At 32.5% G+C, this 68,451-nt stretch overlaps 1 protein-coding gene across 6 annotated transcripts; it reads right to left on the reverse strand.

Annotated features, from left to right (window-relative positions):
- Positions 1-13,824: 13,824 nt before the first annotated feature.
- LOC127734987 (adhesive plaque matrix protein-like) lies at positions 13,825-51,163 on the reverse strand. 6 transcript variants are annotated; one of them, XM_052245046.1, is made up of 5 exons: positions 51,069-51,163; positions 42,285-42,332; positions 28,463-28,504; positions 15,117-16,178; positions 13,825-14,726 (listed from the first exon to the last, which is right to left on the reverse strand). In XM_052245046.1, exons 1-5 carry the CDS (start codon positions 51,124-51,126, stop codon positions 14,008-14,010), a joined length of 1,929 nt encoding a protein of 642 aa, XP_052101006.1. In that variant the 5' UTR covers positions 51,127-51,163; the 3' UTR covers positions 13,825-14,007. The 6 variants fall into 6 exon arrangements, with proteins under 6 accessions (XP_052101006.1, XP_052101005.1, XP_052101004.1 ...); XM_052245045.1 differs by having other exon boundaries at positions 13,825-14,816; XM_052245044.1 differs by having other exon boundaries at positions 13,825-14,936.
- Between the last annotated feature and the right edge of the window lie 17,288 nt (positions 51,164-68,451).

The following is a 68,451-nucleotide window of genomic DNA, read 5'->3' on the forward strand; positions in this document are numbered from 1 at the left end:
CTTCATGATTTTTCAAAATTTCACAAATTTTTTCATAAACAAATTTTAGGGGGGGGGGGGGGGGGGGGGGGATAATTTTTGGGTTTTTTTTCCACAAAAATTTTCCATATTTATAATGATTATTTCTGATTTATATATATAAGCAACAAATACTGATATGGCAGGAGATACACACCAAAAAGGGTGTGTAAATTATTATATATAACAGATTAAGTATTGTGCAACAGCACAGTATTGCGCAATAGCACAGTATTGTGCAATAGCACAGTATTGCACAATAGCACAGTATTGCACAATAGAAGGAAATCTTCAATTGAAAATTAATACAAATCTTTTAACCAATTTCAATGGGATTAAATTCAGTCTTTAATTTTTGGGGGTTCTAACCTTGTATTACTATTTTTGATACTGGCCCCATTTTTAAATTGGTCTACATTGAGGTCAAAAGGGTCCAAAATTAAACTTTGTTTGATTTCATCAAAGACTGAATTATTGCTGCTCTATGATATGCTGAATCTTATTGTGCATTTAGATTTTTTATTTTGGGCCCTGTTTTCAAATTAGTCCATGTTAAGGTTTGAAGGGTCCAAAATTAAACTTTGTTTGATTTCAACTAAAATTATATTTTTGGTGTTTTTTTATATGCTGAATCGGGTGCAGGTCGTTTCGTTACCTTGTCGTTTCGTAACTAGTCGATTCGTCAAAGCTCTTGAAATTCTATTTTGACACTGCAGCTCGCACAGAAAACTTGACAAACTAATCGAACAAGAAAGCGCCATCGACCTTAATTCAATAAAACACAATACAGGTTTTGACACAAACTATTTTGGCACACAGGGATAGAAGGGAAGAAAATCAACTAGCCCTGCAGCAAAATCACTAGCCAAGAGTATGCCGATGAGGCTAACTTTCACTTAACTGCGTGTTTTAATTTATCAGATATATTGTCATTGAAAGTACATATTTATGCATGATACTTGTGGCTGGTGTTTGAAATTAAAGCAGACTTCTCAAAAGATTGGTCTTAAGATTTCAATTTCATCCTTTAAAGATAGAATCCCTCATATGTCCCTGATAGTTAAAAAAAAGAAGGAATATGGTGCATCAGTTCTTGACGAAAAATCCATCTTATCATAAACATACATGGCAAACATCAAACTATCTTAAAATTTCATCGTGAGATTGATGAAAATTTCTTGGCGCCAGTCATCCATTTTTAGCTCACCTGGCCGAAGGGCCAAGTGAGCTTTTCTCATCACTTGGCGTCCGTTGTCCGTCGTTGTCGTCGTCGTAGTCCGTCGTTGTTAGCTTTTTACAAAAATCTTCTCCTCTGAAACCACTGGGCCAAATTTAACCAAACTTGGCCACAATCATCATTAGGGTATCTAGTTAAAAAAATGTGTCCGATGAACCCGCCAACCAACCAAGATGGCAGCCATGGCTAAAAATAGAACATAGGGGTAAAATGTAGATTTTGGCTTATATCTCTGAAACCAAAGCATTTAGAGTAAATCTGACGTAGGGTAAAACTGATTATCAGGTCAAGATCTATCTGCCCTGCAATTTTCAGACAAATCTGACAACCTGTTGTTGGGTTGCTGCCCCTGAATTGGTAATTTTAAGGAAATTTGCAGTTTTTGGTTATTATCTTGAAATTATATTATAGATAGAGATAAACTGTAAACAGCAATTATGTTCCGCAAAGTAAGATCTACAAATAAGTTGTCATGACCAAAATTGTCAGTCGACCCCTTTAGGAGTTATTGCCCTTTATAGTCAATTTTTAACAATTTTTCGTAAATTTTTGTAATCTTTTACAAAAATCTTCTTCTCTGAAACTACTGAGACAAATTTAACCATACTTGGCCATAATCATTATTAGGGTATCTAGTTTGAAAAATTTGTCCGATGACCCAGCCTTCCAACCATCATGGCCGACTTGGTTAAAAATAGAACATAGGGGTAAAATGCAGATTTAAGTTTATATCTCTGAAACTAAAGCATTTAGAGCAAATCTGACAGGTGGCAAAAATGTTCATCAGATTTAGATTTATCTGCCCTGAAAATTTTTAGACGAATCCGACAACCCGTTGTTGGGTTGCTGCCCCTGAGTTAGTAATTTTACAAAAATTTTGCAGTTTTTTGTTATTATCTTAGATATCATTATAATATCTAATATCTAATACTATTAATTATGATTTTAACCTTATTTTACATGATTTCCAAAGCATCAGTAAATACAGGTGAGCGACACAGGCTCTTGAGAGCCTCTAGTATATTGACTCCTGGTGTCCAACGCATAACTTTTGACCCAAACCTGGCATGCAGTTGCATCATAGACTCGGGTGTGCCATCTACCAAATTCAGATCACTCTGAGGCTTCCAAAACGGTCATATTTGCCAGACAAATTTAAATTTATCGGATATTGTCCGACTGGGCCAAACATGAAACGGACATCCTACGTGGGTTTGCAGTTTCAACATTCATGTGATTCAGAAAAATCAATAAAATTTAGAATGGAAGGGGAATGTGTCAAAGAGAAAACAACCCGACCAAAGAGCAGAAAACAGCCCAAGGCCACCAATGGGCCTTCAACACAGCGAGAAAATCCTGCACCCGCAGGCGGGTTTCAGCTGGCCCTGAACTAAAATGTGTACTAGTTTAGTGAAAATGGACATCACAATAAACTCCGAAACATATAATAGAACTAAAATTAAATAAATTGGGGAATATGTCCATGGGTCACAGATGATGCCCCTGCTTGCATATCGTATAAAGTTATAAAGGGACATAACTGAAGAACGGTAAAAGTGACCCTACCCAAATTTGTACTTGATCTGAGTTTTGTAGTAATAAGTATTGTGTATAAGTTTCATAACATTTGGTTTAGGCAAACTTAAGTTAGAGAACGGAAATGAAAAATTCAGCAATTTTTCTACTTGTAAAGGGGCATAACTCTAGAACAGTAACAGTAACACCACCAACATTCAAACTTGATCTGTATTTTGTGGTAATAAGCATTGTGTATAAGTTTTATAACATTTGGTTGAGGCTAACTTAAGTTAGAGAACGGAAACGAAAAATTCAGCAATTTTTCCATTTGTAAAGGGGCATAACTCTAGAACAGTAAAAGTGAACAAGTTTTTCTCTTGTCCTTAGTCCCAAAATTGGTTTCCGTTCTCTAACTTTAGTTTGCCTCAACCAAATGTTATGAAACTTATACACAATGCTTATTACCACACAACACAGATCAAGTTTGAATTTTGGTGGCATCACTTTTACCGTTCAAGAGTTATGCCCCTTTACAAATACAAAAAATGCTTAATTTTTCGTTTCCGTTCTCACTTTAGTTTGCCTCAACCAAATTATTGTGTCATGGATGGATACCCCATATCCTTAGTTATTATATTGTTGAAATGGGAGATAACACCCTCACATGTGGCGTTCTACTCGGTGTTTAAGGTTCGTCTATGTACACATTAACAAATACGGAGATCTGGTATGTATGTATCAAGTTCAATATGAATACTTATAACAAAGTTATAAACACTTCATAATTGTTAATTCACATTTAATCTTGTGTCACGTTTAACTGTACAAGTCTATGGGTGAAATTTAAATTTTTGAAAATCCAATATTTTGAAACATTGAAGGTTTTCTTGATTTTGTGCTAGGGGCCGTCTTATAAAAGTTGCTTTGAGGTGACAGTCTTTTTTTGCACCATGTTGAAGGCCTCACTGTGACTTTGAGATAAAAGCGTTGTACTTTTGCTTTTTGTGTTGTTTTTTTTTTGCTGCACATATACTCATTTTGTGTCATGGATGGATACCCCATATCCTTTATAGTTTTTATAATTGTTGAAATGGGAGGTAACTCTAACAGAACTGTAAAAAAATAGAATTACCTTCATAATATTATAAGCTCTAAATGGAAGACATTTTCTGGAATAATATTCCCTCTGGGAAAAAAGGGTATAGAATATAAATATTCTGATTAGGGAGAAGGAAAAAAAACATATATGATTGAGAGTTCGTGCCATTAAATTTATTGTTTTAGTTCTTAAAATAAATTTTGCGACAAAAACAAAAATAATTTGATGCCTGCGTGGTACGAAAATTTTGTTTCGACTGAAAACATCAAAGTTAACTGGTTGTTCCCTATCGAAACATAAAATATTGGTCCTTGGATTGTGTGGGTTGTCTCTCAACGAGCCACACGAGGACTACAACAGGTTGTTAATATATTGTCAGTTAAAGGCATTTGCATAATATTATCAAAATTACATACACATAACATAGGTAGGCATAATATTTGTCGATATTTTAAACCGAACGTTAGCGAGGAAGCTCGACGTAAAATATCGACAAATATAATGCTTACCCATGTTAAAGTGAGCATAGAGCATGACATGAAGGAATTATTTCGATTCTTATAGGACTAATTTGGTATTTTTATAGGTCGAAGCGAACAAAAATACCTTAGAATGTTTGGCTGTTCCCGTTTCCTCCCCATGAAATATATACATTACATTTTCATATTTAATAAGTTTAAAAACTAATAGCAGGGTAAATTTATGATGTTTTAAATTATGATAAAATTTAATGTAAGCAGCTGAGATATATATATATATATATCTGATTAGGATAGATATGGTAATAACGAGAATGTACACAGTAAAGTTTGTGCGCAAGTGTCAAACATATTGTGTGCCAATTAGAGCGAAATAAGGACGTCATATTAGAATTTCATTGTTTACCTAATTTTTTTCTGCTAGATCCCTAATTATTAGCACATTTACCTATTATGTCTGTTTGGGTTGCTCACCCAATTTTGTCAGTATAACGGATCAATAAACAACTGTAATACAAGTGGGAGGTTTAGCTAGCTATAAAACCATATGCGCAGCTTATTTATCTTGCAGTTTTCTAAGAATTGTGAAAGTCGGACGATCCCACGAAGCACAACTTGCTCCAACAGCACGCTAAAATTTAAAGATAAGATGCAAAAGCCCTATATCAACATCCGACCTTCACCACTAGAGCTAAACATTCGGATGAAATCCTCCTGTAAAGCGAAACATTTAGCAAATCTAAAATGATATACAAGTAGCAGAAAATTACCATGCCTTCTCTAAAGCACACTCACTCTTGATCCCATGTTGAAATGAGCATAGAGAATGACATGAAGGAATTATTTCTTAAACAACACGTTATAAATTTCATGCGTCGAAGCACTTTTCAGGATTTATCTTCCAGCTTCATGTTGCTTTATGTTGTAAATATACTAACTTAAACTGACTAAAAAAGTCAAACAAAAATACAAATGAATCTAACAAAGACGCCAACATAGCTGTGTTATAGTTCTAATCGCTCCTCAGGACCCACCTGCAAAGTAAAAAAATACCGATAGCGGGATGCATAAATACCAAGTCACGTCAAAAGTCATACGACCAATAAAAAAACACAATAGCACGAAGACAAACAAAAGGAAAAATGTAAAGCAAATAAAAGACACACCATTTTAGCACCCAGAATCTATAACTCAAGACCATCTTTTATTATTTTTGTAGTAGACACTGAATATTTATCTATTAGGTCTTGGTACTTTCCGATGAACTTTTTGAGATAAATGACGAGACATTCTTTGACATAAACCTGGGTTATTTTTTTTCTCAGACACCGGTGACGTTTTACAAAGTCTGAGTAGCTGCTGCAAGATCTTGAATTGAGTTTAGAAATGTATACTCCATACGCGGGTGAAGTTGATATATTGCTGCTAAGGCGCGAGGAAAATTTATAATTTCAAAATTGAAATCGTCTTGTATGTCATAGATTCCAGTACTGAGATGACCGCTGTTGTCAAATTCGAGGTAAATGTCTAGAAATGGGGCGGAGGAAGCTGTATCTGTGGTTTCTTTAATCTCTAGTTCAGTAGGATATATAAATGGGACCCAATCAGAAAAGTTTGGATTGTTAATGGAAAGAACGTCATCAATATACCTGTATATGAAACTAAATGATCTAGCTTCTTTGATCTTCTTATATTTTACAAGTGTCTGAAGGAACTGCGACTCATATGAAAATAAGAATAGGTCAGCCAGGAGAGGTGCATAGTTGGTTCCCATAGGAATGTCGACAACCTGCTGGAAAATTCTAACTCCAAATTAAACGAATATGTTGTCAGTGAGAAACCCTAGCATACTGATCACTGGTTCCTTAGTGTAGCATGTTTTATTTTCGGGCTCATTTTAAACAAAATATGTAGAATTGTATCCCAAAAGCAATCAATTTTTCGTATGATACTATTTTTATGGAGGAAAGCATTGTGGATTATTTCTATATCTATTTTTTAAATTTTTCATGTGGTATGGTGGTGTAAAGGGTTGATTTCAGAGAATGACCGAGATTTAAAATTCACATATGGTTAATGCCATTACGCTAGTAAAGAGTGTCACAGTATTTCTGTAGTCCCTCTTTCACTAAATGTGTGCCTCCAATTTCCTTGACATTACAACACAATCGTAACAGATATGTACTGTAAGTCAAATGATAAACACCAATATCTTTCAAAGACCTCTATGCTTCCGAATTACTTCTTGTTTTGCGTGGGTGTTTCAGAATAAAGGTTAGAGCTTGTAAAAATAAAGTAGTCTGTATACGAGTACTAAAGGAAAAGAAATAAATATCTTTGTCAAACCTAAATAGAATTTTATGAAATTTGGACAGAAGCTTTTAAATGATCAAGCACATATACAGTGAAAAATAATAAAAATATTTTGTTTTAATTTTTTTACTGATAAAGGGATTTTTTGCAAGTAACATTTACAGACAGTTTGGGATTTTTGACATGAAAAATTTGTAAACCTTAATAGATTGTTATGTAACTTGGTCGAAAGTTAATCTTCAAAAAAAAAAATACCATTTGAAGAAAAAAGTTTAACTTTTAAAAACATTTTCCGTATTTTACTGATAATTGATCTACTTTTTACAGTTAACATTACACTTTTACACTGACAGCAGCAATTGCAGGCGAGACACAGGGTTCCGCGGAATCATTTACGAAAATTTTATCTATTTGATCAGTTCCAGTAGTACCATTTCTTTGTCTTATACACACCTTCCAATATTCTCATATTCTTTTCTTTTTTGTCTATGATCGGAGTTTGTCCCTTAGGATGTGCGGATCCAGTACAAAGTATGTTTGGAATGTATTCTCCTTGTCATTCAACGTTCAGCGTGTTTGTGGATGGCTGTATGGTATTTCATTATATCTCATCTTAGAAAAAGTTGTGGTTTAGAATTATATTTAAGTTGCAGTTCATCCATTTTAATGAACCGTTTCAATTTTAGATTTCTTTGTCTGATTTCCTATACAAATTTTGATAAATTAAATAAATACCATGTGAATATACTTTAAATATAAGCTTTTGTATGCGAAGGTTGACAATAAATGATATAATTTTTAGCAAAACTTCACCAGTTTATAACTCCCCTCCGTACTGCGTCAATAGCATAGATAGCATTTGTCGAAAAAAATTAAGGCTGCCACAAAAGTCGAAATCAGAAGTTGTTTTATTTTTATCTATAAAGTGGGACCCATTTAGTTTACCAGTGAAAACCTGTCAACAACTGCCAAGATTCGGAAAAGCAATACAAGCTATTTTCCTTTGATAAATTTGTTATTTCTAAATTCGTCATGTGCCTCCACACTGTATCTTCTCTTTCTTTAAATTGCGTGGCATTTCAATGTTCTAGTTGATACATGTGAGTGGGAGTGTACATCATTTTTTCTTCGTGTTTAATATACAAAGTCCTAATCCTGTTACAATTTCCAGTTTCTTGAAAGCGGATGGCTAAAGCAAATAGCACAGATCAATTGCAATATAAACTTCAGCACACAGTTTGCTTTATAATCTGGATGAATTTATGTTACCTTTTCATATCTTCATATTTTGATTCCCGGATGCCTTAAATTATTCTTATACTCCTTATTAAAGCTGTCTGTACTCACGGTAGAGGTGGAATAGAGAAATCCAAAGTCAAATTTCAATGTTAAATGTTACTCTGTGGTATACAGCTTATAAGAAGGTTTCGTATTTTGTTCTTGAGAGTAACACACCATCTTCATTAGGACCTCTTATATACTGACAATTATTTTGGTCTCATAAAAAAGGAGGAAAAAGAAAAAAATGGAGGTAAAAATACTTTAATGAAGACCATGCTTCAAAGTCACATGCCAATCTCTTACTGTCTTTATTGAATTTAGATAAGAAATGCGAAAATTCACATTCCGCGAGTGAAATTAAAATTGATGCATGTACATGGTTTTCCAGCGCAAGAAATAGCAAATGGAAAGCATTACCAATGATATTCTGGATTAGAATATGTGTCTGAGTCATCAAGTATATTTATTCTTTAATGTGATGGTCTGTTAAGCCTACACTGAGCATAAGAAGAATTGTATATTCTGTGGCGTCGTCCCTTGATGATCATTGCTCGCTTGACATAGAATCTATTTACTTATAATGATTTCTTTTCTTTTTTTGTACGATGTTGACTCATCTGCATTAAATACAAGTAGGAGTAAGTGTTTTCCTTTAAGCATCGACTCCTGGTGTTTACTTTAGATTAGTCATACTATCCATTATTCAATGTTACTTGCAGCATATCTCATAGTTAAATGTGTGGGTGTTTTCTTTGCGTTTTTTGTGTGTGTGTAGAGATTTCTACCATAAGGCACAAACTACTAAAACCTATTACATGTCTATTGTCTAGATTGCATATACTATCGTCATAATGATATAGTACGGTGACCAAGTAAGGAAAAGTCGCTTATTTACAGAGTTTAATTGTCATTCGGACTATACGGCTATAAATCACAGTATTGGTAGTTCAAAGGTTAAACTTTACATATTGACTTGTCGTCAAAAAATCGTACGGTGCATTTTTTTGTAAAATGGGCTTTGAAGTAGGATACTTAATTTAAAGAAAAATTGACTGAAAAGTTTTTAGGTCTGCATTCTAAAAGAACATTCGTGATATGCTTTCTGATATTATATATATTGTTGTTACATCTTATTCTAACGATTTCAAACAAAGTTTAGCAAAATTAATCCGTTATTGAAGAGTTTTTGTAAAAGTTTAACACTACGAATATTTTGCATTTAATAGAGTACGTTTCAATTCAATTTCATCATTTGTTTTTACGCAAAATGTAAAATAATCAACATTTATATGATATTTCAAACCTTAATTAAACAACAATATCAAATTAATTCATACCAGAAGCATTATTTCGACCTGTGCATTGAAACAAAATATACACTACAAAATCGAACATACAGGTTTTCTTCCTCTCTTTTTAATAAATGAGTGTCACATTTAAATAAAAAATGAACTTCATCCTCAACCTCACCAGAGGTGCACCTGAGACAAATTCTGTTTTGTCGAAGAGTACCCTGGTATCTACCAGATTCAATTTGCAATTTGTGAGCAGATATTCTTAATCTAGTTATACATTTCCTTTGCTCAAAATGTCGCATTATTGACAAATAATTGTCAAAACCGAAGTTGCACTTGAATGTTACATAAGTTCGTAGTTTACCATCTTTATGTATATCTAGCTGTTTTTTCCACAATGTAGTATAGTATCCCTTAACAATCTGACCACAGTGTAATTTAAATGTTGAATATTTTTCAGGAATATGCTTTTCTATGCCTGACATTTTTTCCCTTAAAATATTAATTGATCCATACCAAGAGGGCTTTTTTGTTTCAAATAGCTTTTTAGAACAATTATATGCAGCTTTTAACAAGGGAAATGATGAGCCAATATTTTCTAAACGATGCCAATATCCTAAAACATGTTTGACTATATATACTATCAATTTATAACAGTCTTTTGAAAAAGCTTGTTATTTTGAAACAGAGTAGCGAACATCCTTAAGGTTTTTGATTTGTTTTTCTTTTCTTTATATATAATTAAAAAATTAAGAACCAAATCTGGATTTGGACCTGTAATTATCCGGAAAATGTCTGAATTAGAAAGTTCTTTACGATTAGGTCCTAGTAGTTCAAAAAGGCCAAAAATGTGTTTTAATTTTGAAAAGTGTATCGTTTGCCAAAGAAGCAGTAATGAATCAGTCACTTCCTTTACTGTTAAGAGTAAATGTAGCTTCTTTATTTCCGTTGAAAGACGTAATGATGGAATCTGCCAGCAATTTGTTGAAGAGTATGGGTCGGGTTTGCTGAAATTCCTGTGGACTCTTTGAATATGGTTTACCACAGATGTTGCTATACATCCTATACACAACGTTTCTGTGTCTGTTGGGAATAAGACGGAGAGACAAAAAGTAGAGTCCCCGGTGCACCTTCTCGTTCACAATCATTTCAAATCGATTGGAATGCGTTCATTATTTGTAACAACAAAAGTTACAAAAAAGATAAGAAACTCATCAAAATCGAGTCAGATGACAGAGTAGGTCGTATACTGAGTGCAGCCAACCACTACTCTGATTTTCATTTGATTAGTAAAATCAGTCAGGTAGACTTTAAAGAAAAGGCATTTTATCACAACCAGTGTATTACAAAATATCTAGTAGGGATAAAAGAGGTTGACGAAGAACCATGTTCAGAAAACATTTCTGACTACCAAACTGCCTTTTCAAAGCTCGTTTCAGAAATTAGGAAAGATTTAATGGAGAACAAAAAAGCGTTTCTATTAACATCATTATTGGAAATATTCTTCTTTTACTTTCCTGAAAATGTAGCTAAAAGTTTTACAACTCGCAGACTTCAACGCTGGTTGGAAAATCATTACGGCAGTTCTGTCGTCATACAAACACAACAAGGTCAGGGCATGTCAAACATTATGTTTAGCAGTTCAATTACAATTGGGGACGATGTTAAAGCAGCTGCTAATCTTAAAGTTGAATTAAAATGGTCCCAAACACAAAATTCTTTGAGTGAACAAAGGGAGCCAACAGAAGAGCAACTTATTCATTCCGTTGCCTAAATCATTCGTAGTGAAATTGAAAAGGTTGAACTTTCAATTGAGCAATATCCTACTTCAATTGAGGCCTCTCTTGCTCATTCATACGGGTCAATGCCACATTCGTTAGTTAAGCTTCTCTACTGGCTCGTTGATGAAAAGGGTTTTAAAAATGGGGTTGACCCGTCTGATATACAGACCGACAACTTGAGAAAATGTTTGGCATTAACAGAATGCATTGTTGCTAGTAATAGGAATATTTTTACACATTTTCATCTTGGATTAGCCGTACAAGTATATCATGAGTTCGGCTCAAACCGTCTTGTTGAAATTCTTAACGCCAATGGATTTTGTGCCACTTACACTTAACTACGCAGATATCTTACAAGTGTGACAAACCATGAGATTATTCAAATCAATGATGACCGCTACATTCCTGGGGGCATTCGTTCTATTTTGCAGGGAGGTCGTCTGATTCAGGAGGGCTCAGATAACATCGACATTAATACAGAAACTATAGATGGTAATAACACTTTCCACTCTTTATCTAGAGCCGTGTTTCAAACAAAGTCCTTTAATGATCCCCTTGAAAATTTGACTCGCATCAAACGCGGTCAAGACAGATCTCTTTCTATGGATGACACTACAGCCTCTCTGATAAATACTTTATCCTTCTATAAACCAAAAGTAAGAGCGGAACCGCCTCGTCGTATAACCCCATTTGATCAACTTCAGTTGTGTGTTAATGGCAAAGTCAATACTGTCGATGATATTTGGGTGTTCTTATGACTTCTGTCGAGAGATATTATGGACTTTCCAGTCCATAACCAAGGAACAGGACAAACAGTTCCTTTCTGGACAGGTTTGAATTGTTTGTTGTCTGAAAAGAGTACAAACGTTGCAGTTGTCACATATCCTCCAATAATAGATGCTAAACCCACTGATATGTCTACAGTATTCACTGCTATGAAGAAGTGTCTTGATATGTCGAATGAAGCAGGACAGGCACATGCCATTCAAACATTTGATCAGCAGCTCTATGCAGGTAAAATGGTTAAGGCCTGATATTATTGAATCTCATATTCTAAGACTTGGTGGTTTTCATACACTATCGTGTTTCATAACATCATTAGGGAAGTTATGGGCAAATGGAGGTCTGCGAGATTTGTTGGTTGATTCGGGTGTTTATTCTGATAGTACAGCCGAACAAATGTTGACTGGGAAGCAATTTAACAGGGCTGTCAGGGGTTTCACAATAGTTTTAGAAGCTTTAAAAATATTGTTTGTTTCTTCATTTATACACTGGTGTAGGACCGCTGATCACTTTGATAAAATTCCTGAAGTTTTTTGGAATGCTTTGTTGGAGTTTCACAGTGGTATTTCCAACAATTCAAGCCAGACACAAGGCCTAACGCTTTATATGACGAAGCTTTTCGAAGCTCATATACAGCCTCTCATAGATACATATAAGCAATGGGGATGTGCTGCATCACCTACATTCAAATGCTGGGATATGTTTCTTGAAGCTGTAGAAATTTTGCTATCAAATGTTAGAGCAGAACGAGAGAGTAATTGGTCACTTCATTTGAGATCGTCATCTCAAATGTTACCTTATTTATTTGTAACCAACTGTACCAATTCCTCAAGGTGGATGCCAGTTTACATACTCGATATGCTTCAACTTCCTGAGAATATTCGATCAGTTTTTATAGATGGCGGTTTTGCTATTAGACAGACTCCTGGACATTTTAACGGTATATGGACCGACATGGCAACAGAAAAGACAGTTATGAAAGACTCAAAGGGATCAGGTGGCATTGTAGGCATAACAAATCAAAAGTCTGCGCTTGTTAGATGGACACTTACCAGATATTTCCTAGCATCCCTTAGTGGTGTAATGCTGGATAGGGCTGGAATTGCTGCAAATAATGCAAATTCACACGAGGAAACAAAACCAACAGCAATGAAAAGAGATGAAGAACATGTTATAGCCATTGTGAACCATCTGACTGAAACCATGACTGATCCCTTTGATGTGGAATCACATCCTCCATGTCTTATCAATATCTCTTCTGGAATGCATGCTACAAGAGATATTCAAGATTCTTTGCTAACAGCTGTCGAGGAATGCTTGAACATGTCTAGACATTTCATCACTAGTGCTCTTTCTGTAGGTCAGTCAGGCAGTTTTTATAGTCCAATATCAAAGTCGAAACTAAAAACGTTTGAAAACATGACCTCAAAAACAAACCTTAAATGTAAATCGGGGGAAATAATCTCAGGTCACATAAATCCAGAACTTGTATTCAGACGTGCACTGATTTTGGCAAACTGCAGAGATGATGTTACAATAGAGACAACTTTCTAACAGAGACCAAATAACATAGAATTTTACAACTATAGGTCACCGTACGGCCTTCAACAATGAGCAAAACAAACCTATTTCTCTTATGGTAAAAAATATTTTTGTCCCTGTGAAATATTTTCGATTTTGCAAGCTCCACTTCAACTATTACTTACGGTATTGGAAAATTGGGTCACAAATCCATTTGACAAGTCAACATTATTGTATGGTAAAACATGTCAGTGTTTTGTATATTATTGAAGAAATCATAAATCTATGTTGACGAGAAAGAAATGTGACCTTTGAAAGTCAACGTTGGTCTTACTAATATCAATGGAAATGTCACAATTTCGTAATGATACATTGCAGGATAGGCCAACCAAGTTAACACATTTTTCGTATAAATTATTCATAACACACTCCGTTAAGTGTGATACGAGAACTATCAGTTGAATTGTTCGTGTGAGAAAAAGATAACAGGCAACAACTATAAGAGAATAAACGTTTATTTTAAACAATACTTGAAGAACATAACCAATTCACAAACATAAAGATTGAATATTACAAATCCTTAACCGGTTAAACATTACTTTTACATCTTAAGCTGTTCCACATCAACAAAAACGTAAGAAATATGTAGAGTGCAGTAATGTATATATTTATGTTATTACTTTTAATATTGTGATGGATAGCTAATCTTTGGTTTATATGCTGGAAGATAGCTGATCTTTGGTTTATATGAAGGAGGGTAAGTTATTTTCGGTTTATATGTAGGCGGATAACTTATCTTAGGTTTATAAGTTGGAGGATAAGTTATCTTAGGTTTATATGATGACGCATAACTTGGTTTTGGTTTATACGTAGGTGGATAGCGTATCTTAGGTTTATATGATGATGCATAACTTGGTTTTGGTTTATACGTTGGTGGATAACTTGGCTTTGTTTTATAAGTTGAAGGATAACTTATCTTAGGTTTATATGTTGGAGGATAACTTGTCTTACGTTTATATGTTGATGGATAACTTGTTTTACGTTTATAAGATGCTGGATAACTTGGCTTTGTTTTATACGTTGGTGGATAACTTATCTTACGTTTATATGTTGGAGGATAAGTTTTCTTAGGTTTATATGATGGCAGATAAGTTTTCTTGGGTTGATAAGAAGGGGGATAACTTGCCTTAGATTTGTATGCTGGAGGATAACTTTTCTTAGGTTTATAAGTTGGAGGATAAGTAATCTTAGGTTTATATGATGGTGGATAACTTGGCTTTGGTTTATATGTTGGTGGATAAGTTATTTTAGGTTTATATGTTGGAGGATAAGTTTTCTTAGATTTATATGAAGTGGGATAACTTGGCTTTGGTTTATATGTTGGAGGATAAGTTATCTTAGGTTTATATGTTGGAGGATAAGTTTTCTTTGCTTTATATGTTGGAGGATAACTTGGCTTTGGTTTATATGTTGGAGGATAAGTTATCTTAGGTTTATATGTAGGAGGATAACTTGGCTTTGGTTTATATGTTGAAGGATACGATTTCTTTGCCTTATATGAAGGCGGATAACTTGGCTTTGGTTTATATGTTGGAGGATAAGTTATCTTAGGTTTATATGTTGGAGGATAACTTGGCTTTGGTTTATATGTTGGAGGATAAGTTATCTTAGGTTTATATGTTGGAGGATAACTTGGCTTTGGTTTATATGTTGAAGGATACGATTTCTTTGCCTTATATGAAGGCGGATAACTTGGCTTTGGTTTATATGTTGGAGGATACGTTATCTTAGGTTTATATGTTGGAGGATAACTTGGCTTTGGTTTATATGTTGAAGGATACGATTTCTTTGCCTTATATGAAGGCGGATAACTTGGCTTTGGTTTATATGTTGGAGGGTAACTTATCTTAGGTTTATATGTTGGAGGATAACTTGGCTTTGGTTTATATGTTGGAGGGTAACTTATCTTAGGTTTATATGTTGGAGGATAACTTGGCTTTGGTTTATATGATGACACATAACTTGCTTTTGGTTTGTATGTTGGAGGATAACTTATCTTAGGTTTATATGTTGGAGGATATGTAGTTTTAGGTTTATATGATGGTGGATAACTTGGCTTTGGTTTATATGTTGGTGGATAAGTTATTTTAGTTTTATATGTTGGAGGATAAGTTTTCTTAGATTTATATGAAGTGGGATAACTTGGCTTTGGTTTATATGTTGGAGGATAAGTTATCTTAGATTTATATGTTGGAGGATAACTTGGCTTTGGTTTATATGTTGGAGGATAAGTTTTCTTTGCTTTATATGTTGGAGGATAACTTGGCTTTGGTTTATATGTTGAAGGATATGATTTCTTTGCCTTATATGAAGGCGGATAACTTGGCTTTGGTTTATATGTTGGAGGATAAGTTATCTTAGGTTTATATGTTGGAGGATAACTTGGCTTTGGTTTATATGTTGAAGGATAAGTTTTCTTTGCTTTATATGTTGGAGGATAACTTGGCTTTGGTTTATATGTTGGAGGATAACTTGGCTTTGGTTTATATGTTGGGGGATAAGTAATCTTAGGTTTATATGTTGGAGGATTAGTTATCTTATGTTTATAAACTGGTGGATAACTTGTCTTTGCTTTATAGGCCGGATACGTTGTCTTAATAGCTTTGTATGATGATAGCTTCTTTGCAACTGGCTTATATATTGGCGGATAGTTTGTCTTTGATCCATATGTTGGCTGATAACTATTCGTAGGATGATAGCCTTTCGGTTTATAGGGTGCCGGATAACTTTTCTTGGATATATATGATGTTGGAATCTTATTCATAGGTTTATATACTGGTACATGCTTTGATCCTGAAAAAAATAATGCTAGTTTAAGAATGAGAACCAAGATGTATATATATGAACATAAGAAGATGGGGTATCATTGCCAATAAGACAACTCTCCACCACAGACCAAATGACATAGAAGCTAAGAATCTAACAATTATAGGTCACCGTACGGCTTTCAACAATGAGCAAAACCCGTACCGCACAGTCAGCTATAAAAACCCCAATGTCAATTGTAAAACAATTCAAACGAGAAAATTAAACAAACAAACAAACAAAACTGAAAAACATCTAACAAAAACACAGATCGGACGTGGCAGGGTATATAAACATCCCCACAACAAAAAAGACACATAATACAGATTTGAGAGTACTCGCAGTTAGTCCCCGAGGGTATCATCAGCTCAGTAGTCAGTACTGACATGGTTTAAAACAAACATTTCTAAAATTGTCCGATTATAAATTTTGAAATTATAAAGAAACTGATGTTTCAACTCCCTCAGGCAAAGTTGACCTTAGATGGATTTGGCTATTTTTAAGGCTTCGGACGCATTACATTTATAACGTGTTGTTTTTTTCAGTCCAAAGCCATAACAACTAATAAAAAATAATATGCATGTAAGACTAAGATGATATGATTGCCAATTGGACAAATGTCCACAAGTGATCAAATGACATAGAAATTAGCATTATGCGGTCTTTACCAATGAGCAAAACCCATACCGCAAAGCCAGTAATCTATAAAAAGCCCCGAAATGAAAAATGTAATACAATATTTAAACGAGAAAACTAAAGGCCTGATTTATGTACAATAAACGAAAAACAAATAGGATATAGAATCATGTGCAAAACAGTGTAGACGAGACCATTGATTGGCGCGCTAAAATATCCCATTGACTGGGTCAGATTAGGTGAACGTTCGTCTGTAACGCCCACAACTCACGACGTATTTATTATAAACATTTAAACTGTGGGGTTGTCAAAGGGTCTCAGTATATATACGAACTACAATGCACAGTATATTATATACATATTTTATTTGCGATCATAAAATGAAGTCGTCAATTACTATGTAAATTGGGTCGATTAAAAAAAACGCTGAACATGTTTCTGTTGCCAAGGATTTTTCACAAGTATAGTAGTTAGCAGAAAAGTTCACCAAACTATACATTTTACCTATTCAAAAACGTAAATGCAAATTTCACAAGGCTTGATCCAAATAGCCTTTTTACTGTCTAATAACTTGCAAGTACGAAAAAGACAGGAAAGAAGTATATTTTGTCTATATGTTTTGTGTTTGCACACTTTCTAAAGTTGATCATGCATTCGTTCTAAAATAAAATTTTGACCAGATAAAAGTTAAAAGATGACATAATTGGACAACCGCAATTGTTAAATCGCTTTGACGTCCGGAAAAAAAAGACAATAATCAACACATGCATTGTAACTGTTAAAGCCAGTTAAATCCTTTTTTTTTTTGCTGAAAGAACGTGCGATATCATAAAAATTGATTATCAAAACATAACGAAAACACAAGTAAAGAACGTTTAAGTATTCAATATAAATCAAAACACAAAAGTTATTCCTGATTAGTTTTTCGAATTATTTTGTTTAGGCGTTGAGACCCTTTGGTGACCCCACAGTTTAAATGTCTATAATAAATACGTCGTGAGTTGTGGGCGTTACAGACGAACGTTCACCTAATCTGACCCAGTCAATGGGATATTTTAGCGCGCCAATCAATGGTCTCGGCTACACTGTTTTGCACATGATTCTATATCAATGAACGACATCCACTGACATACAGGCTCACGACTTGGGACAGACACATACAGAATGTGGCGGGGTCAAACACCCAACCCGTTTCCTAACCTGGAACATTTGTTTAAAAGCACAACATAAAAGCAAACTATAAAAATTAGTTGAAAAAGGTTTGACTCAGCACAAAGTACACCAGAAAAAAAAAACTTACAAAAAGACTTTAGACACAAATTACCGATCTGAGAGTACTTGCATTTACCGAAAGCTAGTTCAAAGCAAAAACAGCTATTGTCGTACTTCCCCGCGCCTATATCACCCTGCTTAGTCGCTCCGTAATTTTCGTATCAAGGCTTTGAGACGCGTGCAGAACTTATCAGCGACGTCACAATGTCTGAGGAGGTTATATCAGCGACGTCACAATGTGTGAGGAGACATAATCAAGCTTACCTTCGCCAAGGAAAAAAAAACAGTGTAAGGGTGATGGGAAAGACCAGCATAAGCACGATAAACAGATTATCTTGTTTTCTGCGTATATATTTAGTAAATTATCAGCCGCTGGACACAATGTGAAGTTTTTTTCCTTCTATTTCGCTAAGCACACTCGCCAAAACGGTTTTCCATGTGGCTCCCGGCTGATATTTGACAGTGTGCAGAAAACCCAATTATATTTATAATATCATTGATAACATAAGATAAAAAGATAATTCAAAATTAATATCTTATCACAGTGTTCAACCTTTCGAATACGTTTATTAAAAAATATAGATAAGTTTACATGGATCGTATCTAAGTTTACGGGCTCTATAAACAACATCCCCGTTTGTAAGAAGTTTTCTACAGGTACAACCAAACATCAGAACGAAAATCTTTGTATCTATGAAAAATATTTAGTAAAGGATTTAGGTAACTTGGGGTAACGATAGAATAATTTATCAGTGATACATATATTGTGTTCATTGGAATTTTTTACGCCTCAACAGACACGGGCATAGCGAACAAGTTGGAATATATAAACACCGTAAGATTGAACATCACCGTCCAAAAAAGGCAAATTAAGAAGAGGAAAATGAAAAATCGTCCAAATAGTCGTGCACTTTTGCATATATTTTCCCGTTTGAAATTAAACTATCTAAATCTAGGGACGAACAGTAATTGATGATTATATTTGATTTATTTTAAGTAATTTCCTTTGGGTTTTGATTATTGAACGAAATATATTATCAACATAACTGTAAGTGTAGTTTAATTTATCAGTCAAATGGAATTTAGACGGGTACTGAGTTTGGCCATACACTGTGATGCATAACAATATAGGAATACGTCTGCTATCAAAGGGTTTAATCGTTGCTCATAGGAATACCTTCAACCTGTCGAAAAACTTTGTAGCCGAAACTTACATCGATGTGGTCAAGGGGGAAGTTTATAGCTTAAATCATCTCATCACACTTCCAGTAAGTATCTTTAGCATATATATCCTTTTCATTACAGAAGAAGGCTGCAAAAGTTGCAGCAAATAATTCTGCCTTCTCAGATTTTTCGAAGGACCACTTAGTTAATGACATAACAAAACAAGAAAACTTGTTTTAATAAGATCGTGTGGAAGTATAGTGTAGAATGTCAAAAAGACACAACTGTCAACCAAATTGAAGGGATCATCTGAATGTTCATTTAGATTGGTTATATTATGTATTTATATGTTGTTGTCCTTGTCTGTTAAGGTTAGTGCATTTTAATATTTTTATTCGGTTTCTCGCAATATTGTGCAGGGTTGGCAAAAACCCGGGTTGTATGAGTATTGCCAAGCCCAATAGGAATTACTGGGAAAATCTGTGTTCTACTGGGTGATAGTGGCAATACTGGGTAATAGGGTAATTTAAAAAAAAATAACTGGTTCGAATCTTAACGAGCATTGGCTAGAGGTATAGGGGGAGGGTTGAGATCTCATAAACATGTTTAACCCCGCCGCATTTTTGCGCCTGTCCCAAGTCAGGAGCCTCTAGCCTTTGTTAGTCTTGTATTATTTTTAATTTTAGTTTCTTGTGTACAATTTGGAGTTTAGTATGGCGTTCATTATCACTGAACTAGTATATATATTTGTTTAGGGGCCAGCTGAAGGACGCCTCCGGGTGCGGGAATTTCTCGCTGCATTGAAGACCTGTTGGTGGCCTTCTGCTGTTGTCTGTTCTGTGGTCGGTTTGTTGTCTCTTTGACACATTCCCCATTTCCATTCTCAATTTTATTCAGGGATCAATTACAATTGCAATACATAAAAGACGTAATATCCTAATTTATAAGCTCATTTGTCTGAGACTTATTTCAAAGTGCCTAAATTTCAGAAAATATTGGTCTAGCAACTCTTTAGATAAACATGAGCAAACTTAGACTTATGTTAAGAGTTTAAAATGAGGATTCATTGATCAATTACTAGTGCAATACATAAAAGACAAAATATTTTAATTCATAAGCTATAACTATTCAACAATGTGTGTTCATTACTATTTTTAGTGTTGAAACAATTTCGGCATACTTAAATAGACATCACTCATTAATAAGTGATTATTCAGGTGGTAACATATATCATATGTTTATGATAGTATTGTCAACGGTTAACCGGGTAACCAGTTAACCGTCGGAAGGCTCTAATATCGAAGACCAAAAACGCTAACCGGTTAACCGAACTTTTTTTCATTTAGTGATTACTACAAGTCGGCTGCAGTCCTTTTGCGGCAAATGTTATTTTAAATATGTGTCATTTGCGCCAAATGTTATTTTAAATCTGTATCATTTGCGCCAAATATTATTTTTCAAAGGTATTAATGGCGCCGATAAACGAAATTCAAATGCGCCAATTTACCTGTACACATTTTTGTCATACATAATAGTCCTTAATAAATTTAGGTACCTTAAAAAGATTAACTTATGAAATAAATAGGACTACTGTTGCTTAAAAAATAAAAAATAAAGAGTGGTATACAATCACATAAAACATGAATAAATTATTTATCAAAGTTTGCACTAACTGCAAGTGATTCACCGTATCCATCAATTTTTAAATAATGTTGGGAAATTTCAAGCCTCTACCTATATTATATTGCGCAGTATGGAAGCAGTGGTGGTGTAGAAGCAGGCATGATAACTCATGAAAAGAAACCGTTGTTGAAAATATCAGAACTATACGAGTTTGTGTCATGCATGACTTACAAATTCCAGACTTTAATATAATTATGTTGTCTGACTGTCGATCCCAAGCCCGCATAAAGAAGGAGGAAAGTTATTTTTTAATTTGCACAATCGTATACTTTACTTTTGGCACAAATGATACTATGTATTTTGTAATCTAGTGGTGCAAACATATCATTAGCACAAAAGGACGCATTTTTGGCGCACATGGATATTTCCCTACAAGTGTGGGTGACATGTCCCCTTAGGGTTTATTTTAAGCAATATAATTTCAAACAATTAAATTTTACAATTCACCTTACTAATATACTACACTAAAATGCATTTTTTTCGATCTATTGATTGATAAAAACAAAGCTGAGAAATAAGAAAGGTATCCAAAATTTGCAAAACTTAATTGTGTTGTCCCTAAATAGAATTATTGAAGAAAGGAAGAACTAGAATTTGTTTATCCTCTTGAAATGACTCTCAATGATTATCTGTATAAAATGTTTATATTTAGCAATGATACTTTTAAACAACAGTATTTCTTTACTTTTTTGTTTAAAGATTAGCTTTAAAATTATATTGTCCAGTAATATCCAGTACTACCCATTCCAGCGAGTATTGCACGGCACACCTGGGTTTTCCCGTCCGGGTTATACTTTGCCAACCCTGATTTTGGGTTGTTTCACCCCTGTCCCAAATACAATTAACCCTGTCACATATTTTATCCATATAAGAAGCCTATAGCCAAATGTGTTTGGTTGTCTTCCTGTCATGTTTTTCTTTCTTGATCTCTACTTATTGTTGTTATAAAGATTCTATATAATTTATTTACGATAGGGCTCCGTAAGTTCAATTGTTGAAGGCCCAACTGTGTTGCTCTTCTTGCCTACTTGTTCCTTTATTCATATGAGGCTGACTTCATACAGGAACGTCTTGGGAAGAAAGAAAAGAAGTTAGCAGTAGCCTTTAACTTCACTTTCCGCTACATAGATGATGTTCTCTCACTAAATATTTCAAATTTGTGAATTATCCATTTCTGTGTAGCAACATTCCAGCAGCGCCAGCATACGGAGTATATATCTCCCAGTTGATACGATATTCCAGGGATTGCATTTCCTATCATGATTTCCTTGATAGATGGTTGCAGTTCACAAGGAAGCTGTTAAACCAAGAGTTCCAAGTGGTGAAGTTGAAATCATCCCTTCGTAAATTTTACGGACGCCATCACGAGTTGGTTGACCGTTATGGAATATCAGTTTCACAGATGACAACGGATATGTTCCAATTGTCGTAACTACAATTCCGTTCCCTTTTCCTCGAATGTGACCTACCGAATTAGACTTATCACCGGGTTTGTACTAACATGAGCCACACGACGAGTGCTGCATGTGGAACAGGATCTTCTTACCCTTCCGGAGCACTTGAGATCACCCCAGTTTTTGGTAGGGTTCGTGTTGCTCTGTCTTTAGTTTTCTATGTTGTGTTTTGTGTACTTTTGTTTGTCTGTTTGTCTGTTTGTCCTTTTCCTTTTTTTTGCCATGGCGTTATCAGTTTATTTTCGACCTATGAGTTTGAATGTTCTTTGGTATCTTTCGCCTCTCCTTTTTACTTTTTTACTTATTTTGTTATTTAATTCTGAATGATCTTATTGACAACAACCTTTTAAGGGAATAATTAATATATATTCCGGTAGTTAATTGCACCGATTTTCTTACTTGGTCATTTCACTTGACCCATATATTTATTTCTCAAAGGGTGAATTATAAAAACAACTACTTAGTATATCAAAATTAACATGGTTAAGTATGAAAAAATAAAATACTTAGTAATGAAATCTGAAGCGAGATGATATTCTCATTTTTGATTTATAAGTTATCAGGTCAAAACAGGTGTTTAAAACACCACTTACTTTTTTAGCATACTTCTAATTTATTTTAAAGTACTTGTCAGAGGCAGACATTTAGATCACTGATTGATGCATCTATCTGTTAATACTTTGTCATGTTTCCATAGAATTTTAATAAATTGAAGTTATGGTGATGCATCTTCAAGAAAAAAATTATTATACTTTAACAAATCAGTTATTTATCTAACTTTTTGTCTTTAATTACAAAGGTGTATGGGTTCCAAGATGAGTATGTACAAATGAATCATATGTGTAAGCTAATGTCATTGCTCACAAATTGTTCGTTCATCCCTTTCTAAATATTATACTTTAAAAAATATACACCAAATTATAGTTTGACTAGTATTAAGTGGTTAACTGAACATGGAAATGTGATAATGAGGGGGCACGGTGTCTTATACACACCTACTCTTGTTTTAATTTTTTGGAATATACATGTACATGTATGTGTATCTTCCATACTCATTAGCGCCTCCGTGGTATGCTCGCCTCGTCGTTGTAACATAATGTTTCCGGGTAGGGTGACATATTTTTTTTAGTACTGGTACTGTTACCTTGTGAGCTTGCACGTTAGATAATGTTGATCAGCGTGTCGGTCTTGTAAAAAGTCGGGTTCATATTCATCTTCTCGTCCTGAATATGCATATTCAAACGAAAAATGCAATGAACACTTGTGGTCCTACATCCTGTTGATATTTATATTTCAGCGTTGATCAAAGTTGTGATAGTCTAAACTGCATTGGGAATAAACACACCGAAAAGGAAAAAGATAAGCGTGCCGTTTTGCCATGTGATAAGTGACTTTCCGTTTGAAATTTCCTTGGAGTTCGGTATTTCTTTTTTGGCTTCATTGCGCATCGAAAATCTTTTTTTTTCTATGTTTCTTACTAATGACACATGTTCCTCAATGATTTATGCAGTAAAAACAAATTCGATGAACCCTATGAATTTTTTATCAATAAAATGGATAAAATACAATAAGTTAATGTACTTCAAGAGATATAAAATAATTTTCCAGGAAATGTCATTTGTATTTGGACTCGTGTAGCATTTTAAAATATCATTCCCATTAAACAAAGCAACATAGAACAATCCTTAATAAGGCAAACCTTCTAAAATTCAACATATGCAGAGAATCTTTTCATCTATAATTTTATGATAAATGCAAAATACTTTTATTTAGAAATTAAATGGAAGCGATATTTTTATCTCAATTTTCAATTTTTATCAAGAGATAAATTCTGACAAACAGAGTTACACTGATTTTGAAGTTGTCTGAACAATATCCTTCTAAAAATATTTTCTACCAAAAAACTATAGATAAATAGATAGATAGATAAAACGAAAGAACATCAGATAAGGTAAAAAATAGGCATGTGAAATATAAAATAAAGGAGCGTTCTTCTGCAAAGGATATTAAAAAAATAATCGTCATAATCAAAACCATGAAAGATAACTCAAATCATTTATACGTGGTCTTATGACAGTGAAAATTAAGGCGAAAATCATAGATAAAATATTGTATGATTTCTAACATTTTCATCGTGTTATATGTTTTTAAATATGCTCGAAAATTCCAGTGTAATTAAAGTTTACTTTAAAAAAAAATTACAATTTAACGTGAAGTAACTGACCATGCATTAAGTGATGTCACAGGCTAGTATATGACGTCAGTTTTTTAAGAAGGAAACATAGCGTGCCACTACAAGGAGTTGGAAATGAACAATTCTTTTTTAACATTTAAACATTTGTGGTCGATCGTTACGCCACAAGTAAAACAGGAAGTTAGGTAAATACCAGTAAGTAAAATTTTCTCATTTTGTCTTTATTTATGTATGAGCTGAATAAATATTGGACACTTGATGGGATTATTTTCACTTATCTGTGCATTGATTACATTTAAATCAATCCTTGAGTAACCTCACCGGCTAACCAAATTGTAAATAGGTTAAAACGCGTACTCAATAGTCATTTAATTTTGGAACAGCACTGACTATAGTTTAATTTTATCCCGCTTATTCTAAGTACAGTGAGTGTTCACTTTTATCATATTTATTCATTTGAATACAACATTATTAAGATTTCAAATGTTATTAAAAGAAGGGTGTTTTTTTTGTATTACAGTATTGTATTATTTTTCTGTATCTTAATATTTGGTTCAGGTTATATATTCTTGGTTTTCAATTACTAAGTATTTTGAAGTGCTTAAACATGTCTTTACTGATTAAAGATAAAGATGCACGCGAGTTATTCCAATTTTATTTTTCATATCTTACAGCTAAAAATCTTAGTTGCCAAGTTTAACAGTATTAAGTACTTGTGTTAGTATTTTAGTAAATAATTCATATAGAATATTTTTCCAAAAATACTAACTTGTCATTGCGTATACATTGAGTTATATCTTAAATTTAAAAAAAGTTTATTTTGTACATGTCAAAAACTAATGTTAGTCAAACGTTAGTTTTATGTAAATATATAACGATTATAATGTTAGTTTTATAGCATCGAGTGTGATACGATGTTTCTCCACTCTATAGACAGTTAAATTTTCAAATTTAAAACGAGTGGCTCGCCAATAACGTTTGTAAGTTACTAAAGTATAGCATAAAGTTTACGTTAGAATAACGTTACATTAATGGGTTAATGACAACATATCAAACAAATACATGTTATTATTCTCTTTTGTTTTGTAACATTATACTTAGAAATTCCAAAGAAAAATATCGAATTTATTGTTAATAAAATTAAAATCCTATATTTTGCCACCTTTTACAGGTTTGATAAAAATTACTTCAACGCTTTTGTGTTGACATGAAATATCATTGATATATTAATTATTTATAAAATTACTGTGAAATTATCATTCAAAACACTTATGGGTTTCTACCCCTAGGAATAAAGGCCTTAGTCGTATTTGGAACACATTTTCGGAATTTACGGTTTTAATGCTCTTCAACTTCCAACTATTTTAATTATCTTCAGAGTACCACTTATGGGTCTTATGGGTGTTGAAGACCGTACTGTGACCTATAATGGTTTACGTTTATAAATTTTGACTTGGATGGAGAGTTGTCTCATTGGCACTCATACCACATCTTCTTATATCTACTTATGTAGCAGAAACACGCATCTGGCGTACTTTTATTACAAGCTTGGTATCTTTGGATGAGGTTTTGCAAATAAGGGGACGACTATTTGATTTTCTGTGGAGAAATAGGCAGTAGGAGGATTGTGAAAATTAATATCAGAGTCTAGTCAAGGATGATTACTCCATAAGTAGAAACAGAAAACAGCAAACATGATCAGCAATACAAGATCGTCAATAATACCAAAAGAACAAAAGAACAAAAGACCAAATCCATTGGATGACTCGGTATATTTATGTATTGATCTCAAATGACGGCAGCCATGTAGATTATATAAATATATACGAAAGCCTAATAGTTTAACCAAACAAGGTGATAGTTATTTCCACCCTTAAAATTGTATCAACACAAAGATTTGATTTTTAAGTAATCTCGCGAGAAACGAACTTACAACATTTTTATACATCCTTCGACGACGGACATGCGCCAAACAATTAAAAAACAGAGGTTCTAACCACTACACAAGATCCAAAGGGGAAGTTTCACTGGGGTAGTTTTACCTTTGCTCGTCACGAAAGCTTTCTAAAAGTTCTTTTCTGTTACATACACGTTGTTAGATATGGTCAGGAGTTTTAATTACTATGATTTCAATCCGCTGCAGGCATAAGGATATATCTATAATTTATATAGATACCAACACAATTTTCAAATTCTATTTATATATTATCTGCCTATGATAGTGTATTAACAAATGACTGCAACTTACACATCAGATCTTTAGAGATACACTAAAGATGCAAGAATAATTGAATTATAATATATAAAGTCGTAATAGTTTAAACAAACAATGTCATAGTGATTTCCACCCTCAAAACCGGATTTAAAAACAGATTTGACATATATCCCATATATCGTAAAAAGTAAAATATCAAAAATACCGAACTCCAAGGAAAATTCAAAACGGAAAGTCCCCTATCAAATGGCAAATCAAAAGCTAAAAAAACATCAAACGAATGGAGAAACAACTGTCATATTGATTAAACATAGTTTTATAGCTAGATAAACCTCTCACTTGTATGAAAGTCGCATAAAACACCGTTATATTGACAACAATGTGTGAACAAAACAAACAGACATAATAGGTAAAAATGTCAAAAATAGGGGTAAAAGTAAATCATAAAACAAAAAAAAGCAAAAAACCTGGACAGTCCAGTTACGACTAGAATGAACTCTTATGTGAATACTTTTTCTATTTTACGAAATTTTCCTTTGATCTTACTGACTGATAATTTCCTTTCTCAGGACAGTAGAGTGATATGAAAGTCGACAAAGCGAGACATAGACATGGGTTTTCGGAACGGGGTTGACATATGTTTAGGTTTAAGCCTAAATGATGTCAAGTGTGTATCCAAACCATATAACAAAGGAATACATCAGTAGATTGTTTTAATGTGTTGTACTTCATATATAATAAATAGTATGTGTATTAATTTTATTATCTACATATATAAAAAGAAGAAGATGTGTTATGCTTGCCAATGAGACAACTCTCCACCAGAGACCAAATCACATAGAAGTTTACCAATATAGGCCACCGTACGGCCTTCAACAATGAGCAAAACCCACATCGCATAGTCAGCAATAAAGGGCCCCTAAATGACAAATGTAAAACAATTCAAACTAGAAAACTAACGTCTGTATGTATTTGAAGCGAACATCCTCAACGATTTATACAATGGATATTTTTATCTGTCAACACATGTTACCATACCACAAAGCTTAGTTGGTAGAGTAATTTGCGGGCTGGTCACACTGTAGATGGTGTTATAACACTGTAAGGTTGAATTCAAGAAGACTATTCATGAATATTTGAAAATCATATCTAAATAACAAGGTGTTAGTGGTACAATGTGCAGACTTTTTGGACCAAAAGGTTTCTCCTGCAAATTAGGACAAAACTACACCAAAAAAACAGGATATAAAATAAATTAATTAGACAGATTTTATAGAGCAAAAACACAGACACATAAACAAAATAAAGAAACCTATATTCATATATAAAAAAGTGGATTGATTATGTTGTGTCAACGTACACATTATTCAACAAAATAACAACGGGTTAATAAAGAATTGTTTTGTCTAACAGGTACTATAAAATTTTAAAATGAACAATATTGATTGACTTAGGTCTCTTTTCCAAGTCAATCATAACTTATGCTATGCACAGTATTGAAATGAATATTTTCCTGTTGGTGTTTTCTTTGTACTAGGAGTATTTCGAAGAAGTGAAAACCTGTTTGGGTCAGGTGGTATATTCAAAAGAGTTAACATCTTGCTTATAAATGTCAGTTACAACATATATATTTCTCTTCATAGCATTTTCTTACCGTATGAACCGGGTAATGGCTTGTAAGCCCCAGCGCTTGCACCTGTAACGATAAATAATTCAGTTCTGCAGAATAATACGCAACGAATTTGTAGGTAAACTTATCCATTTTATAAAAATAAAATTATTATTACAAGCTTTGTATCATTCAATGAAAATGTTACATATTCAATATGCAGTAAGACAACACGATATGAATATTTTTATTTTTATTTTTAAGTTGTAAATAAATGTTACTGTCAAAGTAAGACTAAATGTTTTTATGCATGGAAATCATACACAGATTTAAGTCAATAACCAATCAAAAAATAGAACTACAATTATCTCAATTCTAATGCAATACTTTTCTGCCTCGAACACCCCGTAAAAGTTGTGAAATTTTCCTGAAATTTGAATATCATAGATCTAGAGTCTGAATAATTCACCTATCCATAAAGTCAAATTATTATTCAGTACTATACGTAATTCGTTTTGGTCAAATATCATAAATTGTTCATATTTTTGTGAAAGTTTTGCATCCTTATAAGAACACAGTAGCTACGGTTTTCACAAATATAAGTTGAAAATTTACAAAAAGAATACAGTACATTTTGTACATAGAATACAAACGGAATGAATTTTCGGGCTAACCTTAGCGTTGTTTTCTCGAGATTTTGTTTTCTATTACCAAAAAGTTGAAATTTTATCGGTCCGACAAAACTCCCGTTTTAAACCAGCCTATATTCATATAATCTGATTAATGCATAGGAGTACATACTTCTATTGAATAATAAAACGTGTGAACCAAAACAACAAGGAATCATTGCAGTCAAACAAATTTCACGGATTCGGCTCAAAACTGATGAAGTCGTATAGATATTTTAGCGAGATAAGACAGGACTTCGATAAATATCATTACAGAAACAGTTGGTATAGCGAAGTTGTTTAAGCTTAACTCCCTCAGGCAAAGTTGACCTAAAATAGATTTGGCAATTTTTTTATGTCCTTTTTGGTCGTATATCTCTTCAACTGTTTCTATTCTTTATCATCCTTGGCTTTCAAATACTCGGCTTTGAACGTTCCTGATGAAGGTAAATCCAGAAAAGCGATTCGGACGCATGAAATTTGTAACGTGTTGTTTTCAGTTTTTAACTATAGCACGTGGAAAATTGAAATTTATCTATATTGAATAATTCGTTGTCTGTATTTTACGACATTTCCAGCACTATTGGTTAAACCCCGGTGGTAAGATTTTATTGGCGGAGGAATCCTGAGTGCTCGGAGAGAACCACCGACTTTCCAAATGAAAACCGACAATCCTAGTCTACTTAGATTGGTGCCACGTCCGGGATTCGAACTCGCAGCCTCTGTAATGACAAGCTAGTGATACAGTCAATGAACTACTTAGAGCACTAGGCAACCGAAGCCCCCTTCTTTACCTATATAAATGTGATAAGCAGAATGACCCAATAAAAGAGACACAACAGAATAAAACGTTGAAATAAAAAAAAAGAAACTGCCAAAAACAGACATAAAAATGCATTGCATAAATTAACTTGAACAAATTATTTTTAGATAATTAATAAGTTCAAAAAGGGGAAGTCCATAAAAACTGGAATAATCAAACGTAATTTCACCAATGGAACGAGTGAAAAACTGTCATATTCCTAACCAGACATTTTTCGAAAAAACGGTGGGTTGAACCTGGTTTTATACGTACTTGTATAATAGTTCAGGCTTATTGACAAAATTGGGTGAGAAACCCAAACAGACATAATAAGATGACATGACAATAATTGGAATCCAGCAGGCTCATTAAATTTGTAGTTTCTTTAAATCTCTAGATTGGGAGGATATAATATGGGAACCAATCAGTCACATGTTTAAGGACTGTTCATATTCCACTCACCTATCTATGTAAAAGAGAACTCCGAAGAAGCAAACTACCTTTCAGGACAATAATTGTAATTCTCACAATGACAAAGAGGATGTCGTTACCTCTGTCAATCAATTAGGTAGCACAGAAATGTTGATTTTTAATGCTGTGAACTAGGATCAGCATGTGAATTGTTGACAGCGGAGCCCAAGTCACCATTTTAAGTGATAAATTTTTTGCTAAACGAAGTAGCAAACACCAACGACAAGCAATTCATAGAATTCAGAATATATGTTAGTATTTGTGATTATCGAGCGAATATGAGATTATATTTCAGCAAACTCTTCTGAGAAACGTTTCCTGCGAAAGATATGGTAGACATATTACTTCAGGCAAAATTTATTTCCCTATGGTATTTCGTGGGTGTCTTTTACAATGTCAATTACACCAACTTTATTATTATGTATTTATATACACTTTATTTTACTGTGAGTATAGAGTATTACAAGATGTATTTTGATCTTGTACAATACCTTGAGTGCTGTCAAATTAGTAATAATCGTAGATGTGTACTTTTGCGACAAAATGACACCCAAATAAAAATGTGTTTGTTGTTTGATGACTTCCGGTTACAGGCTGCGACAATGCGGTGTTTCAAGAAGCCAAAAAATGATGAAATAAGTGTTTTAAGCCCATAAACGTAATCTATACAAACTCTTACCTTTGAAACAACCAAAATGGCATCAAACTCACCAAAATCTAATCCAAACAAGAATATCCATTACACCAAGCACTCAAGCAAACCAAGCGACAATAAAGCTCGAAAACAGATTCTGTTTTAGCATGGAGAAGGGTTCTTCTAATGAGATACTTTTTGAAATTGGGTCAAAACGAAGCGACAAAAATCACAAGGAAATATTATGATCTTAAATCAAGGTTTGTCACCCTAAATGGTGAGCGGAAGACTTTCGAGTGGAAAATTCCGATTGATAAACTATTTAATTCTTCAGTTGATATAACAATAAACAAGAAAACATATGTGTCATTTCTATTTTCTACACAATCTATACAGCTCTAATAAAAGGGAAAAGTACAGAATTTTGGTTGAATCGTGATTTTGACAATATAGATCAAACATTAAAAGACATCATCCAATTACGACATAAGGGAGGTAACTCTAGTCAGATTGACAAACTAATTCATGAACTTAGCTTTCCTTCTGAATTGATTGATATGACAGGAACAGATAGTCAAAATAACTCTCTTAATGACTCGAAAACAGAGGTAGAGAGAACAGAAAAATCAGGGATTAATGTTTCTGAAGATGAAATTTTAAAAACTGACAATAACTCTGAAATGCATAGTGCCACAAGTAACAAACCTCCAACCTTACATGTAGATAACTTCAATAACATTCAAAGTAATGACAAAGATGAAACTACTGAAGAAAGGAGTCAAATGAAAGATAGACTAATTAGATAGAGCGAGAATATTTGTATTTTAAATTCTTCTTAAAAACCCTTGAAAGTAAACATACTGAATCAGATACACAGCTACAAAGAATTCATAACATTTGTATAAATGACCTGCAAAAGGTAACAGATATTGAGTCTATTAAGCCAGAGATGGAAAAACTAAGTACTGTTGTTGTAAGAATGGAAGCTGAAAGAAAGCAACATATAAATAAACCACAAACATCATCTTCAGTAAAAGAGAATAATAATTTGAAAGAACTAGAAAACAATTTAGTTGAAGTTGAAACTAGTCTAAGCAGGACAAATCAAGAATGACAACATCTTAAGGGTATAGGTGTAGAAATGTCAGAACTGAAGCATACTTTAGTAGATTTAAGTACAGACAAAGTTGCAAAGGTGGTTGAAAAAGAAGCTTCTCAAATAAAACAACAGTTGAATGAAACCAAACAGGAGATTGCAACCTGTGTTAAATTAGTTCAAAACAGAATTAATGATGAAGGTATAAGAGAACATACCAACTTAGATAGATCAAAAAGTGAAAGTAAGCAATAAGATAGTGAACACGAGAGTTTATCAACCTCCTTAAATAGTCCAAGAAGATTTGCTTCTCAGGTGTATGATAAAAATAAAGTACATATATGGATTATAAGATACTCAATTATTAAAGACTTTAAAGCAAAACTCATTTATAGGCAAAAGAACGTTAAGTTAACTACATTAAGGGACAAGACAATTTTCGGTGCTCGCCAACTTTTAAAGGATAAATCTTTTGAAGTAGCTAATATATTATTTCAGATAGGATCAAATGACCTACAAGAAAAAAACAGCCGAGGACGTGATTGAAGATGCTAGGCTCTTAATTATTGACCCAAAAAAGCTGTACCTTGACCGCAACATTATTATCAGTGAATTATTACAATGCTTTTATCGAAATCGAGAAGACTCAATTTATTATGAAGAAACGCGACAAAAATACAACAGATTATTATCAGATTTAAGAGAGACAGAAAACCTAAAATTAGTCAAAAGTAAACAATTACAATATTAAGATTTTACTGATGGTATTCACTTAACAGATTCTGGAATGAGAAGTGTATAAAATGCTATAAAAGGGTTACAAATCCCCTTTTAGGGATTCAGTCTACTCAAATGAAAGATAATTATTAGTTCAATTATCAACAAAGAATCAATCGTGTTGGAGAAAGATCTTAACATAAACTGAACTTATATCAGGAAGCCAGTACAAACTCATCAACAGTTCGGACAAAATTGGAACGAACAGAGAAAATCTCAGGAACAATACCAACATTCTACAAGATAATTTATAAACAATAGAAGTGGTAACAACTATATAAACAACTAAAGTCGATACCCACCAAACTTTAAGTCCAACCATGAAAACAGCCTATATGCCTCTCCAGAAGGTAGTGTGGTTAACAATATTGAATTACTCGAAATGTTACTTAGAACACTGAAGTACTAAAATCAGTCAGTAAAATTCTTATGGTGTAAACAATGCACCTTCGTTTTAGTTATTTGTTTTGTCTGCAGGATAAAGAAGTCTGTATTTATTTTAATTGTGTTGGTGAAGTTGCCATTTTTCTTGTTTATTGAAATCTCACATACAATTGATATTTTTTAATGTATGTTAGCCAAATTGAAAACATGAAGCAAAAATTCCCCCCTCCCCCAGTGCTTTGCACCTGCACAACATTGTAAAATAAAAATACAAATTAAGTTTGTTAAGTTTGTTGGTGGACAAAAAAAGAGAAAAGAAGATAAATAACTGTGAAAAACATGTGGTTTATTCTATTTCATGATTACAGTTTTTATATATTTTTTTACAAACATTATATTGAAAATCACAAATTTATTACTCATATATAGCTGTATTGCACAGTTTATGAGAAGAGTTGCTTCCCTTCCATCAGTAAAAAATAAAGTTAAACCAAATTTGTAGACATACAATATGTTGAATAATACTGAAGCTTATTACTAAATCAACTGTACAGAATTATTAAAACGTTCTTTATATTTGATTAATTACCTTTTATGCAATTACATGTTGATCTATCAGTAAAGAAAATATAGAAAAATATAATAATATGACAGAGTTGTTCCCCTTTTGACAGGAAAGAAATTTTAAAGTTTATTAAGTAAAAGAATGTTGTTTTTTGTTTGTTTTTGTTGTTGTTGTTTGTTAAATCATAATAGTGAGTTTTGCCAAGTAAATAAATCAAGATGTATATTTCTTCACTGAATATGTTTTTTCTCAACATTTTTTAGAATTAATTGCTTATTTGAATAGACATAATAGATATGTTAAAGGGGCATTAGCTACGAGATATAAAAAAAAAAAAAAAATATGATTTTTTTTGTTCAGCCATTTATGAAAGTGAAATAGTGAAATAATAATTCGCTTTTAGCAGCCAGTTTAGTTCAAATTTGTCAAAATAAGCTAAGAAACATCGCTGATGAATTATTCACTTGCAAGTGAATAATTCGACCTCATTTAATCCGTAATTCGTGTGACCTTCAATTTAACCCATTAGTTACAGATTGGTTACGCATGCATTAGTCGTGTTCAGCCATTAAAAGGAAAAGAATGTCGACATTGAAAGTGAAACAAAGGTGAACCATTTCGTTGACTGATTCGATCCACCAAAAATTATTCTTATACAGGTAAAAACAATGATTAACTTATTTTTTTAACCTATAACATGAAATCAAACAGACCTAGAAAAGTCCAATTGCACGAGGTCGATATCTTTTAATATTTTTGTTTATATCGGGTTATGTGACCGTCGGCAGTCTTCCGAGGTCATCTCGATGGTTAATTAGATGGCGGCTAGACTGAAATACACACGAAATGCTGATATATATTATCGAGTCTATGCATTGTTAATTGTTTATTTCAGACTTATTGTAATTTGGATATGCGTTTAAGTGTGTTAAAAATTAAATATGAGAATATAAGTAAAATCGGTGAACATGAATTTGACAGCTAATGCCCCTTTAAGCCTATATGGTTATACATTCCTGCTACATGTATATATATATATACATTTTTCGCTATAACTAAAAGACAAATTGGATATGCTTATGGGTTTAATATCACTATGTTTACATATATATATAAATAGATGAATAAAACAGTTTGTAATAAAATTAGCATATCATCTGTTCGTGGTCTTGCAGACAAAATAAATGATGATTTTTTTTACCAAAAAAAATTAAAAGTGATAAAAATATATTACTGGCAACATGGAAAGGTGATAGTAAAAAAACACAAATTCCAGGTTACATTTCCTTTTCAAAAATTAGAAAAAAGAATGAAAAAGCTAAACGTCACTGTGGTGGAATATTGATATACATCAATAAACATGGCTAAAGGGGTGTCTTATGAAAAAAATGGGTCATCATCAAATAATAGAGCTTGGCTCAAACTTGATAAAACTTTTTTGGACTACAGTTTGATATTTTTATCTGTGCTATATATATACCACCAATAAATTCCACACACTATGACAATGACTATGAATATCTACAGTCTGAAATTAGTAAATTTTCTTATCTTGGAAAAATTGCACTTATTGGAGATTTTAATTCAAGGATTGTAAAATCTGCAGACTTTATTAATAATGATTCTCTAGATTTAAATGATTTAAATATGATTAATTTACTCCCAGAAGATTATCTTATCGATCAAGTTATTCCTAGAATTAATGAGGACCCAGTTCTAAATATTCAGGGTATAAATTTACTGGATATATGTATGTCTGCAAGACTTAGAATATTAAATAGAAGATTCATTGGTGATTCATTAGGATACTTTACATGTATTACTCCTAATGGTTATAGCACAGTTCATTATGCAGTTGTGAGTGAGAGTCCCTTGTCATCAGTTGAATATTTCAGAAGTGGAGATTTTACTTATATTTCCGATCATGTACAAATTGAGTTTTTCCTTAAATGTAACATAGATAATGTAAATTTATAACACAAATTACCAGAAGATTTTACTGATATTGTATCATACAAGTGGAACAAGAAATCTTATGATTTACTTTTACAGTCTAGAAACTAATGCATTAGGGACCATATTATTGATTTTGAATTTAAACTATTTGCTCTCTGCCAAGAAGGAATAGATGAAGCTTGTCATGATTTAACAGATATTTTATCAAAAATTACAGAAAAACTTGTAAATTAAAGAAATCAGTGAAAAATTTAAAAAATAAAACATATAAGAGGATAAATTGGTCAGATAATTCAGTGAAAGAGCATAAAAGTATTATTAATAGGGTAGGACAAGATTTAAGACCAAACCCATTTAATCTTAACCTCAAACAAAAATATTTTCAGTTACTTAAGTCCTTTAGAAAATTGATAAAAAAGAAAAAGTATGAGTACAAAAAAAAATCTCTTTGAAAAATTATCCAATATTTCCAATATTTCAGAAAATAATCCTCAAGAATTATGGAAAATTCTAAACTCCTTCAATCCAAAAAAATATAAAGATGAGGAGTGTGAAGAACCTTTGTTAAATTTCCATGATACCATGATCCATTTTCAGAACCAGGGCATGTGCATTGACCGGGATATAAACTTTAAAAATAAGATACAGAAAGAATTAAAGATTATAGAGAAAGACATGTCTGTAACTTTAGAAACTGACAAACAATCACATGCTCTGAAATTAAAGAAGTGTTATCAAAACTAAAGAGGGACCTCGGTGGCCAAGTGGTCTAAGTAGTTCTACTACTGTAATCACTAGCCAGTCAACACTGAGGTTGTGAGTTCGAACCCCGCTCGTGCGGGTGCACTTGACTCCAATCTTAATTGACTAGGATTGTCAGTTTTCCTATCGAAGGTCGGTGGTTTTCTCCGGGCACTCCGGCTTCCTCAACCAATAAAAACTGGCCGCCACGAAATAGCCCAAATGTGGCGCTTAAAAGTGGCGTTAAAACACCAACAATCAATCAAAACTAAAGAAAGCCTCCGGCCCTGATAATATAGTATATGAAGTAATTAAATACAGTAGCCCAGTTACATTAAAATCTTATTTTAAACTTTTTTGATTTAATTTTAAAAACTGGTTATTATCCAAAACACTGGAATTCATCTTTTATTATATTAATATTCAAATCTGGAGATAAATGTCATCCTGGCAACTATAGAGATGTTTCTTTAATCAACTGTCTGTCTAAAATATTTAGTAGTATCCTGAACAATAGACTTAAAATGTTTATGATAAATAAATTTTCTGCATCTCAGTTTGGTTTCAGGGAAAACCATAAGACATCTGACAGTTTGTGTATATTGAAAACTTTGATTTATAAATATTTGCAGAAAAATAATAAAAAAGAACCTTCACTTATATTTGATAATGTCTCATCTCCATTTTTTTAAATACACAGAGAAGTACGTCAAGGCGACACAATCAGTCCTACATTTTTTAATACTTTTATTAATGATATAAATGATATATTTTTAGATGAACAATGTAGACCACCTAAACTAGTTGATTCAGATATGAATAGTCTTCTCTTTGCAGATGACATAATTTTACTTTACTAAAGATGGGCTCCAAAATAGTATGAATAAATTATCCCAATTAAATATCTGTGATAAATGGCATTTAACAGTAAACATAATGAAGACAACAATCTATGTTATTTCAGAAAAAAACTGCAAAATAGAAAAACCATTTATTGAATATAAAATTCAAATGATTGACAATGTTAAAGAATATAAATTTCTTGGGTCAGTTCTTAGTAGAAATGGTAATTTTAACTCTAGAATTAATGATCTAGCCCAGAAAGCTAGGAAGATTATATTTGCTTTATATTCCCGATTTACTTCTCTGAAATTGATTCACAAAATACTGACTTTATGAGTTGCACTAACAAAAAAAAATACAATATATACTCAATCCAAAAATAAACAGGCACAAAATCTATGTTCCTTTTTAAAACAGTCAATGGAACTGAGGACAAGGGACTGTTGATTAACTGATGGTTAAAAGATTTGTTGTATATATGTTGTAATTTGTATTTTGTTTTGTCACTATCTTATATACTTTATAACAATTGATATATATATATATATATTATATATGAGTGTATTTTGGTTTTTTTTCAGTTTGTCACAAACATGTTTTAATTTGCTTATATGACAATAAAGATTATTATTTATCCTTAATCCTTCAAATGGCATTAGCTCCGAATTAGATTAAAAAACAAAACATGATTTTGTTCTGTTTCAATCATTTATTAAAGCAGAATATAGAAATAATATCTCGCTTTCTTTTAGTAGTCAGTTTGGTACAATTTCGTCAAAATCAGATAAAAAAACATCGCTGATGTATTATTGGCTAGCAAGTCAATAACTAAACATCATTTGAATCTATATTCATGTAGCCTTAAATTTGAACTTTAGTGGAGATGGGTTGCGCATGTGTTAAGCATGTGGTCGGTGTGTTCATTCATCCAAAAGAAAAGAATGTAAACATTGAAAAGCGAAACAAGGGAGCATTTCGTTGACTGATCCGGCCCACAAAATTATTCTTATACAGGTAAAAAGATGATTTAAATCTATTTTTAATCTATAACATGAAATCAAACTGTCCTAGAAAAATCGGCAGTATACGATTGCACGTGCTTGTTTGACTTTATTTATGTTTCAGACCATATGAGTATTTGGACCATACGCGTATGGTCATGACCATGTGCGTATACCCATATGGTCCGACTATACGCGTATGGTCGGACCATATGAGTATGGTCGTACCATATGAGTATTATACTCGTTTGGTTATCAACAGGGCGGACCATATGAGTATTTAGACCATATAGGTAGTTTTCAAATAAATGCTAACTTCCTTTGCAGGAGAACACAGCTCATTCTCCGAACCAAAATCGTCATGAGTTACTGATTCCTTAATCTTACATATTGTCTTGGTGTATCTGTTATCTTGCCTTCGCTAGAAACAATTTCGAGATTTTTTATCTTGTCGACCTTTTTGTCGATCTTTTCGTCCGCAAGTGAAACCACAGGCGTTTTGGACATGGACTTTTTTCACTCTTTTTGTTTTGTTTAAGGTGGATAGGGGGTCTTCATTAATATCCATAGATTTTTTTGATAATTTATCAAAATGTAGTTTATATCATGCTTTTTCAAAAATATAATAAAAAGTATGGATCACCGGGCTCTTATTAACGCAACAGGTTGTGCAAAATTGTCATATTTTATATAGATTATTCATGGAAAACACAACTTTGCGTGATAAAAGAAAACTACACCATAGAATTGTAAGATAAAATATGAGAAGATAGTCCTTATAATATGCTTTCAGATAAGAAAAAGAAAAAATGGGGTCACCGGACTCGTTTTTTTGCTATATAATAAAATAGGTAAATTCACAACACATTCTATTATAAAGGTTATTTTATCTGAGTTATCTCCCCATCTATCTGAGTTATCTCCCCGTATGTGGCAAAGTTGGAAAATAAATGAATCAAACACAAATATTCCGTTTTTTGTAAAATACAGCCGTAAATATGATAAAACACATAATTTTCGATAGTTACACGAAAAGTCTTACACATGAATTACATACTACTCTCGAAATTTGCACATTTCATTAAAGATACAGACCGATTGTTATCTGCTATTTCAAAATCCAAGATAGAGGAACCCACCCTAGCTACCTTAAATCATTATTTCAGAAACAAAATTTCTTCTTATCTCAACTTATTTCATTTAATTACTGTGTTATTTCTCCTTTTCATACGATTTCTGTGTTTCTGTAAGATCGTATAAATATAGGAGCAAGAATATATTAAATAAGTAAAAACAATTTGAAATATTTGAATAATAATAATTTAATAAAAACACCAAAAGAAATTTAAAAAAAGAAAAGAAAGAGGGTTCAATGACTAAAACTCCTGTGAGTTAAGCAATTGACTTCTTAACAGTTCATTTAGATATTTCTTGAAGTTATTTTCACAAGTCGTCACGCTGCGTTTCGTACAAATGTAAGGACAAATCAATAATGACCATGTAAAACTGATTTCACTTTAAATCTTATTTGTAGGTAAAATTCACTTTATCTCATTAATCATGTAACCATGATTACAGAGTGATTGAATAAGTAAACGTTTCATTTTCAGAAACTCTTGATTTATGGGACACCTTTTAAATGTTCATCGTGTTAATTAACCGGACCATACGCGTATGTTCCAAATACTCATATGGTCCAGAACATTTATATTTAGGTTTATATTGTGTTATATCTATACCATCGGCAGTCTTTGGAGGTAATCTAGGTGGATAACTAGATGTCGTGTAGTCTGAAATACGCACGAATCGAAGGCACGTTATAACGAGTCCATGCATTGTTATTTGTTCTTTGGACATTTTGTAATTTGGATATACATTTTATTATGACCGTTCCACTGGACGTTAAGCAACCAACAATCAATAGTATGACCGTTTTATTGCGAACCAAATGAAAGTTTTCCACAGAGTCATCTCCACTTAGTCAAGGTATTTAAACTTTTGTCAGTTCACTTGTCCCATTTAATAAATACAATAGCTATTGTTCTCTGTGTAGTTTATTCACAGGGACCTTTAAAATTCTAGAAATCTATCATTCATTAATTAAATTACCTGACCAAAAAAAATATCTTCTTTGTTGATTGAAATACATGTATAAACTACAAAACTGCATGTGATGTTGAATTTATTCAATATCAATAATATATTTTCAATCTGTTTTTTGTGATTGTTCAGTTATAGAATACATTTAAGAAGGCCTTAATTTAAACATCATCATTTTCCAGTTTTTATTTGTCAAACACACAAAAAAAAACTATATTTCAATACTGTAAATTCAGAAATTATTGTGTGCATTTATTATTGCGACTTTGTCATTTTAGACTAAAATGCGATTTAATTTTTGCGATATTGAGAAAAATCCTGTTTAATTTAAATAAAAAATTTCAAAATGCGAGTTTAAATTATTGCGATTATAACCCTGTCGCATTTTTCGCAATAATTTCTGAATTTAAAGTATTGAAAATTTTGTCAGAAATCAACTTTTAATTTTTGTATCAGTGTTTATATTGAACAAATTGAAAATGTATTGATGATATTGAAAAAATACAACACCACATGCAGTTTTGTGTGTCCTTATTTAGTATTGGTACATGTATTTTCATCATTGAAAGTTAAATCTTTTGTTCAGGTAAATTAATCAATGATGATGTAAATTAATCAATGATGATGTAAATTAATCAATGATGATGTAAATTAATCAATGATGATGTAAATTAATCAATGATGATGGATTTCTCTTAGAAGAATTTTAAAGGTCCCATTGAATAAACTCCACAGAGAACAATAGCTATTGTATTTATTAGATGGGACAAAAGAACTTACAAAAGTTTAAATCGACAGGTAACCTTCAAGTGAAGCTGTGGAAAAGTATCATTTCTTTCGCAATAACGAAATAGAATTTGGATCAAATCGATGACTATGAATGCGAGAGCTAATGCCCTTTTAAACTACACCTATAATGTTTCAGTTGACGCCAGAATTTTTTTCAAAATTACTCACCAAGAAGCTTCGTTTGTAAAATAAAACGACCATGATTTAAATTTTTTGACTGATTATTTGACATAAAATGCATTTATGATTGCGGCACAAGTTTGTTGATTATAAAAGAAAATGATAATTTATGCTTATATCTATGACAACAGCATAAGCCTTGAATTTATTTTTCCAACAAAAAAGATTTTTTAAGTTTAAATTTATAGATTAAAAATGTATGGTCAGCATGAAATATGGCCAGTATGAAGCATGTTCAAGAATACAACATTATGTTCTTCGAACCACAGAAAGTTATTAAGTATCAAAGATTTATCATTTAGGGAGCTACCATTTGATTTTTATGCAAGGGGGGGGGGGGGGGGGGGGGGTATTTTGTCCTGCATTTTTTTTAGTTGTAATCTCTGTCCTGCCTTTTTATTTTTCACTCTATTCGGTCCTGCATTTTTTTTATTAGTTTATCCTGACTGTTTTTAATAAATTGTCACCCTGCCTTTTTTTTTTTGCAAAGTTGCTCATCCTGCCTTTTTTTAACTCAAAACTCCTGTCCGGCCTTTTTTTCAAATTTCATCCTAGCCCCCATAATACTCAAACGGTAGCTGCCTTACAAGATTCTCAGATAAATGGAATAAATGGCAAATTTTCTGTCAAACTCTATACATTATTTTGATCTTCGTTATTGCATCAACACCATACGTATATCAAAAATAAACTTGCCACAAGCTTTAAGGGCACGTAGACGTAAAACATTTTGCTGACTAAACGAAGAAGTTTCTTTTAGCTCATTTCGCATGGATAAAATGGTTACGATGTAAACAAACTTAAACACGCCTTCAAACTTTGTACGAGGATTTAGAAAAATTAATAAAAGTATAACATACCTGCATAAGCTGAGCCATATGCGTTGTGTATGAAACCATTTGAAAGAGCTGAAAAATAAATGTTTAAAAGTTTTACATGCTATCAAATTTATAAGATTCATAGACGTATCATAACTTCGGGGTTTATTCTACGTTTGTTTTTTTAATGTTTTTATTTTAGATGTTTTATGGGGCTTTAATTACTATTTTTGTCACTCTATTTGATTCGTTTGCTTCGCATAGTTCCTAAAACTCGGGTGTAATACTAAAGAGTAGTTACCTGATGTTACCTCTTGCATTTTGTAGGACAAAATATTCATTTTGATGCTGTTTTGGACAATTTTATTTTTTTTACAGTTAGTACCTGTCCAGAATGTTTATTTCCAAAATCACCTAAAGGGTGATTGCCGAATAAAAATATGGTAACTTATGTCTTTTTTTCCGATCGGTAGTAAACTCCTTGCCAAAGTGGGGCGTTAGTTCGGCTATGCGGGATGTACAAGTACTCGGCCACGTCCGGTCAGAATGGGAACATTAATCCGATGCCTCGTGGAGAGAGAGTGTCACTCTCTATGCATGTTAAGAACCTTTGAAACAACTCGTTCAGGGGTCCGGAGGTGTCCTATTGCCAGACAAATTTCTGTCCCTATCCAATATACTCATTTTGCAATGGCAGTCTAAATTTCCCCGACGGCCTCTATCACACAACATACCTATTGCATTTATAGCTAATTTGTTCTCGTCCTAAACATGCACGAACTATTTGCCACTGGACGTTAAGCCAACAACAATCTATCAATCCAACATATTCATAATCCTTGTTTCGCCTATTGTTGTGCTGTTTTAGTCTGCGTAAAAATCGTGACATCTTTAGAATTTCAAAATTCTCAAAATCATTAGAACGGTTTTCTCAAGATACCGACCATTCATCTTCGTGCGACAAACTATTTTTTTTATAAATTTGATAAAAAACAAGCACTATTTTCCAATAACATACAGGAGAACATTATTACCGTTTTAGGACCGTTTGAAAGTCGTGAGCACCAGTTTACAAGTCGTGCGCAACAGTTTTTGAAAGTTGTTCGCATCAGTTTTTAATTGTGGTGCGCACGATTTTTCAAACTAGTGCGCACTTGATTATATCTTCGGCAACCGAAAATATTTGTATTTACATGGCACTTAAGGGCTCCTTACATAATGACATATTCACTTTCCCGATAAAATACAAAATAAGTAAAATATAAATACAAAATGAAAACAACACTATAAAAACCTCATGTGTCCGAATTGTATCTCTGGACCTAACCGCACAAGGAACGCCAAAAGCCCAAAACCTGAAAGTTGGATGCACATATACCGAACCACGTTAAGAGGCATACGATCAAATGGATTATAATAGTACAAAGGCAAATAAATGTAAAACTGTAATGTAGATAAAATGTTATACAAAGTCAGCACCTAGAACCTACAAGTCAAGACCATACTGCATTATGTGTTAAGTAGACTCTGAATATTTATCTATTAGGTCTTGGTACTTTCCAAAGAACTTTTTGAAAAAAGGACTAGACGTTCTTTCACAAAACCCTGGCTCATTATTTTTTTGCTCAAGCACTGAAAACGTTTTACAAACTCTGAGTAGCAGCTGCAGTATGACTTAAGAAATGTATACTCCTTACGCAGATGAAGTTGGTAAATCACTCGTAAGGTTGCATGGGAAACTTTATATTTTCAAAATTGAAATCATCTCGTTTGTCATAGACTCTGGGATTGAGATGACCGTTGTAGTCAAATTCGGAGTATATGTCTAAAAATGAGGCAGAGGAAGCTGTATATGTGGTGTCTATAATCTCTAGTTCATGACTATAAATGGGACCCAATCAGAAAAGTTTATATTGCTAATGGAAAGAACATATTCAGTTCACCTGTAGGTAAATTTAAATGATATAGCTTCTTTTATCTAGCACTTACGAAAACAATTTACGTACGCATTAATATATTTCCAGGGGAAGAACATCAGACTCCCTATCGCTTCACTAATTCGTGGATGAATTTAGCATTGTATATACATAGATATTTACTTTTCGACAATTTACGCTCCTGGAAGTCTTATTATCTTGGATGCCTAGTTACATCTAGCATTGCTTCTCAAATGAAAACAGGTCTAAATATAAGTATATATATATATATATATATTTATCACCTAAAAAAGGAAAGCATTGATTTACGTTCTTAGTAAGTAATTACACGCTTCAATTAATTACAAGGATATGAATTGGTAAAAGAAATTTTGTTTTCTGATCAGCAAGTCTGGTCACGCCTTGTCTTTCACGATCAAAAGAATGCATTGAATGATCTTTCACGATCAGTTTTGATTAAAAATCAACAAAATTATACTTTTTCAAAAATAAAATGAACTTAGCAATAACATTCTTTTATTTTACTGGACTAAAGATTAAGTTTCAAATATATATGATATATTGGAATGTGACCATTATAGATACAAAACGTGATTTTTTTCTTAATGATTCTCATAGGATTGCGTGTCGCCTTCTATGTTTTCTTGAAAAGAAATACTGCATTTTTTCTTTAACTTAGTTCACAGTATTTTTTTATTTTGGCATGGAGCATTTGATTGGATGAAGTTATAGTTGTTACTTTTCAATTTTACGATTCGCAAACAAAAAACAACTGATGATAACGAGAGAAAGAATGTTATCGATTCGGAAAATAAATATAATATTTTCATTACGAGTTTCCGTTTATTGTTTTCAGTAGAAATCAAAACCATTGTTCAAAGAAACAACCGTTAGATTTGCCATTTTTGTTCAAACAATCAACCCAAGTGTTCGACAACTAAGACTAAAAGTTATGTCATAGTTCCAGTCGACAGTGACATACTATTCAGTTATTTAATAAACTAATACTTCTATATAAATGATTAACTTGAGCAATAAATGTTCCTTTTCATTTTCAGTTTTGATCAAATTTAAGGTTTAAATCTGATTTTGATTGTCAGTCAAATATTTGTATGCCCCCGCAACTGAAAGTTGGGGGGGGGGGGGGGCATATTATTTATCCCTGTCCGTCCGTCTGTTCGTCCCATTATGGGTGTGTAGTTATTCCAGATAACTCCTCCTACAATTTGAATGCTAGGAAGTTTTCACTTTGCTGGCTGTTTGTACATATATTGAAGGTGTGCATGTGGTCAGGGTTTTGATTTTTGTTAATACTTGCTCTCAACTAAAAGTAAATTATTTTTTGGAAACAAGATTTTTTTTTATTCCAAATCGTTCTAAAAGGTTTTTGTCTTTCATGTGTAGATTTTTCAGGATTGCACAAAATTTCAAATGCACATTTTTAAAAAATATTTTGAACTTATAATTGGTTTTAAAGCATATTTATTATACGATTTCATTATAAGACCAGTGTTTTAGCATTACTTTTTTTTTAAAATTCAAACTTAAAGACTACTAGTAACTTTGAATCTTATTATTTAGGAAATTTGCTGTTTTACATGGTGTAATAACGCTATACAATCTCATTTAAAAATTTAACAGTTTAATCTTTAATGATGATATAGCCAGCATCATTGGCCTCTTGTCTGAAACCTGAACACTATGAAATCCGGTTGAAAAATTGGAATTTTTACAATTTTCTTTTCAAATCTATCCTGAACGGAAAACGGATACGTTCCTGATGGTCATATGGATTCTTACATTGGTACCAGTGGATTATCGGATTTATCCAATCGAGATAGTTAAATTATAAAGATTGGATAAATACGATAGTCCATAAGTAACTATATAGAATATGTTTCATTGATGATTATCAAATACATTTTTATTTTTGATAAACGAAAATCCCCTTCGAGTGCCTTTCACATTCCGGATATTTACATCATACAAATATAAAGATTTCAATTTCTCTAAAACCTGTTAGGACATTTCGATTAATATAGAGAGCTGGTAAAGGTTAGGACCTTTTAATTAAGCCAATCATCTACTGAGATCATAGGCAACCACATGTTGATTATATTTATTTTAAACAATGGGTCCGTAAAGAGTTAAATTGCATAAGAATTAGAGAAATATAGGTTCTACCACTGCATCGAGTGTGATACGATATTTTTTCATTGGAGACAAGTTAAATTTTCAAATTTAAAACGCGAGGCTTGACGAGCTCTTTAAATATTTAAATTTTAACTGTCAAGAGTCGAGAAATAACGTATTACACGAGATTTGGTGGTATAATCTGTTTCTCTAAGGACTTTCAGACGATATGCAGACACACGTAATCCTTATAATCAAATGATCTGCAAGAACATGAGTTCTTTCTATGAAACGTCATCAGACATGTTGCCTTTTTTCGTGACATCACAGTAGGAAATTTAGAGAAAAGCCATAAAAGTTGACGTCATTATTAAATTTTGACCAAAGAAGAACTTAGATTAAACGGACCATACGTTGATTGAATAATGATAATGAACAGGTCAGGAACAGGATAAATAGGTTAAGAATTAGAGAAATATAGATTCAACCACTGCAACAAGTGTGTTACGATATTTCTACACTCGAGACAGTTAAATTTAAATATTCAAAGCGCAAGGCTTGCAGAGCTTTTTAGATAATTAAAATTTAATGTTGAGAGTAGAGAAATATCGTAATATAAGAGTTATAGTGGAATCTGTTTCTCTAATGATTTTATCCTTCTTTTTCAAAGATTTGCAGAAATTTGTGTTCTTTATATGTGACGTCATCAGACACGGTCGCCTTTCATTACGTCATAATAGGAAATTCAGAAGAAATTAAGAAAATCTGACGTCAAAATTAAATTTCGACCAATCATTCGCCGATAACAGATATTTCACTAGTGAGGAGAATATATATTTTTTTCACAATTGGTTGGGAAATGTGAAAATAGTGAGAAAAAAAAGGAGAAATGTTTTTATACAATTTATATTTGACGTCATTATATATATATAGAATTAATATACATTGTCTCGAAATATAAAATTATTTAAGGAATGACTGTAATATTTTTTTCTGTCTATGAAGAAATAACATAAAAAATGTGGTGCACACTGAATAACTCGCGTAGCGGGTTATTTAAAAGTTTGCATCACATTTTTAGGTTATTTCGGATAGACAGAAACACTATTTTAGTCATTTCTTATAATTTAATTCTAAATTCCATTTTTTGGAGTAAATTATGAAAAAAACGTTGATGACGTCACGGTCACATGACAAAATTATGTCTATGAGCTGATAGCCAAAAAAACACTCAGCCAATCAGAAGACGTGTTACATCCAAAATCAATTTATTTATAATAATCTTTATTTACCAAAGTCATAAAAACTATAGGCATGCTACATATAAACTGAACATTTGAAGGTGGTGTGAAACATATTACAACATGTCAGATCTTAATTTGAAAATTACATAGCAGACAAACGTACATATTAGTTTTATATATTTATACATAGATGGTTTTCTCCAATAGTAAGGTTTATTAAAATAAACTCTATGACCTTGATATGTGTGATATTTTAAATTCAAATGTAACTCATACTCAAGTTCATCCCTTCAAAATCTAGAGTCTATTTCTTCTAGAAATTGAAGAATAGGGTCCATTTTCTTTAGCTAAATTATGAATACTAAGTCTTATTTTGATGATACATGTTTTGTAAATAACTGGAACTGGTTTACATAAGAAAGATTGTATAAAAAAATTTGGATCATATATCTATAACTTGGAACATGTAACTAACGTACTCAGTTTGCTGTCAAAATCAACAGGTGCTTTTCAATTATCAAGTAAAAAGCACTGGAAAGTTTATGTTCTATAAAATAACATTGATTATCCCATATATCACCTTAACCTATATTAAGCAGCTCATTTACAATTCAGGATATATCAGCTGGTTCCTAAGAAGTAGTTAAACTTAAGGTAAAATATCTAGAAAGCTGTGAAATTGAAGAAAAAAAATGGTTGATTGTAAAAGGTTTTGAATTGGTTGTCTGACACCTTTAAAGGTAACATTTTTTTCTCCTATTGCCGTATAATGTTTTTGACCCGTCCGTCCGTCCGTTTGTCCGTCAATCCGCCCATCAGTCCTATTCTTGTCATCGCAACTCCACTCAAACCACACAACAGAATTTCATGAAACTTTGTAGATAATCAGAACATACTATGTAGATGTGCATATCGACAGGAAATTAAGATTCATTTTTTTCTGGGAGTCATGCCCCTTTGATCTTAGAATTTTGGCCTACATATTTGTCATCGCATCTCTTCTGAAACCACACAACAAAATTTCAGGAAACTTGATAGATAATCAGGACATAATATGTGGATGTGCATATCGATAGGAAATAACAAATCTCTTTACTAGGAGTTATGCCCATTTGATCTTAGGGCTACATATACTAATGCAACAGTTTGTCACATCGCAACTCCTCTGAAACCACACCAACAGATTTTTTTTGAAACTTTGTAGTTAATGAGGACATGATATGTAGATGTGCATATCCACAAGAATTTTTTGTCAGTTGACTTCTCTAGAAGTTATAAGTCTTTGACCTTAGGAATATGTTAGATTTTGTTTGCCCTGTGGCAAGGTTGGAGGTAGGGGTATTTGAGCGTGCTCACAAAAGTTCTTTAATTAAAAAAAAATAATCTTATAATATGTGCATGAAAACGATGAAGACGGATACGACAGCATTGTTGTTAATCTGCTTTTATATGATTTTGAATAATATGTAAATTCATTTCGTTTCTTATCGTACAATTTCTTTTAAAATCTATGACGGCTGAGCGTTAAACTCAAAACCATTTTAATGATGCAAACAAACAAAGAATTTTAAAATGATTTTGCGGTTTTAAACTCACGCAATCCTGTGGGAAATTATTCCAGATCTGAGGTACAAAAAGCACACATCTCGCAAGACTAAACGAAGAACGATTTAGGATTTTAAAATCAGGTTTTCTCAACTGTAATGAGGACTAAAAAATGACATGGAATGGTAGGAATATTTTTTTAATTGTTTTATTGTCATATCCTGTGATGATACGCTAAACAAAACTTTAGGAAATTGTATGCTCCTATATAATACGTTAAAAAACTTGTACACTGAAACTAGAATTATGCGAAACTACTTTTTAAATACTTGAATGCAAGATTTAGGATTCAATATTTTTGATCTTTAGATTGATCTCCTACTTTGAATAGGACTATACTCTCTATCATTTTATATAAAAAGTTAACTTCAGTCATCTGTGTTGATCTTAGGTAAGAAAAGAAACCTGCTGTTACATTTAATGTTACATTTAGAATATCGCAAGAAATTTGGATTATTCAAGAAACGTCCTGATTCACATTAACCAAGTACTCTTTACTCGAAACAGATTTGTATTCAAAGCAAAAAGTGATCAATTTCCCCTTTATTCATTTAAAGGCTCAAAATCTAAAAGTTGTCAAATTCTACTGGAAATTGAATATTAAAATGTATACATCTTAAGCTTAAAATATTCTAAAACAATTTTATATATTCCCTTCAAATAAAAAAAAATATTGCTCAACGAGTGCTGTGCAAGCAATCTGGACTGAACTAAGTGTTTATGGTTATGCTTTGAAATCATGTTGTAATTGCACAAACATTTGAGAATGCTGTCCTTTGCAGAATATCAAAGTTCACCTCGTGAATAGTAGTACTCGACCCGGGACAATATTCCTAAATTATAGTGTAATTATCCTATATAATGTAATACTTACATACAATTATTAGATATTTCAGACACTTTTAAATTACTTATAAAATAATATATTACTTTTCGTTGCCTGGCTGTTACGTTTAAACAAACAAAATTTTAATTCTGATGAAGGCTACATTCAGATGCTAGAACGATAAAGACCAATAAAGCCTGACCTATGGAATCTGATGAGATTTTGTTTGCCCTGTGGCAAGGTTGGAGGTAGGGGTATTTGAACGTGCTCACAAAAGTTCTTTGATTTTTATAAAAAATCTTACAATATATGCATGAAAACGATGAAGACGGATACGACAGCATGTTGTTAATCTGCTTTTGTATAATTTTAAATAATATGTAAATTCATTTCGTTTCTTATCGTACAATTTCTTATAAAATCTATTCCAATGAAGGCTACATTCAGATGTTAGAACGATCAGGACCAATTAAAAGCCTGACCTAGTGAACAAATTCACATAATGAAGTGATAATAATGATGATAGAAAAAAGGAACTTAGAACAAAAAAAGTATTTAAAGGGAAGTTATTGAAGATAGTTTCCCACTCCATTTTCCCTTGAAGTTTGTTTTTATTCTGTTTTAGAACTTATAAGATTGTAGAATGTCTTATAAATAAAGACCACATTTCTAAGCGAATAAAATCCCTAGCCCAAGTGAATCTTTTCAAATTGACACATGATTACGACAGTATTACACACTTATTTGATAAGACTCAAAATTATTAAGCGCATATTAGATTATCCTCACAGAAGGGTTATATAAAACATGTAACTGGTAATTCTTAAGCGTGTTTTTCTAATTATGAGCCGGCGAAAACGTGCAATCATGATAAGCGAGGTTAGGTAATTAATAATTAACCATGCGAGTTTTGTTTCTGTTTGAGACTCACGGAAGGTACACATTTTAAAGTTTTTGTTTGAAAAAAAACATTTTTTTTGTACAACACCGTTTAAAAATTAGATTTTTTTTCAAATTAATTAATATCAATCAACCAAAATGGGTTCAATGGGTATATGGACAATAAAAACAATTAGCTTACCAAAGACGTCACAAGAAAATATGCACAGGAGGCACAGATTTAATTTGATTCCCTCCATGGTGCAGCTTCAGCACCTTGACCAGAATCACAATGATTTCCCTATTTATACCAACGCTTTATTTCAAATTAAGTTACTTAAAATAATTCATCCATTTTTTTCCTTTAAAGTTGTAACATTCAAACGGGGAAATAATTTAACAGCAAACAAACTTGTAATAACCAGCCAAGTACAAAATTTTGATTCGTTTAATGGGAAATAAAATAACAACCTTAATCTGATTAAAAATAAATGTTATTCAGTGGGTGTTTTAGAGCAGTCTTTGGCTAATCTTTAATTAAATATATATTAGTTTTTTTCCTTATGTAGGACATATATTTGTTTATATTTTGAAAGTGCTTCACGTGAGTTATTTTAAAAAAATGAAAATATTCTCTAAGTATCAAGCGACAATACCAGTTTACATTATTTTTAGCATATCTGGACCAAAGTGACAGTACTGCCATCATAAGATAACCGAACGTTCGGTAACTTTTCTTCCAAATATTTTGTGACAGATGTGTGACACTGTATTTATATAATAGTAACAATGAGCAATTTCGGCGTTTGTCAGAAGTATACACCCAGAATTGTCGTTTTTGAGGGCTTTAGCCAGAGGGAAAACAACTGTGACCAGTTGACAATTCTGACTGGATGTCCACCGATTAAGATGGCCGTAATTGTGTTCATAAACTGAACAAATCCTTCTATAACTAGAGAAAACCATACAAGGCAACCAGGAATGTGATAAATATCAGACATCTTTAGCATAAGAAATTTCATTAAAACGAAAAGAAGATTTACGGTTCCAATTTTACTGCACCAGATGCGCACAATAACTCTCTCTTCATCGATTTTTCGATACCAAAATAGTCGAAAATCAACAACAACAAAAAAACAACACAAAAACAGTATCCTGTTGTATGTGATTTCGTCGTTTTTCGGTTTATCCCTAAAATTTGTCATTGTCTCGTCGATTCTCCCTTTCAGCTGCTCCCTTTTGTATATTCAGCATCATTTTAAGGGCCTAAAATAACCAAAAAGGTCCAAAATGAAAATGAAATAACATTTTACAAATTGGTGAATCCGATTTACTTTAATCTTGAACCATCAAACGCCAAAATTATAAAGCAAAGGATGAATAAATAACAGAATACGTGTTTAAACGTGATGTATTGCGACAAAAACCGGATTAATATGGCTTTAAAAAGGAATTTTAATAACAGGCTCAATTAAAATTATAATTTGTATGTAATATCCATAAAATCCACACAAGTGAAAACTGCAACCAAAACAATTGTAATATAGCTGGTTACTAGGCATTTGTTTACCTTAGATTTAAATTTCTCAAGGGTGTCTCCTTCGAGGTCCGCTCTCCTAGTGAAAAAGAAAAGGTACTTGATTGTCACTTGCTTGCCGACGGTGGAAAACGAACGTTGAAATGACATGTGTGAAGTGAAAAAACGTAGACCATAGAGCTAAAGCTGGGCGTTTAATCCAAGCAACTTTCGATTGGTGCAAGCTACCGGGTTGTTCGGAAATTGTAATTTTCCTTAGGGAATGGTTGCAGTATATATTGCAAATCCTTGACAAATGGCAAAAGTGCAAAATCTTACTAACTGCGATTGCAAAAATTGTATGAAAGAATATCATTATTGACATTATTCAATCTGATTGAAATGCAGATCCTGTGTCCAAGCTTTTCTTACAAGGATCTAAAAACGCTCCTTTCTACTTTCTGTTTTATAGACCTTCCGGGATCATCTTTCGTCGAATTAATACACATATTAAAAACTTTGAAGGATGAAATTTCATTTGCTGAAGTTATAATTACCAGAAGAGAAATTAGAAAGGAGTGTTGTTAGATGCTTGTAAGCAAAGCTTGGACACAAGATCTGTATTTCAATCAGATTGGAATTTATGAATGCGAGTTTTTATTATTGCAAATCTGTCGCACTTTTGCATTAACAAAGACAGGAATTCTCGGTGTTACAGAGACATAATATGTGTCTGAGGTTTATTCTCCAATATTTTATATTGTGGTTTGTAAGTTCGAGTCTCGGTTCTTGGATTCAAATACCAGTAGTGTATAGAATGAATTTGATAACAGCGTGGACATGGACACATGGTAATTAGATGATATTGTGTCGTTCACTGGCTGTCGACAACAAAGTCTTCGCGCAATTACAATACGTAAGGGGCCTCTCAATTGGGATATACATAATTACTATCTTTACACATGTCCATTCATAAAATAAAAGTTTGTGCATGAAAGTTTATAGGAATTTGTTTTGAATATATTTATATACTCACAACAAAAAGTTTCTTTTGACAGAATGAGTATATTCAGAGTTGATATCACCAAGTAATCGAGTAAAAAACGTTATGTTTTTCTTACACAAACGTTCTGTGGCTCATTAAGAAAATAAGACCACATTTATTCGTACAAGTTGATGTAGTAACCTACGATCAACTTTCATACTAAGATTATTTTTGTTGGTAATAAGAACCCCGGACCTTCATAAAAAATCATATAGTCCTCTGGGCTGCATAATTTTTTGCACGGAACAAATTTGAATTCCCATCGAAGACTCCAACGATCAGATTTTCGTGAACATTTAAATATCATTCTAACAAAAAATTACTCGTGAAAATATCAAATAGCATATGAATCCGGTCTTGTGTGTAAAATTTACGTTGATTGGAGTCAGAGTAGCTTTTGTGGAAACATTGATAATTATTTTAGATTTTGTTATAAATGAACACGTATAACAAAAGTTACGGGATCTTTATTCTTTTACTACAAATTAAGCAGGTATTTTCAATGAATTTGGTCTTACTCAATTATTTGCAATTTAGTCACCTGTAACACGAGATAATGTACAGGTTATTATGTAAAAATAACAGTAACAGTGTAATAATAACCGTCAAACTGGGTGCACTCGTTTAATAATTTTAGTATAAAAGGGGTTGTGAACGTATTTAATTCATGGATAGATACTGAAACACAAATTAAAAAAAATTAGGTACAATTTTAAATTAAATTGCTGTGATCCGTCCATTCGTTTTTCAAATCAACAGAACAGCTGCATTTAATAGGTCGGGTACATTTCCTTATACGGGAATGTATTATTTAGCATAAGTATGCCCTCGTCAATGCATGTATTAGTGTTTGTTTACAAATATTTTTTTTTTATTTTGGCGATTGACCAATCCATTGAATGATTTGCAATGCATGATGGACTACTTGTCTATAACTGACACACTACTTAATTTTTCACTAATTGCCAGAAAAGAATTTTTTTCTCTCGATTACATGGTGATATCACCTCTGAATATACTCATTCTTTCAAAAGAAACTTTTTGCTGTGAGTATATAAATATATTCAAAAAAAATTTCTATAAACTTTCATGCAAAAAAAATAATTTGATGAATGGACATGTGTAAAATAGTAATTGTGTATGTCCCCATTTAGAGGCCCCTGACATACTGTAATTGCATGAAGTCTTTGTTGTCGACAGCCAGTGAACGACACGATATCATTTGAATATCAGGTGTCCATGTCCATACTGTTATGAAATTCATTCTAGTTTGAAACATAAGTTGGGACTTCAAAGCCAGTTACAGGATAAATTAAAGCATTAGTAATAGATTTGACTTTCGAGTTCAAGGTTAATGTATGTGTTTAATTTTGTTGCAATAAAGCTAATTATTAATATTAAAATGGCATACCAGGTGAGCGATTCAGGCTCTCACAATGTGCATAAATACATCCAAAATTTATTGATGCGTCTTCAATTTATTCATGCATCGTACATGCATTTATACAGTCATCCTAAATGTAGTTATACAAAGCAATATATCGCATCTATATCTTTACATCCCAATTGTAGCTTAAACAAATCGCAATTATATTTGCGTCTTTGTCAGATGTATTTATTATACTGTATGTACTATAAACTACGTGAACTTTTTGTTGGCGTCTTTGTCAATTCTAAATTTGTCAAAACGGGTCAAACCACCATTTTCTTCGAAAAATGCCTGTTCCAACAGTTGTTTTCCATTCTTTCCGTTGGTTGATATAGTCTAACGCTTGATTTGAACAGGTTTTATGGACTTATCAATTTTTCAATTTACTTTGGAGTTCGGTGTTTTTGTTAACACTTTTATGAATCCTAAATGTAGTTGTAATCCGTATATATCGCACATGTAAAATATATACAGCCCAAATATAAATAGACATTTTGTACATTCAACTACTGTAGTTTGAATAACACCTTGTGAATTACTTCTACTCATTGATCCCATCTAGGGCCAATATTATATCCAAAATCCTTCCGGAAAGATTCCTTCTTCCCTGAAGGTATACCGGAAACATTGCCCTTTGGTATGTGATAAACAAATATTAAAACAAGGCAAAGATTTACAAAAAGGTGGTTAAACTCACCACGTTTTATGCTACCAAGAAAGGTTCAACTAAAGGAAATAAATAAAGATCGGAATAACAAAGAAGGCTAACTTTATTCGAGGTGTCAAGAACATAAAGATATTTTACGATGGAGATCATATTTAGTAAAGATTAAGATTATTCCATTTGGCGTCAATGCATAACGTGTAACTAACACTTTTATGGGATTCGTAATCCTCCACTCTACATGACTCGACCGTGGCTAATTGTGGCGTAAATTCAAGTTCTTTGGCCGAACTCTTTAGGTTTGCAGCGTTGCTATACGACAAAGTACTTTTGATAAATTATTTTTGTAAATAATGCTTTACGTGATCTTACATGTGAGTAAGAATTGAAATAATTTTGACAGCCGAAAATCGCTAATATCATTAGACTTTGTGTGTCGTTTTGATATTTGGTTTATATACATTAAGCTAATTTATTAAATACTTTCGTCAAGCCAACGCAGCAGATTGCTGTCTGTACATGTATTGATTGTGAAATCAAAATATAATTTACCAAGACATGTGTAAAAGCTCCATATTTCCATTTATTGTACGATTCTGTTGACATCAAGCAAAAGGAGACCGGGGCATTTTAATTTATGAAAACGTTAATGAACGAAAATAATCATTGTATATTCATATCAACGGTAACACTTGTGAAAATTTAAATAAATAAGCAAAATGAAGGACTCAAAATACATAACACAAAATCAACAACAAAACAATAATGGAAAAACCGGTTAATTTCTGTGTTGTCATGAATTATCATTGATAGGGTCATAATCGTAAATTAACTGTTTACAAAACTTTGAATTTTTCGAAGTCCAAAGAAATCTCTACCCCCGGAAAAGAATACTTTAGATGTATTTGGCAAAACCTTTCAGAATTTTTCCCTGTATGCTTTTGAACTTCATACTTTATTTGGCATTTTAAATTTTTTAGATGATTTTGTGCATTCTTGTCCACGGGATTTAAATTTTGTAATAATTATGTTACTTATGTTTGACATATTGTGACATATCTAGTTTATACAATTTCATTTATTAGAAGCAAATTATTTTTTCATACGTTTTTGTAGTCTTCGTTTCTGTCGTTTTTTGCAATAACATACGATAGTATTTTATTCTGAAAATGGAATAAATATCTTCAAATTAATGAAATAAAAAAATCACAGAAACATATACTTATTGCTTACAACTTAAAAAATAATCACATAAGGAACATGAAAACCTTTCGATCTGATTTCGAAAAGACATAAATAGTGTCCGAACCTACAATGTTCGAAACATACGAAAATCGTTGAATGGACAAACTAGTAAGACATGGATTGATTATAAAAAAGCGAGGTTTAAATGAATAAAAAAATTATTACAAAATATGTACTGTGCGTATTGCTATGTGTTTATTTTTTCTACATTGGCTAGAGGTTTAGGGAGGGTTGAGATCTCACAAAACATGTTTAACCCCGCCGCATTTTGCGCCTGTCCCAAGTCAGGAGCCTCTGGCCTTTGTTAGTCTTGTATGTTTTTTAATATGAGTTCATTTATATGTTTTGGAGTTTAGTGTGACGTCCATTTTCACTGAACTAGTACACAATTTTATTTCGGAGCCAGCAGAGGACCACCTCCGGGTGCTGGATTTTCTCGCTGCATTGAAGACCCATTGGTGGCCTTCGGCTGTTGTCTGCTCTTTGGTCGGGTTGTTGTCTCTTTGACATATTCCCCATTTCCATTATCAATTTTATGTAGATATAGGAAGATGTGGTATGAGTGCCAATGAGATAACTTTCCATCCAAGTAACAATTTATAAAAGTAAACCATTATAGGTCAAGGTACGGCCTTCAACACGGAGCATTGGCTCACACCGAACAGCAAGCTTTAAAGGGCCCCAAAAATTACTATATATAGTGTAAAACCATTCAAACGGGAACTGTTTTTTGGCTTCAAGTTCAATAACTGAAAAGCACTTTGCTATTTATTTGAATCCGAATATTGATATATTTGGTGTCGCAACTGACAGTTGACATTTGACATTCTTGTAAGACATTTCTAGAAGCTGTTTAGTTTTATTTTTTGTGTAGCGTGAATGTTGTAAAAAGGTAGTTTTGAAATGACCTATATAAGTACTTTTGTATGCATTATTTATCAAAACGAAATAAAATATCACCTTATATTTAAGAATCCATAAATTTTGGATCACTTACCATTTTCTAAAATATGACAAGGGTGAAAAATATTCATTTTTGCAAAATATCAGTTTTTATGTCGAAGCAGCGTAAATGAGATCAGATTTAAAAGATTTGTTTTGATGATTATACCAACTGAGTCTTTATATATAAATATTATATGGATGATCTGTTATGTTTTTTAAAAGAAGTGCTTTTCATTGTGGTGTGCATGATTTCGCTTTCAATTTGTCTCAATAACGTGCGGAATATCTTAACGCTCATAAAGTACGCCATTGTCTTCAAAAAAGTGAACTGGCATCATCTTCTCGTTTCCAACCTGGACATTGCCGACACTGTACTTATACAACGATAACCACTACCGTAAACACCAACCCCAGCAATTTCAATCTTATCTGAATCTTAGCCGTTTTTCAGTAGAATTATCACCAGAGAACTTCAATATTCATAATCGAGGAGAAAAACTTCTTTATTGCAAGTGTATTTGCATGTAGTGTATTTAGAAATATAATCACCCATGTAAAAGGATTCTTTGCTGATCGGTGGCAGCTGCTTCGAATGCTTTTTCACTGGATAACATTTTATTTACTTACAAATGATTAAATAATTTGATTTGATTGAAGGGTTTACTGCATTTTATATGATTCGTGTAATAAGATATAGCTGCAATGAGTTCATGTAGCATATTTCTTTTATAAACATTTTTTAACGGAAAATATTTTATTTACGTATATCGCATTTGAAAGATCAACAATATTTTAGTGATACTTTGGAAAAAATAGACTATAGCTTTCTCGGACTTTTAAAGTTGGTAACATTATAATTAGCCGTTTCCTGTTTCACATGTTAAAAAAGTAAAAGGCATTTAATCATTATTCGTTTACTTAAAGTCAAGTTCTACATGCATATTCAAGAAAAGTCAAGTTCTACATGCATATTCAAGATGGAGGCAAATAATGCATTTATCATCAGTTAGGTTGATTCTGTAAAGTGAATGTACGTTTTAGATAACTTACCATTTTCTAAAATCTGACCAGGGAGGAGACTATTCATTTTTGCAAAATATCAGTTTTTATGTCGAAGCAGCGTAAATGAGATCAGATTTAAAAGATTTCTTTTGATGATTATACCAACTGAGTCTTTATATATAAATATTATATGGATGATCTGTTATGATTTTTAAAAGAGGTGCTTTTCATTGTGGTGTGCATGATTTCGCTTTCAATTTATCGTTTATTGTTTGACGTAAATTTTACATTGATGTTCTACAAAAGGAAATCAAGAATTCACCAACATTCCAACTGACTTCATTTTCGCAAAATGACATCTGTAAGACACATAAACTTTAAGCTACCTCTTTACAAGCAGAACCAAATACAATGAAAGTTCCAACTATGTACTGGCTGCACAAAACTCTTTAATACAAATATAGATTTATTTCGTCTTCAAGCCATTGTTCCACTACTAAACTATCTATTCTACTTACTAGTACACTTGGCACAATCAAAAACCTGGTAACAAATTATTCAAATAAGGCCTTTGAAAATAGTGGAATTAATTACTTTTGGAGTGTCAAAAATTCGTTGGAAGAACTTGATAAATTGCATGCTTATATTGGTGATTTCGAATCTGTTCAAAGTTTTGATTTTTTTACCCTATATACCACGTTGTCTCAGAATCTTATTAAGAAAAAATTCACACACCTGATTAAATGGGCATTTAAAAAGTCGGAATGCGAATATATATGTTCAAACTCTTTTATGTCATTTTTTAGTAACAACAAACAAAACAACTATGTTAAATGGACCTGCTTTGATACTATAACTGCCCTTGAATTTTTACTAGATAACATTTTTGTTCGCTATGGAGATTCCGTATATCGTCAGGTTATCGGAATTCCCATGGGGACTAACTGTGCACCACTTATTGCGGACCTGTTTCTGTATTGTTATGAGTTACAATTTATGACTAAAATCAGCAAAGACCCATCGAAACAACATCTGATTCAAAAATTTAATAACACTTTTAGATATTTAGATGATATATTAGCTCTCAATAATGACGACTTCAGTATGTACTCTAAAGAGATTTATCCTGCCGAACTGACTTTAAATAAGCTATGAACACTGCACTTTCCTGGATCTTGATATCTTTATCTTTAACGGGAAGCTTAATACCAAACTTTATGATAAAAGAGATGATTTTTCATTTCCTATTGTTAATTATCCATTTTTAGATGGTGACGTTCCCTTGTCGCCATCTTATGGTGTTTATATATCTCAACTTGTTCGATTCGCTCATGTATGTAACAACGTATTTGATTTCAACGAAAGAAATCTCTGTATTACTGAAAAATTATTACACCAGGGTTTTCGATATCACAAACTAGTCAAAACATTTACTAAATTTTATCATCGGTACAAGGACATCATTCGTAAATATAAATCAACATGTAGACATCTTATACCTTCAGGTATTTCGCATCCAATATTTTATGGTAATATTCTTTACAAAGCACAAAAATGTCGGCATTCACCTCAAAAGCTAACCAAACCTTTGAACAGACTTATTCGGAAAGGATATAGTTACGATACTGTCATTAAGGATTGCATATTTTGGTATTAATATTGATTCACTCATAGGGTCTTTGCATCGGAAATAAACACATTTATTCTAAAACCAGTTGTTGGCATGATACGGGTTATGTTGAAGACATAATCTTTTGATCAGTTTAATTGGGGTCTGGAGCTGGCATGTCAGTAACTGCTAGTATTCCTTTGTTCATTTATGTATCATTATCATTTTGCTTAGTTTCTTTTGTTACCTATTCTGACATCGGACTCGGACTTCTTTTAAACTGAGTTTTACTGTGCGTATTGCTATTGTGTTTCTTTATTCTACATTGGCTAGAGGTATAGGAGGAGGGTTGAGATCTCACAAAACATGTTTAACCCCGCCGCATTTTTGCGCCTGTCCCAAGTCAGGAGCCTCTGGCCTTTGTTAGTCTTGTATGTTTTTTTAATTTTAGTTCATTTATATGTTTTGGAGTTTAGTGTGACGTCCATTTTCACGGAACTAGTACACAATTTTATTTAGGGGCCTACTGATGACCACCTCTGGATGCGGGATTTTCTCGCTGCGTTGAAGACACATTGGTGGCCTTCGGCTGTAGTCTGCTCTTAGGTCGGGTTGTTGTCTCTTTGATATATTCCCCATTTCCATTCTCAATTTAATTCTATGGTATTTGGTCTCTGGTGGAGAGTTTTCTCATCGGCAATCATACCACGTCTTCTTTTTTATTTATATACAGGAAATATATTTGCGGCATTAATACAATGCCACATAATTAAGGGTCCAAACTGCTGAGGGAAGGACAAATATTTTCTTCCATGAATTTGCAGATTGAACATTGTTTGGCTAAAATATTAGACGAAGTAAAACTAATTTGCAGTGTTAGACCTATATGACCCTTGTTATTCAATGGAGAAAGTCCGTTTTAAAGTTGTTACGTGTTGATCCGTATATACAAGTAATCAAAACGTATTGATTTAACTGCATGGTAAGTATCCTGTTTGACTGACAAAAACAAGGTATGTCCACATGCAATCATATATCATGCAGATTTAGCAATGTTTGGCTAGTTTCATACGAGGCATTAGGTCCAAAACAATCAACATTTAATCTATCTAGGCGTGGATCAGTTTAAAGGTTACTTAATTTGAATTATATATATATATATATGTATAAAAAAGGGACCAAATGACACAAAAATTAACAACTATAGGCAACCGTACGGCCTTCAACAATGAATAAAACTCATACCACATAGTCAGTTATAAAAGGCCCCGAAATGACAAATATAAAACAATTGAAACGAGAAAACTAACGGCTTGATTTATGTACAAAATAATCAACGAAAAACAAATATGATATACAGCAACAAACGACAATCACTGAATTACAGGCTCCTGATTTGGGACAGGCACATACAGAATGTGGCGGGGTTAAACTAGTTTGAAGGCGCGCTAACCCTCCCCTAACCTGGGACAGTGGTGTAACAGTACAATATAAGAACAAACTATAAAAATATGTTGAAAAGGGCTTAACTCATCAGATCGATACAAAGCACAAAGACATCTAATAAAAACACAGAGTGGGCGTGGCAGGATACTTATATATCCCCACAACAAAAAGACACTAAGTACAGCTACTGATAGCTAGTTCAACGTCAATAACAACTAATAAAAAAAATCACGTATCTAAGACAAAAACATCAATCAGTACACATCCAACATCCAATGGATTTAGTGTAAAGACGTCATTAACAGTCAGAGAAAAACATGACCTTGTGTAATGCCAAGATACAGGTATCGACAGATTGTAGAGCCATGAATGTGCATATATATATATAAAATAATATTTAGTTTGATTTTAATTTACTGATCACAAAATCATTATTAATACCAATAAACAATATTCAAAGATCAAAAGTGGTAACCTTTTAGAATAAGTTTATTTAAAGGATCGATAAGTTTACCCGGATGTACATGCTGATTAGTGTAATAAAAAAATCTTGTTTCATTTTATATAGATTACACAATATTTCGATAGACAAACTAGCTTAATCAGTCGTGTAGCAGTCTTGGTGATAGACCAGACGCTGATATAATACCTTTTCAGCTTACCTTACAGTAAAAATGTACACGCAAACTTATTGCAGCTTGCAAGTTCCACAAGTTAGAACATAATTTCGTGATGTCTGTGTTTTTCATAACTTTCAAATAGCAAATTACAGACTACAAATAAAAAAAATGCTACATATACTATATAAATTCAGTATGCAGTAAAACTGCCATTTTGTCCTAGGAACTTATAATGTCGGTTAAGCTTTGAAAAAAAGGTTTCCTACATGCTATTGTTGTTTGTTCTATAAGTAATAAGGCGTTTTGAATTTCTATTTTTTACAGTTCCTGATAATATAGAATATTGATAATCTAACCTTATTAGATTAAATGTAAGATAAACAAATCTGTTAAGCGATTTACTGCTTGACATGTGAATTGAACACTTTTCTTCCGGATTTGGTTATTCGTTGGGTCCTTTTGGCTTTCAAATATTTTGGCCTCGAGCATCTCTAAAGAAACATTAATTGTCGAAATGCGCATCGGATGCAGCAACATTGTATAGACACCAGTCTATTGTTGAAGACTGTATAATGCAATTTTGAACTAGATGTCTTTTAGTTATTCGTTTTTCCGTTTGGTTACTATCTCATTGGCGAATACCAACACCACATTTTATTCCTATTAGATGAAATAAGGGAGGAACCAATTCATTCTAGTTTATGTACATGGAATCAAATTAAGATGCTTTTTGCTTTACAAACGGGTATTTAAGTACGTTTTTGTATCTGGAATTCAATACATTATAATATATACGATATTGGAAACAAGTCTGTTGTTCAATGTGAATAAATAATTTTGAACTAAGTCACTTGTTTATTATTCTATGTGACTAATCTTTTATAAGTTCGAGTTAAAATGAATAGCAATTATATCTCTTTGTGTGATTCTTTTTTATTGTTTCCTTCTTAGCGTTTACAATACAGTACAATGCAGTACAATAAGTTTTATTATGAGTCCGTACATTTTAACATACAAAACGCAAGCTCTTTTTCAGAGCTTTTAAAAACCGACAAAACTTACAAGACACATAACACAGTAGTGAATACACACATTACATAAAATGAACACAATTCATGCATTTAAAACACCAAAAAAATAAAAATAATGCTAACTTATAAACTAGTCTATGTTAGCACAAGCAGCAGCATCAGTTAGACGCACTTTATCAATTTCACATGCAGCTTTGAATGATTACAAGAAGCTGAAGCAGTAATAGAGAGGCAAAAGATACCGAAGGGATATTCAGACTCATAAAGCCGGAAACAAACTCACAATGCCATGGCAAAATAAAACGAAAACCGATCAAAAGACAAAAAACATCATAGAAAACTAAAGACTGAGCAATACAAACCCCACCAAAATACCAGGGGTTATCTCAGGTGCTCCGGAAGAATAAGCAGAATCGGTTTTACATATTAATTTAAGTATTTAACATATTAAGCATTAAAACAAGTATTTCAGTGGAACCGGTCACCATTCACTTTAAATTGTATAAACGATGTTTGTGTTCTAGAATTGTTCGAAAAATCGTTCCATAATTCAACACCAGCATATCTGAAGGAACTTAGGCCATACTTTGTTGTTCTTTCAGTGGGTATAGCCACTAAATTCTGGTACCTTAAACAATAATTAAATTAAACGATACAAGACAGTTGTTCACATGGAAAAAAATTACAAAGATATCTAATTACCAGAATTGGATTATCACGGGTAGTAACGTCGTCATATCGATGAGCGTTTAGTACCGTGATTTTGTCATAGTTTGGTTAAGTTGGTCATGATTGTGTTACGTGTTTTTATTGATAACAAATGACACACTATAAACGTTCGGATTTTTTTAATAAAGGAACTTCTGAACATAAATTTAAGCTAGTAAGTATCTTTGTTTATGGCTAATATGTTAGCACATGATAATTTGTATCATAAAGTTAATAATTTGACATAGAATAATGCTTGCGTATGTCAAAATTTAAAAGTTGTGATTCGTTTTTTATGCATAAAGAAAGTTGATGTTTTTACTGTCTGTTACATCACATATTTCATTATGATATAAACCTGCCGTCAATTATTCCAAAAAATAGTTACATTTGCAAACAATTTAAGATTACTGAAAATTCGGTGTCATGGTTTGGTTCAGTAGTGCCATGGTTTAGTTCATGTTCGACATGGTTCAGTTCTGTGATTCCTTTCGTGTATATTGGAAGAGTAACGATAAAAATAAAACGACAATATACAACTATTGAAATACTGTTAAACAATATTTTCGCCAATACTTTTTATTCCGTGTTAAACCCATTCTATCCTATTTTGAGGCAATATATTGTCGCCATTTCCTAATGTTGTTGTTTTTGTTCCCATACGAGTACATCTGAGTTTCACATATTAACGCTGATTATTAATATAAGATAATATATTGTTGATTTCAATAGCAATTTTCTTTAAAATTACTTTTATTTGGAATACAAAAGGACATAAGAAAGCACATAGTAATATATAATAAGTAGATGCGGTATGATTTCAAATGAGACAACTATCCACCCGAGACCAAATGGCGTACATGTTAGGTCGCCGTACGACCTTCAACCGTTAACAAAACCCATACCTTTTAGCAAGAAATAAAAGGCTCCAACAAATATAAATGTAAAGCAATTCAAATGAAAAAACCAACGGCATGATTTATGTTCGAAACAATAAGCGAAAACAAATATGATGTACAGTAACAAACGACAGCCACTGCATTACATACTCTTGACTTAGGACAGGCACATACAGAATATGGCGATGTTTAACATGTTTGAGGGATCCAAACCCTCTCCTCGCCTTAACCTGGGCAGTGGTGTAACAGCACAACAAAGAAGAACAAACTATAAAAACCAGTTGAAAAAGACTTGACTCATCAGATCGATACAAAGAAAAATATTCAAGTCGCATAAACACTAAATAACAAAGAACCGATCTGTGAGTATTTGCATACTTTGGAAGTTCCAAGCTAATAAATAATTAAAAATCATGAATCCAAGACAAAAGGTAAAATAACAAAAATACCGAACTCCGAGGAAAATTCAAAACGGAAAGTCCCTAATCAAATGGCAAAATCTAAAGCTCAAACACATAAAACGAATGGATAACAATTGTCATATTCCTGACTTAGTACAGACATTTTCTTATGAGGAAAATGATGGAGTAAGCCTGGTTTTATAGCTAGCTAAACCTCTCACTTGTATAACAGGTTCTGTTTACCCTGAGCACCTGAGATCACCCCCAGTTTTTGGTGGGGTTCGTGTTGCTTAGTCTTTAGTTTTCTATGTTGCATGTATGTCATCTGTACTATTATTTATCTGTTTATCTTTTTATTTTTGGCCATGGCGTTGTCAGTTTGTTTTCGATCTATGAGTTTGACTGTCCCTCTGGTATCTTTAGGCTCTCTTTTGTATAACAGTCGCATAAAATTCCATTATATTGACAATAATGTGTGAACCAAACAGTCAGACATATTAGGTAAACATGTTAAACATAGGGGTACAGCGGTCAACATTGTGTAATTAACAAACAAATATGTCAACAAAGAAAAACAAAAAGGCATATAGACAAAGCAAATTATCAAAAACGAAAGACAAGAATACAAAAATTTACCATAGCACAATAACACACTGACGGGATGTATAAGTACCGAGCCACGTCAAATGGATATGACCAAAAATAGACTAAACAGTAAAAGTAATAATTTACAAATACAAATAAAAGAACACTATAACACGTAATTAATGATGTACTTAGGTCAGGTTTAGGAATTTTTTTTCAGATGTTTGGACTCCTTGGTATTTTTCCTACGATACAGGGTAAAATATTTTGCCCCATAACAACCATTTTTCTTTTCATGTAAGACTTCAATAGCTCATAATAGGTCATTTACCAAAATTTAAGCAGATTCTAGATTTCTTTTCTTTTGATTTGAGACCCAAATAATACCAAAATGCAAATATAAGGTAACATTCTGAGTCAGCCTTTTCCCGCCATTTAAAAAAAAAATATGAATATTTCTAAAAGGAGCTCCATAATCTATCAATATTTTAGCTTATTTTGTTCCTTAACTAATGCTCTTTTGACTTATAGTATCAATTTTAAATTCTAGATTTTTTTTTATTTCACCTAAGTACTTCCTTAAGATGATAAACGTTACTTTTTTTTATTATTTCAGAATGGTATTCTGTTGCCAATATTCATCTTCTTCAATCTTATTCTCTGCTATTAAAAGCGATGATTTTTCGTCTAGCATGTCTAGTCGTGTCAAAAAAAAGGTCGTACACAGTTTATAAATGTACTTGTACGAAACAAAATAACACGTGTATCTTGGAATTTAAATTATTTTTTTCAATCGATGTACATCTAATAATGTACATTTTAATTCGCATACTAAATACTACATGTGTACTGACCGACAGAGCTTTTTCCGATATTATCGAAACTTTATTGCACAAAAAAAAGATAAACGGTTAAGTGATACTACACAATACACTTAAACAATACGACAAAAACATAATCATTTTTATTCATTCGTAATAATAATTGATAAAAATGGACATTATATCGACCTATTTCTAATTCGAAATAGGTTAGTTTTGTAGTTGGGTAACTGTATCATGGGCATATAACCCCCACATCTCCTTTTATTCATCATAGACATAATCTGGTTCAAATAAAACAACAGATGTATAGTTTTCGAGAAAAAAATGTAAAACAAAGATTATTTTTTGCTAGCTGCTACGTTTTGCAACTCTAAGTAGACGTCTTTAATCATTTGACTAGTGACGCCGCTCACGATATCCCCAGAGTCCATCATGGACATATGGAGGAAAGAGTCTAGGAAAAACGGAAGTCACGCTTTCTGTTTTTGTAATTTATTTTATCGAATGACAGTTAAAATGAGTAGTGGCTAAATGAAGTATATCGTATGAACAAAACAAAATTAAAATGTATAATTGTACGACCAAATTTTCCGATTACGCCAACCAAAATTTGATAAAAACGTTTTTATTTCTTCTTAGTCAATTGGTAAATTGTGTAACTTCGTTTTTTCACAAGCGCCTTCAAACAAACTATCAGTATTAAGGTGAAACAACTATGTATTAATTTGGATCTAAACCATGACAAATTTGATCAAAACCATGACGAATTTCTAGACACTTAACTAAACCATGTCAATCGCTTAACCAAACCATACCAATTTCGATATGTTGGTTATCCGGCGTTAATTTCTTAAAAACGACAATATCAATTTAGTTTAGATTTAATTTAGATCGTTTGACTTACAATATAGATTCAAACCTCTTATTTGCTTTGTATTTGCTCATTTGAAAATAACTGAGGCAACCGTTCTGGGAAGTTACCTAAATAATCCATGACGAACTTAACCAAACTATGATAAAATCACTCTACTAAACGCTCCTCGATATGACGACGTTACTACCCGTGATTATAAGCCGAATAAGGATGGAAAAAGCCACGGCTAAATTTAACAAGAAGCTCATAAGAGCATAATTTGCTCACCTGATGAAAAGATATGCCATTTGATATTTTTCACCTTTATTGCAATCAGTTATGTTTGTTTATTTAGTTGCATTTGTGTGTAGATCTTTTTTTTTCTGATCATTTATGCAGTTCCTATCTATCTGTTATACTTTCTACTTTTCGAGATAATTAATATTAAGCAAAATCCACACAATAAGTCAAAATTCATCATTTAACGCATTAATTCCAAATAGAGTCACCCAATGATTTTGGTGTCACGCCACAAATTCAATTACAATATATTCAAATTGTTTTTTTAAATTTGCACAGCTCTGTAACTGATTTGCCTTAAGTTTAAGTTATTATATCTTCACGAAAACCATGTATATCCGGAATTATGCACGTGTCAACTTTCTACATGCTAAATTTTAAAGTCTTGAAGTGACACATGACGTTCTTAAAGTCCTCATCTACTAAAAATGGCCTTTTGGTTTTCATAAAAAACTGGATGAAC

This window comes from Mytilus californianus, unplaced genomic scaffold, assembly GCF_021869535.1.
Source record: "Mytilus californianus isolate M0D057914Y unplaced genomic scaffold, xbMytCali1.0.p SCAF_3, whole genome shotgun sequence".
In the NCBI taxonomy this organism is placed as follows: Eukaryota; Metazoa; Mollusca; class Bivalvia; order Mytilida; family Mytilidae; genus Mytilus; species Mytilus californianus.

Coding starts and splice junctions, on each gene's coding strand:
- LOC127734987 (XM_052245041.1), bottom strand. CDS start 51,126: ATGGAGGGAATCAAATTAAATCTGTGCCTCCTGTGCATATTTTCTTGT. Junction 42,333..51,068: donor ATTTTCTTGTGACGTCTTTG/GTAAGCTAATTG, acceptor TTTATTTTTCAG/CTCTTTCAAATGGTTTCATA. Junction 16,179..28,462: donor GCCATTACCCGGTTCATACG/GTAAGAAAATGC, acceptor TATTTTTTTCAG/GATCAAAGCATGTACCAGTA.